The 72,089-nt window shown below is 38.8% G+C and overlaps 1 protein-coding gene across 1 annotated transcript; it reads left to right on the top strand.

The window, feature by feature from the left end:
- Positions 1-18,642: 18,642 nt before the first annotated feature.
- cnpy3 (canopy FGF signaling regulator 3) lies at positions 18,643-47,949 on the top strand. The gene is made up of 6 exons (XM_061710237.1): positions 18,643-18,909; positions 23,678-23,804; positions 25,938-26,034; positions 41,116-41,238; positions 43,342-43,459; positions 45,105-47,949. Exons 1-6 carry the CDS (start codon positions 18,774-18,776, stop codon positions 45,374-45,376), a joined length of 873 nt encoding a protein of 290 aa, XP_061566221.1. The 5' UTR covers positions 18,643-18,773; the 3' UTR covers positions 45,377-47,949.
- Positions 47,950-72,089: the final 24,140 nt, after the last annotated feature.

Raw genomic sequence — 72,089 nt, 5'->3', positions numbered from 1 at the left:
AAGCGTCGCCACTTGAAGCTTCTCTCACTCTCATTTTTTAACTTGGTATCAAACACAAGTCACAGACCCAGCAACACATACAGGACTGTCTCAGAAAATTAGAATATTGTGATAAAGTTCTTTATTTTCTGTAATGCAATTAAAAAAACAAAAATGTCCTACATTCTGGATTCATTACAAATCAACTGAAATATTGCAAGCCTTTTATTATTTTAATATTGCTGATTATGGCTTACAGTTTAAGATTAAGATTGCCAGAATATTCAAATTTTTGGAGATAGGATATTTTGAGTTTTCTTAAGCTGTAAGCCATGATCAGCAATATTAAAATAATAAAAGGCTTGCAATATTTCAGTTGATTTGTAATGAATCCAGAATGTATGACATTTTTGTTTTTGTAATTGCATTACAGAAAATCACAATATTCTAATTTTCTGAGACAGTCCTGTATATCATCTCCTCCAGGTTCTACATCTTTAGTGTTGTTGTCTTCTTCGTTTAGATACACAATCAAATACGTCACAGCAGCTTCACTCCAACCTCCTACTTCTGATCTGGGTATTGAAAAGAAACGAGGGCAAGTCGAGTCGGGCTGAGTAGGCACTAGTGTAAAAGCACCATTAGCAGACAAAGCCGGGTCAAATCAAAGTCACTCTTCATGAGTTTTACATAAGTACAGCTTTTGTCTTTTCACCACGAATGTGAGCTTCGTGACGCCTCAGCGAGACCTCGGATGGTGACGAGCTGTCAGAAGAGCTCGTTGTGGGTTCATTGTCACAGTTGGTCCTGAATGCGTTTGTGCCATAGACATATATAAAGGCTAGATGACTCGTCCGCGCTGCTGCGACGTCGTCACACGGCGGCCATCTTGCCACAGGAGAGCTCGCTCACTTTAACATTGTGTTTAATGGTGCCTGTACTGCAAAACAACCTTAACTTGCTCAATTCTCAACAGATTTTCAAACAGTTTGGTTTGTTATGAACGTCAGAGATGTAGTTATGACACTGCATACTTGTGAATAATTATAAACATTGAAAAACGTACTTTTATATGAAAATAACCAGAAACAGATAGCTATGACATGGTATTTCTATTAAATCAATATTTCTATAGTATTCTTAGTAATATTCATATTTACATTATAACATATATACATATATATTATTACCATATAATATATATATATATATATATATATATATATATATATATTATTACATTATAACATGTATTTATATGACATTATAACATGTTTATATATTATTTCATTATGATGTATTTATATCATGACATTATAACATCTGTGTATATATATATACATGTTATATGGTAATAATATGTATATGTATGTATGTTATAATGTAAATATAAATGTTACTAAGAATACTATGGAAATATTGATTTAATATAAATACCATGTCATAGCTATCTGTTTTGGTTATTTTCATATAAAACTACGTTTTTCAATGTTTATAGTTACTCACAAGTATGCATACATCTCTGACGTTCATAACAAACCATACTGTTTGAAAATCTGTTGAGAATTGAGCAAGTTATGGTTGTTTTGCAGTACAGGCACCATTAAACACAATGTTAAAGTGAGCGAGCTCTCCTGTGGCAAGATGGCCGCCGTGTGACGACGTCGCAGCAGCGCGGACGAGTCATCTAGCCTTTATATATGTCTATGGTTTGTGCTGCCGGCGTCTGCAGGAGGCCGGTCAGGGAAACGTCTCAAAACTGAACTATTTCTGCCCCTCTGCCTGACTCAGCGTACCAAACTGTTCTCATAAACGTCTGCCACTTCCTTCACAGGACTCAAGGAGTTCCCATGACGATGAGGTTGTTCAGAGCCAAGGTGACTTTCCCAGTTTGGTTTCACCTCCCGATGCCGTAATACCCTTTAACCAGACTCTGGATCTGTAACGGGATAAAAGTGGATCCCAATCTTCTCGAGATCACTGGAACTTGAATGGATCGGCCCGTTTTTCTAAAAAGAACGACCCCTGCCCTTCAAGGTCCAACATAATAACAAGTGGATTGTCCCGTCCGTTACCTCTGGAGTGATGGATTCAGCCCACGGGGGTGAAAGGGAACGTGGATACGCTGCTGAATGCCTGCTCTCTCCGTCTGCACCAACAAGGGCCAAGGAACCTTCTTTAACAGTTCTACTAGTAATAATAATAACATTACATATAATAAGAGACTTCTAATGACGATAATGAGGACTATCCTAGTTTCTAAAGACTGTCTTTACTTCTGTTTGAGTTGCCCACATTACTCTGGCTTCTCGTTCAGCTCTTCCTTAATACGTACACTTTAACCCTGGGAACGGAGAAATGTGCTGATGTTTGTTGTGAGGAGAAAGGATAAGTGCATGGAAGTGAACGAGGACTATTTCTTGAAGGAAACCAAGGACGAATGAGTTGAAGTGGAGAATAATTAAAGAAGAAACTGGTGTGAGAGGAAGGAGACGGATATCTGAGGCCGGACGAGGAGCGCATGGACTCGGATGGGAGGAGTCTGCCTCTGTATCCGTCCTGGAATTCTGGTTTAAAGGGAAATTTCACTTGAATTTCATCATGTTTTCTTTTCTTCTTTCAAAGTTGCTCAAAGCGGCGACTTCAAAAGGTTGGCATGAGCAGAGGCTGTCGAGTTTTACTCTGGTTCTGTCGGCGACGGAGGAGGGAAATTATGCATGTTTGATCAGAAAACCACCGCTACCTACAACACACACACACACACACACACACACTTACATGCACACACACATAAATGCTCAGCGGGTGTGATGAGAAGCTTCTGGTCAAATGTTCTGCCCTTTGTTTCACGTCTCCAGAGTCACTCCCCTCTGCTGCGGGGTGACATCATCTCATCTCCATCCCCGGGTCTCGTCGTTTCCCAGCAACCCTTTCACCTTGTTGCCGGGCGGCTCGGCATCAGAAACATCCGACACGTTGTGTAAATAGGGTTGCCACCCGTCCCGTAAAATACAGAATTGTCCTTTATTTGAGAAAAAAATGTTGCGTCCCGTATTGAACTAATACGGGACACGATTTGTACCGTATTTTCATTAACTTTTACACCATATTCTAGTTGAATTATTGAAATAAATTAACCTTTACACCATATTCTAGTTGAATTATTGAAATAAATTAACTTTTACACCATATTCTAGTTGAATTATTGAAATAAATTAACTTTTACACCATATTCTAGTTGAATTATTGAAATAAATTAACCTTTACACCATATTATAGTTGAATTATTTAAATAAATTAACTTTTACACCATTATGTAGTTGAATTATTGAAATAAGTTAACTTTTACACCATATTCTAGTTGAATTATTTAAATAAATTAACTTTTACACCATTATGTAGTTGAATTATTGAAATAAGTTAACTTTTACGCCATATTCTAGTTGAATTATTGAAATAAATTAACCTTTACACCATATTCTAGTTGAATTATTGAAATAAATTAACTTTTACACCATATTCTAGTTGAATTATTGAAATAAATTAACTTTTACACCATATTCTAGTTGAATTATTGAAATAAATTAACTTTTACACCATATTCTAGTTGAATTATTGAAATAAATTAACTTTTACACCATATTCTAGTTGAATTATTGGAATAAATTAACTTTTACACCATATTCTAGTTGAATTATTGAAATAAATTAACTTTTACACCATATTCTAGTTGAATTATTGAAATAAATTAACTTTTACACCATATTCTTCACCTGTAGGCTATATTACATCTTGGCTGATGTGGACATATAGTAGCATAGGAGGATATTTCAGTTGCTATATGGTTGTCTGTCTGTACAGTCATGCAAGTTCAATGCTATTAAAGCACTTTAAACTTTAAATCAAAGCATTTAGTTTTTTCATATAAAATAAACACATTTTTATTCAGTTTAGAGGTTTTGGGGCTTTTTTTTTGGCTCCTGCGCTGCTGAAATCAGGACGTCCCTTATTTCTATTTCTGAAAGGTGGCCACCCTATGTGTAAAAACAAGATTCTCATGTGTGCATCGGTTGTGGGGCTGCGTGTAAATCTGAAAGACTAAAGGAATGGTGGGGGGGGGGGTGGTTTAGTAAGAAAATCCTCTCGGTTGCCATAGCAACCAGACCACATTTCCCCCGCCGTCCCCTCGTCGTCCTTCCTGGCAGCCGGGCGAGGTGTTGGGGAGGTTGTTCCCGTCCGGCCGGGTCCCGGGCCGTCAATCACGCCTGTAACTCCCTCGGCGGGTCGAACCTGCATCCACGGGGTTATTGATCCGTCCAGGATCCGTGATTAAACCCTGTTGAGCTGCTGATTAATGGGCATCGATCCGCCTCCGACCGCTACGTGCACGTCTGCTTCTCCAGCAGCAGTCTTGACCGCTTTACGTGTTTTTGTTTAGTTGTTTATTGTTGGCTTTATTTCGAACAACAACAAATCACCATCAAATTAAAAGCGTCAAAATATATTTTAATAAAAATGTAACAGTCTCATCCGGAAATAAAGAACAACAGCAAAATAATGTGTTGGAGAGGGAACAGGAGGAAGCAGAACGCTTATTTAGTCCTGTCCCTTCCTCACAATATCATATCATATGCCATAGAAAATATAAAAATTTAAATAAAATAAGAAAAGAAAGAAAGGACAAAATAATAACAAAAAAATAAATAAATACAACACAAAAAATTAATAAACAAAGATCAACGGGTGCGTACGAAATGCCGTACTAAACAGTATATACTAAAAAGTATACAGTACTTAAATTCGGCACACTTTTGAGTAAATATCAGTAGTGTGCATTAATTCGGACGTACTATTAAGAGCGCACACGTCACTTCCTGCCATTGGGAGTTGTTACCATGGCAACAACTCCAGTCACAGCAGCAGTAGCAGAAACCGCTCTGCTCTTTCCCGTTTATTCTGGCCCAAACAAGATGACATTATATAATATTATTATATATGAATATTATAATATTAATATTATATAACAATATTATTCTACTTAATATTATACTGATGACATATACGTATCACTTAGCAACCTAACACCGCTGCATTGCATTGTGGGAAGTTTCTGCTTAGCTATTGTCCATCAATCCACACTAATACATTTATCCGGAATGAGTATGGATAGCTATTATTATACTAATATTATACTATTGTGTACATACTAATGTTTCGGACGCACTAAAAAAATCTCACACACTGTTTTTTGCAAACTCATTAAGCTGGAAGTATGGAATTCCAGACGCAGCGCTGACCCCGGAGCATCACACATCCTCCTCCATCGGTGTGGACGCACACGGGGAGCAGGCTTACATGTATATCCATAGAAATAGCAGCGAGGAGGAAACATGCTCACCGAGTTCAGCTCATGCATTATTCACCCACACACACACACACACACACACAAACACCAAGCGGCTGCAGGTTTGACTGTAGATGAAGCGGCTGCAGCCTCCAGTCAGCTTTAATGACGGCGTGTGATCTCTGTAATGTTGGGGGGTAAACGCAGCACCTGTTTCCATCACGCTAGTCTTCTGGCCCCCTGCAGCGCTGACGACAGAAACTCAGCTACGATGAGGACCGGAGCCGCTTGATAATAATAATAATAATACATTTTATTCATAAGGCGCCTTTCTTGACACTCAAGGTCGCCGTACAACAATCAAACATAGAAAACACAATTTAAAACAACAGAAAACAGCAGTTTGAAGAGTTTGAAGCAGAACATAAAAGACAGGCGTTATAATTCTAATGTCTGTCTGAATAAGTAAGTTTCGATCACATGTGATATGATTGAAATGAGCTGAAAAAAAGCCTTTTTCTTGTATATTTCCCCTGACAAGCGTGTCATAACTCTCCTCCGAGGTCCGGGGGCAGCTTTGGAGGCAAGGATACAAATCCCGACAACAAACGCTCCGATAGTCAGGCCAGTGAACAGGTTTCAGCTGCGGATTCTTCCTGAAGTCGTCCAGCTCCCGCCGACGCCTGAGCAGCTGTTTTCTTCGCTTGAGGCCGATTCGTGGTCAGATTTAGGATTTTTGTCTCCATCAACTTCAGTAAGGAACCGCGTCGCCTCAACGCCGTCATCAAAACGCCCGAGGGGGCGGGGGAGGTGGGTCCTTCATGAACTCACGTGAAACTGACCACAGTTACATGATGTTTTTAAATTCGGAATTAATTATTCCGAATTAAATAATTCAGAACTAAACTATTTTCCTTCGAGTTTACGTGGAAATAGTCATTCTGAATTGAGGTTTACATGGAAAACACGTTTGATCGGCTTTATCCAATTCCTCTACAGGTCTGGGGGTTGGGAAGGTTCTGATTGGATAGGGGGCGGACCGGAAGTTACGTCTACCGGAAGAAAAACAAACTTAGCCGCTACAACTTTGAAAAGCTCACAATTTTTATGTTTCCTGCCATCTGTTCTTTTAATTATTTCCAGCTCCTCCAGGCTATTTATTAAATACCGTAAATGGTCTCTGCTCTTGACCAGCGTTTACTGCGTGCTGCCATCTTGAAACTTTGTTTGGAAAACAAGCCCAGCGCGGAATATAAGCGTCATGGAGACAGACGGGCGAGGGAACGAGCAGAAAGAAAGACCAGAATTAATTTAAAGTGGAATGAGTGTATAGATTTTTTTTAATATCTTGTTTTATTTTTTTTATTTTTATTTTTCTATTTCCTTTTTTTAATTTAATTTTAACTATGTTTTCACTTTATTGTATTTGTTTTATTTCATTTATTTTTATTTGTTTTTAAAATTACATTTTTTTATTTAATTTATTTTTCTGAATGAGGCGCGGAATTATTCTATTCAGATTTAAAATCGGAATAAACCAGCCACTTATTTCGGAATTAAGTTTAATTCGGAATGGCCATTTTCATTGGGAATTAGGTGTTTACGTGGTAATTTTTACTCATTTTAAATCAGATTTAATTTTAATTCTGAATTAAAGAGGAATTAAACTTCCCATGTAAACACACTCACTCACTGGTTGAGTGTTTTAACTCCCAGTTTCACTTTTCAGTGAGAGACGGTGATATTTGAGTCGTAGCTGAGCAGCAGACGCTTCGGCTGTTTTATCGTAAACGACAGAAGTCGTTCGAGGACGAGGTCTCTCTGAAGAGAAGTGCCAGAAACGATGCAGCTCAGTGGACCAATGACAGCCCTCGTGGTCGCCTTCGCATCACGTCAATGCAGAGACTCTGCATTATAAATCAGGCTTCAGGGTGCAACCTGCTGCCTCCACAACACAACAGACGTTATCTCAGGGCACTTACAAAGATATAAAGTTCGATCCAGTCCCGTCACCAACCGAGCGAGTTTACTCGCCTGAACCGATGAGTATCTCCGTGTTCAATGTCTGTTGGAATTAAACTTGAATGAATATTTGGTTGTTTCCAGGAATAATCATCTGGCTCTGATGGTCTCCTAGCAACCAGAGTAGCTTTGGACTCTCGTCTATCGCTGGATGGATGCAGAAAAGGTTAGGTCTGAGTTTCAGAGGATGTCGTGGAGACTAAAAGACCAAAGATGATGATGACAGAAGAAGAGACCACAAACAAACGTAGATGTGGGACCTTGAAAAAGCTGCTTAGTTCTTTTGTGGCTTTGGAATTGACTTATTCCTTCTTTAACAGGGCGGCTAGGGGTCCTTAACAAGTCTTAAATTACATTTTTTGCTAAAATAAGGCCTTTAAATGTCTTAATTTGTCTTAAATATCAATCCAAGAGTCTCAATTTATCTGGAATGTATCCAGTCATCATTAAAAAGTTTATTTCATCGTTTTGAGGAGAATCTCCTGCGGAGGTTCTAAATCTGTGTTGCCAGGTTGGGCAGGTTTCAGCCCAATTGGGCTAAAAAATATAGGACTGGGCAGGTTGATCAAATCTGGGCTGCTTTTCCTGTTTTTTACTAAATATTTAGGAGAAATTATTAAGAAAAAAGTTTCCATTTTGGCAGAGAAAAGTAGAAACGTACACAATAAACTCACTGATATTTGATTGGCTTTAATTTACTATATTTAATAGTAGTTTTTGTTTGGAGCCTGAACTTTTTGGGCTATTTAGTGGTGTTGTGAAGCTTGAAATTTATTAGGCATTTAATAATTGACGGTTTTAATATAGAAAATATATGATTCGTGCCTGTTTTTCATTATTTCGGTGGGGTTTACATCACGTCTGGGCTGGAACCTGTCAGATCTGGCAACCTTGACCTCAGCGCTGGATTTCTCAGTGACTTCTCTTTTTGGTCTTAGTTTGAAACTGGTATAAAAAAGTCTTAAATTTACCTCAACCTGTAATCAAACGTGTAGACACCCTGTTTAAAGCCTTCAGCTCTGAGGGAATGTGCTCACTAAGGTTTACGCTGGTGTTGCCATCGGCCTCAACCGGCATCGTTAAAAACCCACGCCGACCCTGCAGAACTCGCACCTCGTGTGATTCCGACTCCTTTTCCATCAGCTGCTCCATCTTCGGCAGAAGCTCTGAGCTTCAGCTCGGTTCGGCTCTGCGGTTCCAGCCAGGTATGAGATGTGCATCATGAAAATGACATTTTCCTGCAACAAAAGGGCGGAAACACTTTGACGCTTCTGTTCATCACACGTCTGCACTCGCACACACACCAACACACACACACACACAGTTGGGTTTATGGCATCATTCAGGTTCCCCGCTCACTTTCTAAAGGGATTTTTAGCTTTAAGAATAAAAACTGTCCTTGATTTCTCTCTTTTCTTTGGATTTCCACATGGGTGAATGTATGTATGATGTGTTATTTTTCTAGGACCAGACGGCTGACGCACGTTGTTGACTCTTTAATAAAGGCATCCTTAGCAAAAGTTCCTCTGATCATGTTTGTTGTGTTGTGTCTTCACGCGTTTATTATTATTATGAATGAATGAATGAATGAATGAATGAATGAATGAATGAATGAATGAATGAATGAATGAATGAATGAATGAATGAATTGTTTATTTCGGTTACATTACATTATTTGCAATTCAAACTGTGTGTGTGTAAATGACAAAACACTTTCATACAAGTTTACACTCATCAGTTTCACACAAAAAAATAATAATAAACTCTGTAACCGAAAAAGGAATAGGCTGAAGCCAAAGCTTATATTTGCCTACCCTGTACTTTCCAACAGAAAACCCAGATTATCTGCAATATGAAAAGAAACAAAAAGAGAAATTTAAATTGTTCTGCTTAACCAAATTATACTCCAATCATTTAGCATTGTAATCCTTAATTATTTTACTTTTCAATATTTTTTTAAAATTCAACAGAGATTTACACAGTTTCACCTCATCACTAAGTTGATTCCATAATTTGACTCCCAAAAATGAAACACATCTATATTTAACATTAGTCCTCACACGACATCTTTCAGAGACCCACAGCCTTCTTAAATTATAATTTGTTTCTCTTAATTTAAAGAAATGCTGAAAACAAGCAGGAAGGCTATTATTCTTAACTCGAAACAAAATTTCTAATGTTTTTAAATATACAATATCTATGAATTTTAATATGCATGACTCTACAAATAAATAAAATTATTATGGGATGGACGGTCAAATATAACCAATCTGAGGTCACCTTTAATCCTTTTAGCCGTCAGAGGAGCGAGGACGTGGTGTCGGACCCCTAAAGGCCGGGAGGAGGTCCAGGGGCGTTTGCTGTGTAAACACGTTTAATTCATTAGGATTTTACACCTTTTTTTTATTATTCTTTATTTCATTCATTAAAAGAAAAACAATACAGTTCAATATAATTACAACAAATCTCTTTCCTTGAATGAAAGGGGACAGAAAGAAGACTAAGCTTATTTTATCTGTCCCTTTTTCCTAAGAAATCAAATTTCAATTAATGTAATAATAAAAAAACAAATGACAAATTACGCAATTTAAGAAAAAAACACTTTCCAATAAACTTAATTTAAAAAAATAAATAAACAAAAAAAAACGAAAAACAAAACTACAACAAAGTTATAAAATAACACAAAATAGCTGTCGTCAAACACAGATAATCGTATTCTTTTTTGATTCAAACTAAAAAAATATGAATATGGTGCTAAAAAGACAGTTTTTGTCTGTCAGCAAATAGACTGCTGAACAAGACGTAGTGTGGGTGACAGACTGAACTGAACTGAACGTGTCTCTTGTTAATAGAGATTTTTATATTATACACATAGGCCCAAGACTATTTATTATTTTTCTATTTTTTTATTCCACCTACAGTATCATGTAGATTATTCATGCACTTTGTCTTTTGTCTCTCTATCTTTTTTAACTGCAATAATGAGCCTGCACAACCAAGATTTTTACCCATGTTACTTAGTAATATGATGTGACAATAAAGATTGCATCTTGAATCTTAAAGAGAGAGAGAGAAAAAAAGAAAACCCACCTAACTTAACAATTACACTTTCAAGACTAAAGTTTGTGACATCAAGTCAAATCCTGGATTCATCAAAGCAAACAGGTGAGAAAAGTTCTTGACTTGTAAAAGTGCTGCACGGATCAATAGGTTTCAGCTTTAACCAGCTATTTCACCGTAACATGATGATCATGATGATCAGTCCTTCAACACCAGAGCTGGGTAGAGGAGCAAAAAACTGTACTCAAGTAAAAGTACTGTTACTTCAGAATAATATGACTCAAGTAGAAGTAAAAAGTAGTCATCCAAATAATTACTTGAGTAAAAGTAAAAAAGTACTTGGTGAAAAAACTACTCAAGTACTGAGTAACTGTTGAGTAACAATGATTTTTTTTTTAACACAACCATTGAAACAGACGAAAGTACAAAATAATCATCTTTAGGCAAATTAAATCAATAAAATAAATTAAAATTAATAAAAAATAGCTTAAATTAAAATAATCTTAAAGTAAATTCAAGTACTTTAATAAATAATAAAATAAATAAAATAACAGAATAAAAAAATAAATTAAGCACAAGTAGAACAAAATTTCAAGCCTTTGTACTTTTCTTTTTTAACCAGAACTAGAACAAGCTCATGAACTCATAGAAACTCTGTGTGTGTCTGAGTCTGTGTAAATGTGACAAAACATGCAAAAACAAACATTTTTCCCAAAGAATCACCCAGTGATGTCATGAGATTGACGAGTACGCGAATAAAAGGGATAAAAGAAAAGTAATGAGCTCAATGCAGCCTAATATAGTGGAGTAAGAGGAACAGTTTCTTCTTCACAAATCTACTCAAGTAAAAGTAAAAAATATAGTGATTCAAAACTACTCCTAAAAGTACAACATTTCCCAAAACTTACTCAAGTAAATGTCACGGAGTAAATGTAACTCGTTACTACCCACCTCTGTTCAACACCCAGGTTTGAAGAAACATGAGGAAAAGGTGCTGATCTGTTTTAATGAAGCGTCCAAGAGTTTGGGTCTGGGTCGACTAAACAGAATAACGGAGGAGACGGCTGAAACTCCTCAAACGGGGTTACGAACTGTCCGTCGCGTCACTGAAACTGGGAACGACAGAGATGAACGACAACATCCCAGCCTGTGGTGGCGGTGTCATGATGTGGGCCGGCCTCGGTAGAGCCTGACGATGCCAGGATGATCCGGCTGAAACTGTGTCTGACTCACACTCAAACAGGGCAGCCGTCATGTCTTCACTTTCACTTTATTTACTTTTTTACCAAAAGCATCATCTATTTTATCTTATTTGCCTGCAGGAGCTGCAGCGGCGTAGATAAGCGATGAGCAGTGATCAGCTGAAACGAGGTTTATCCAGTATTTGCAGTAACAAACATAACTGAGGTGGTTTGAGACGACAAAGTTGTAATCATTCACCTTGACGGGATGATACGGCGATTAATGAGAGATTCTGAAAATCCCTTTTATGATTTTTATCAACAGAGATTAGTGGAAAGTGACATTTATGTGGGTGACATTAGTATCATATATTTACATGTTCCAGTTTTAAAGTGCAGCTTATTGGGATCTACTGGGGGAAAAGTGCAAAACATTACCAATAACTGTTATAGTTAGTTAGTATATAATGTAGTTAGTTGCATGACCATGTTGCTACGGTAACTACAGCAAGCTTTGCTCCTAATCCTAGTCCTAAATGGTTTTGATTTAGTTTCACTTACTCTCTCACTCGGGGTTAAACGTGGTCAGCACTATTTATGGTTAGGGTTAGAAACTAAAGACACTTTTAGGGGTTTAGACAACAGTTTTCTGGTTAAGTTTAGAAACTGTAGATGTAGATGACAACACATTTTTAGTAGTTATAATAGACAGTAAATTATCATGGAAAGCCCACATCAGTCACATAAAAACAAAAATCTCCAAAAGCTTTTCAATTATAAATAAAGTGAAAGCATTACTTGATGAAAATGCACTCCGTACTTTGTACTGCTCCTTGGTACTCCCATACTTCACGTATTGTGTTAAAGTTTGGGGAAACAGTTACCGATGCACAATTAATCCATTAGTCACATTACAGAAACGAGCAGTGCGAATCATTCACAAGGTTGGATTTCTGGAACACACTCATATTTTGTTCATTCAGTCAAAACTATTAAAAATCCATGATCTTGTAAAATATTATACATCAATAATCTTATTTAAAGCATTCAACAAATTACTACCAAGTAACATACAAGATTTTTTCACAATTCGGGAGAGAACTCATAATTTGAGAGGATATGGTGATTTTAAAATACCTAAAGTTCGAACTACTCGTAAAAGTTTTTGTGTGTCTGTATGTGGTGTGAGACCTTGGAACAGTCTGGATATCCAACACAAGCAATGCAGAAATATCCACAGATTTAAATGGCTATATAAACATATGGTCTGGTCAAAGTATAAAGAGGGTGGGTTGTAACACTAGGACTGTCTCAGAAAATTAGAATATTGTGATAAAGTCCTTTATTTTCTGTAATGCAATTAAAAAAACAAGAATGTCATACATTCTGGATTCATTACAAATCAACTGAAATACTGCAAGCCTTTTATTATTTTAATATTGCTGATTATGGTTTACAGTTTAAGATTAAGATTCCCAGAATATTCTAATTTTTTGAGATAGGATATTTGAGTTTTCTTAAGCTGTAAGCCATGATCAGCAATATTAAAATAATAAAAGGCTTGCAATATTTCAGTTGATTTGTAATGAATCCAGAATGTATGACATTTTTGCATGACAGAAAATAAAGGACTGTATCATAATATTCTAATTTTCTGAGACAGTCCTGTATGTTAAATCAACTTTGGTCTTGAAATGTTGATGTGTACTTGTTGTTCCTCGTTAAAATTAAATAATAAAGTATGTATTGTCCAATTACCGTGTGGTATTGTTGTTCTTACCATTGCTGGTATGTATTATAAATGTATTATAAATGTAAGTTAACAGTTAACTGTCACCCGTGGTGACAATATACATTGTTCCCTAAATTTACACACATTGTGGTTATGATTAGATTAGATTAGATTCAACTTTATTGTCATTGCACATGTCAAAGGTACAATTGAACAAGTGAAATACAAATACTGTAGAATAATTTTATTATAATTTGATATAGGTCTTTTGTTCAATGTTCTGGTTTAAATGTTAAAACAGGAGGAAGCCTTAAAAATCTGTCAAGTTATTGATGAGAAACAGGGTTGGGATCAAATAAGTTTTCTTCTTCCCACTCCCTTTCCCAAATAAGGAAGTTCCCAAATAAATAAACGCCCGGGCCATTATTTGGTTTTACGGTAGTTAGGTTTAGATCCTGAATTCATATTTCCAGTTTAAGGCACTAAAGCTGCTCTGGGGTTCAGGCCTCACAACCTGCTGTGTTTATTACTTGCTTAGTTTTAGGCAACACCCTTTTCTGGTTTTCAGGTTTCAGCAAAATGAACCTGATGAAGTTGAAGGCTACATAAGTATTTGGTTCTGTTTAAATACCAAAAGTATTTTTTGGGTTTAAACCAGGGGTCGGCAACCCAAAATGTTGAAAGAGCCATATTGGACCAAAAACACAAAAAACAAATATGTCTGGAGCCGCAAAAAATGAAAAGTCTTGTATAAGCCTTAGAATGAAGGCAAATGGCGGAAGGCGAAATGTTGAGAAAAAAGTCGAAATGTTGAGAAAAAAGTTGAAATGTCGAGGAAAAAACCCAAAATGTCGAGAAAAAACCCAAAATGTCGAGAAAAAAGTCAAAATTTCGAGAAAAAAGTCGAAATGTCGAGATTAATGTTGAAGTACAATTTTGAGAGAAAAAGTCGAAATGTTGAGAAAAAAGTCGAAATGTCGAGAAAAAAGTAAAAATTTTGAGAAAAAAGTCAAAATGTCGAGATTAATGTTGAAGTACAATCTCAAGAAAAAAGTGGAAATGTTCAGAAAAAAGTCAGAATTTCGAGAAAAAAGTCGAAATGTCGAGAAAAAAGTTGAAATGTCGAGAAAAAAGTTGAAATGTCGAGATTAAAAAGGAAAGGAAAAAGGTAAAAATGGAAAATAAGAAGAAAAAGAAAAAAGAAAAAAAGAAAAAAAAGAAGAAAACAAAGAAAAAAAGAGATAATAAAGAGAAAAAAAAGAAGAAAAAAAGGAACAAAAAGGTCAAACAGTTTTGAAAAAGCTCCAGGAGCCACTAGGGCGGCGCTAAAGAGCTGCATGCGGCTCTAGAGCCGCGGGTTGCCAACCCCTGGTTTAAACAATACGACTGTTTATGTTTATGTACCTTAACTGCAGCGGGACAAAGAAGCCAAAATTCATTGTTAAAGGAAGCTACATTTAACTAATGTTGTTCAAATACATTTTATTTTTAATAAAATAAAACATCAGAGAGTGATGCTACCAGAATAAGAGCATGCTTTCCCCGCCGAGCCCCGTTTACAGGACCGTGGACAATGAGGAAAGAAAGTTACGCTGCAGCTAAATCTAACTATAACTAACTGTAATCTTTAGAGACTTTTATTCTGAAAGGATTTTGTTTATTGAGAACATTTGGAAGTAAATGATTAAACTTTTTGAACAACACAACAGTAGACATTTGAAGGAAACACAAAGCCCGTTATCACAGTTCACTTCAGGACCATGTTGACGTTCCAGTTTAATGTTTTTCTTTTCTGTGCTTGTTGGGTTAAACAAATACAAGCGACGGAGCTTTTTCAGCAACCTGCCGTGTAAATCTGAATGTGTTATTATTTTATCGGAGGAACGGCTGAAAGGGAAAGCGAGGGAGAGAGATGAGAGTTCTGAACAAAGCCGGTGTGGCTGGTGTGTGGGCTGCAGCGCCGAACAAATCCAGCTTTCATCTCTCTCTCTCTGCATCAATCTCCCCTCCACCAACTCAGTGTCAAGTTCTGCTATGAGACACACAGCGATCTGTGTGTGTGTGTGTGTGTGTGTGTGTGTGTGCATGTGTGTGTTTGTGTGTGTGTGTGTGTGTGTGTGTGTGTGTGTGTGTGTGTGTGTGTGCACGCACTGTAGAGTGAGGAGCTGATGTCCTTTTGGCAGCCGGCAGCAAATTGAAGCACCTCTCAGGAAAAACTGGACTATTATTGAACCACTGAGATACGCTCTTAAACACACACACACACACACACACACACACACACACACACACACACACACACACACACACACACACACACACACACACACACACACACACACACACACCCTGAGAGTCAGTCAAGCACATTCAAGCACACAGAAATATATTCCAGGATGAACATGTAGACCTGCCCAAACGGCCGTGTCATTGTTCATGTTTTAGGACGTAATTTAAAAAATATATGTATTATATTAAATAAAAATAAATACAGTATAATATTCCCAAAGTCGGGTAAATAAACTCGATCTACAAGACATATCACTGTGTCATTTACCAGAGTAACAACCAGGGGCTGCTAATCAACAGGCACTTTATTAAATATGCGGATGATACTGCACTAGTCAGCCTTCTGCATGATGGAGAGGACGAGCACGGGACAGTTCTTGACCATTTTCTTAAATGGTGTGAGAGGGAAAACTTGTCCTCAACACCTTAACCCTTGTGCAGTCTTTGGGTCAAGGAAGGAGGAAGGGAAGAAGGGAGGAAGGAAGGAAGGAAGGAAGGAAGGAAGGAAGGAAGGAAGGAAGGAAGGAAGGAAGGAAGGAAGGAAGGAAGGAAGGAAGGAAGGAAGGAAGGAAGGAAGGAAGGAAGGAAGGAAGGAAGGAAGGGAAGAAGGAAGGAGAGAGCACCCACCCAGACCTGGGTAGTAATGAGTTACATTTACTCCATTACATTTACTTGAGTAAGTTTTTGGAAATGTTGTACTTTTAGGAGTAGTTTTGAATCACTATACTTTTTACTTTTACTTGAGTAGATTTGTGAAGAAGAAACTGTTCCTCTTACTCCGCTACATTAGGCTACGTTGAGCTGTTACTTTTCTTTTATCCCTTTTATCCGCGTACGCGTCAATCTCATGACATCACTGAGTGATTCTTTGGGAAAAATATTTGTTTTTGCATGTTTTGTCACATTTACACAGACTCAAACACACACAGAGTTTCTATGAGTTCATGTTTGTTCTAGTTCTGCCTGGTTAAAAAAGAAAAGTACAAAGGCTTGAAATTTTGTGCTACTTGTGCTTAATTTATTTTTTTATTCTGTTATTTTATTTATCTTTTTATTTATTAAAGTACTTGAATTTACTTTAAGATTATTTTAATTTAAGCATTTTTTTATTTTTTATTCATTTTAATTTATTTGATTGATTTAATTTGCCAGAAGATGATTATTTTGTACTTTTGTCTGTTTGAATGGTTGTGTTAAAAAAATAAATCAGACGTTACTCAACAGTTACTCAGTACGTGAGTAGTTTTTTTACCAAGTACTTTTTTACTTTTACTCAAGTAATTATTTGGATGACTACTTTTTACTTCTACTTGAGTCATATTATTCTGAAGTAACAGTACTTTTACTTGAGTACAATTTTTGGCTACTCTACCCAGCTCTGGTCCCACCTGATGTGTATAATTGCGCATGATCTGATTCAGTGTGACGTAACCAGTCGTGTTGACCAGCGCTTTAGACTGTGGCTCCCTCTGCTGGACGAAACGGAAAACTGCACGTTATTTAATTACACAGACTTAAAAGGTGGAGAAAAGGAAAAAAAAGTGTTACTATTTACCATAAAGCTTGCCTATAGGCACTTGTTTTAATTTTTTTTTCACATTGTCATTACTCAGAAACTAGATAAAACGTCATAACGGGACAGAATGATCAGCCCTCAACCCCCAACAATCTTCCTCACCAACTCAACAATAATGACATTTTTACCCAGTTGAAGTCTCTGTAAATACTATGACCAGGTCGGAGCCTCTTTCACCCTCAGAACAACTTTAATTCTTCGGGGCGTGGATTTAACAGGATGTTTGAAATGTTTCTTTGGGATTTTGCTCCAAATTGACATGACGGTTGATGTTTTTCAGTCTTCTATTGACCCATTCTGGTGAGTCAGTGGAGCCTCAGTTTCCTGTTCTCAGCTGACAGGGGAGTGGTCTTCTGCCGCTTCACTCATCTGCTTTCAGGGTTGACGCGCTGTGAGTTCTGGACACACTGGATGTAACCCGTGGTTACTTTAGTTACTGTTGCCATTAATCTGACCTCAATAAGGCATTTTTGATGCTCAGGGGATATTTTCTTCTTCTTTGGAGCATTTTCTGCAGAACTTTAGGCATGATTGGGCATGAAAATGGCAGGAAATTACCAGTTTCTGAATCACTCAGATCAACGTCTCGCACCAAGAACCAATCTATGGTCAAAGTCACTGAAATCCCTTTTTTTTTTAAATCATTCTGATGCTGGATTTGAATCCATCCATCTACACACACAGTTTATATATATATATATATATATATATATATATATATATATATATATATATATATATATATATATATATATATATATATATATATATATATATATATATATGTGTGTGTGTATATATATATATATATATATATATATATATATATATATATGTGTGTGTGTATATATATATATATATAATATTAATATTATTATTAATAATAAATATTGTTATTATTATTATTATTATTGTTGTTATTATTTGTATAATCATATTTCATGGCTAAACCTTTTTTTTATTTAACATTTGCAAAAAGTACAATGATAACAAATCTTCACATTATGCAATTTCACGTTGAATTATAACATATAAAGAGTATAACTCAGATAAAAAATTAAACAAAAAGCACAACACATTATAACCAGCCAGGGGGGTGAAATTATAACAGAAAGCCTGATTTAATTCACAATGAAAAGTAAAAAAAGAGGGTTTTTTGTGTAAGAATTGGATTTGTGGATGTGGAATTTCGCAAGGATAATCAACAAATTAATAATAAATGTTTATTTTGGCTTTGTTCTAATCGTAACATGGTCAAAAACACAAAACAAAACAATAACATCCTTCCAAAATAATTTGAAATATTTCATGGCGAACCTCCTCCAAAAATGAGCACAGAGTGACGTGTCTTGTTTAGCCACGCCCCCTGCCGTCCCCCTGTTTCTGATTGGTTCCGCTGCTGCCACTTCTCCTCCTCTGATTGGCTGCGGCGGCGGGAAGTGTGACGCCCACAGCGGAAGTCTCGTATCAAACACCTGTGAAGCTCCGAGGAGGATGTGAAAGCTGCAGATTTTCGGGTCGTCGCGGGCTGTTTTTCTCGCTTAAAACCAGTTTTCACGGCGGAGTGAAGAGTCTCAACGCGGAGGCGGGATGATTCTAGCGGCGTACGTGTCGTTTCTGCTGCTGGCGTCGCCGGCCGGAGCGGCCGGAGCGGCCGGAGCAGCTGGAGCGGTTGGAGCGGCCGCGGGGGACGACGAGTGGGTCCATCTCCCCAACAAATGTGAAGGTAGCGGCTCAACTTCTCCTTTATTTGTTTATCCACCAGAGTCTGGGGCTGTAAAGGACGTTCAGAGGGCCGGGCAGCATCACAGGCCCCGGCTTAACCTCGCTGTAATCTCCTCTCTGGTCGCCTAGCAACCGCATCCCGCAGCATCACTAGGAGGATGCGGGTCCTTTAGGCTAAGGAACATTTATTTATAAAGCACATTTCACATGATGAGCATGGACTCAATGTGCTCATATACATAAACAAACAAACACAATTACAGGTTTACAATAACAGAAACAGACAAAAGGATGTCAAGAGAAAAATAACAACAATAATTCAATTTTAACAAAAGTGCTATCACGCAGCCAACCATGTAGAGCAGGGGTCTCCGACCCTGGTCCTGCGGGAGAGCACCTATCCAGCATGTTTTAGATCTTTCCCTGCTTCAGCACACCATGATACAAGGAGCTGTGTCAACAACAGAAGTGTCCAGACCTTGATGACAAGTCAATGACGAATCAGGTGTGTTCATGCAGGGACCAGTGTTGGGGTAGTTACTCAAAAAAAGTAATCCATTACATATTACTAGTTACTTTTAAAACAAGTAATCCCTTACACTACTTAGTTACTGGTTGCTGAAAGTAACTAGTTACAATACTAGTTACATTACTTTTGGATTACTCCGCAATATCATGAGCTGCACCATAACTCGATTGCCAATGAACAACATTTACAGGACTGTCTCAGAACATTAGAATATTGTGATTTTCTGTAATGCAATTACAAAAACAAAAATGTCATCCATTCTGGATTCTTTACAAATCAACTGAAGTATTGCAAGCCTTTTATTATTTTAATATTGCTGATCATGGTTTACAGCTTAAGAAAACTCAAATATCCTATCTCAAAAAATGTGAATATTCTGGGAATCTTAATCTTAAACTGTAAACCATAATCAGCAATATTAAAATAATAAAAGGCTTGCAATATTTCCGTTGATTTGTAATGAATCCCGAATGGATGACATTTTTGTTTTTTTTAATTGCATAACAGAAAATAAAGAACTTTATCACAATATTCTAGTTTTCTGAGACAGTCCTGTAGTTGGAACCTTATTACTGCAGTGCCCAGATCAGCACCAGAAATCCCGTAAAATCCCATAAAATCCCGTAAAATCACGTTAAAGGCTGATTTATGGTTCTGCGTTACACCAACGCAGAACTTACGGCGTAGAGTATGCGGCGACGCGCACCGTACGGTGTGTGTCACCGCGTACCCTACGCCGTAGGCTCTGCGTCGATTCAACGTGGAACCATAAATCAGCCTCAAGTCAGACAAGTGTTGCAGCGCAACGCGTGAAGACATCCATGGTGAAGACGCATGAAAGGTAAGTTTGATTTTCTTTTCTGTTTTCCCGTTCTAAATGTAGTTGAAAAGCTTAAAGTAACTAAAGTAACGTATTTTTTCTTGTCTTAGAGTAACTATAACGGGATTACCCAAATTACAACTGTAACGCGGTACACTACTGCGTTACTGGCGAATGTAATCTCGTTACAGTAACGCGTTACTTTGTAACGCGTTACTTTGTAACGCGTTACACCCAACACTGGCAGGGACACACCTAAAACATGCTGGATAGGTGGATCCAGGACCGGAGTTGGAGACCCCTGATGTAGAGTTTACTCAAACGCCTGTGCAAAAACGTACGTTTTTAGTCTGCTTTTGAAAGAGGGCACTGTTGGAGGAGACCTTAGTTCCTGCGGAGAGTGGGACCGTAGTGACTGAAAGCACCATGAGCAGATCTAGTGTGAATTCTAGGGATGATGAGTAGGGGTGGGTATCGATATGCATGTGTAGGAACGATTATCGATACATAAATCCAAGTATCGATTTAATTTTTATTTTTTTTATTTTTTTTATTTTTTTTTAATCCCGATTTTTTTCCCCCATTTTATCACCCAGTGCTCCTACCTAAGTCAGTCCTGGGCATTGCTCCATCTACCAACCCCGGGAGGCCCTGCACTGAGCTCAAGTCTCCTCCTTACTTGAGGAGTGAGCAGGCTGCTTCTTTTCACCAGGCAGGGTGGGGTTTCTCTGGCCGGAAGTGGCGCGTGGAAGGATCATGTTATTCCCTTATTGTAACCAGAATATCCATATCGAATCGTATCGGAAATCGTATCGTCTTGGGACCTAGTGTATCGGAATCGTATCGTATCGGGAGGTCAGTGATGATACCCAGCTCTAATGATGAGGAGACTCTTATTTGATGATCTAAGGGATCTGTCCGGTATGTATTCAGTGAGCATGTCAACTATGTAGGAGGGAGCTAAGCCATTCATAGATTTGAAGACAATAAGAAGTACTTTAAAATCTTCTCTTTGTTTAACAGGGAGCCAGTGAAGAGAGGACAAAACAGGAAGGATGTGTTCATACCTCTTGGTTTTGGTTAGAATTCTGGAGATCCCCATTAGTCACTGCCTCAGCAGCGACTATTGTTCCTGGGGTCAATTAAAAATTACAATGCAATTTAAAAAAAAATACGCAAAAAAAACAATTAAAGAACAAATATAATATATACATTCACACATCTACCAAAGGAAATAGAACCAGAACTATTATCCTACATGACAAAGAATGATAAATTAAAATATAACAGACATAAAATTCATACAAAAGTAAACAAAGATAAAACATATATCAATATAGTAATGATAACCTCACTCAGCACACTAATTTGATTAAACCAAAAAAGTATAAAGAAAATCCAACATTCATAACTCCTAACAGATTACAATTAACTGACAAAAACATTAGTCACATTCTACAACAACCTCTTTCTGCATTACAGCTCTTCTAAGTATTTTCTTAAAATCAACTGTATTGGAAATTAAAATGTTTTGGATTTAAAAATAAGGGAAATTCTCCACCACCAGCCCAACCGAGGTCCAGTATTACATTTTAAGATAGATTTACGAGAAATCCAAAATATCTACCTGTCAACTACTTACAAACTTGAATTATGTTCAGAATCTGATAATCAGACCTTCGTTGACACTGAAATGCTGTGGACATTCCTATGTATGTAATTCCCATAATAGAGCCTCAGTGAAAACACAAAAGGGAATTAAAGCACATTTATTTATTTTAAATATTTTCAGTTTATATACATATCGATTGTCTTCAAGTGAAACATTTACATTTTCTTTTGATTTTTCATTTTCACTCATGTGGCTCTCTGGCATTAATGACTGATGACACAGACGGTCCTTCCCCCGTGAGACACTAAAATCACAGTTACATATATCTCAGAACGGGTAACTGTTCCTCATCCTCTTTAGGAAAGTAAATTCGGTTTCCCATTTTTAAAGATAATTACACCAAGTATTCGCTTTTCTGGCAGAAATGTCTTCTCTCTTTTTACATCCATCCATCTCTGATTTGTTGTTCCTAGTTTGTTCTCGTTGTCGCCACTAACCTCGCGAGAACTGTAATGACAATTCAGAAAAATGATTATATTATAAAACGGGAATTTTACGGGAAAATACTAATACGAGAGGAAGGAAGGAAGGAAGGAAGGAAGGAAGGAAGGAAGGAAGGAAGGAAGGAAGGAAGGAAGGAAGGAAGGAAGGAAGGAAGGAAGGAAGGAAGGAAGGAAGGAAGGAAGGAAGGAAGGAAGGAAGGAAGGAAGGAAGGAAGGAAGGAAGGAAGGAAGGAAGGAAGGAAGGAAGGAAGGAAGGAAGGAAGGAAGGAAGGAAGGAAGGAAGGAAGGAAGGAAGGAAGGAAGGAAGGAAGGAAGGAAGGAAGGAAGGAAGGAAGGAAGGAAGGAAGGAAGGAAGGAAGGAAGGAAGGAAGGAAGGAAGGAAGGAAGGAAGGAAGGAAGGAAGGAAGGAAGGAAGGAAGGAAGGAAGGAAGGAAGGAAGGAAGGAAGGAAGGAAGGAAGGAAGGAAGGAAGGAAGGAAGGAAGGAAGGAAGGAAGGAAGGAAGGAAGGAAGGAAGGAAGGAAGGAAGGAAGGAAGGAAGGAAGGAAGGAAGGAAGGAAGGAAGGAAGGAAGGAAGGAAGGAAGGAAGGAAGGAAGGAAGGAAGGAAGGAAGGAAGGAAGGAAGGAAGGAAGGAAGGAAGGAAGGAAGGAAGGAAGGAAGGAAGGAAGGAAGGAAGGAAGGAAGGAAGGAAGGAAGGAAGGAAGGAAGGAAGGAAGGAAGGAAGGAAGGAAGGAAGGAAGGAAGGAAGGAAGGAAGGAAGGAAGGAGTCCATACCGCCCATCCCTAATGGTGGGACAGAGGGGTAAAATACGGTAGTTTCCCGACCAGAATGGGAGACTGGACAGGAATGCTTGGGGTGAGGGTGGCGGCCGAACCTGCCAGACTCGACCACAGAATTAATTTTCCTCTAGGTGGTTAAATATGGTCCACATCAGGCATGTCAGGCCGGAACCATCACCTCTGGACACATCTGGAGGATACAACACATGTAGACACCCAAGTCGGGCCCTGCCGGTGACCTCTGGCCCACATCACGGTGTCGTAACTGAACCTTAAGGACCAAAAGTGGCCCAGATTAAGTCCAAATGTGTCTGTTCTACTGGAGGTGGGCCAGTAGTCCCGGAGGTGGGCCAGTAGTCCTGAATCATAATCTCTTACCTTTTTATTTTTACAAGATCTGACACTGAAATACGTCAACAAACACGACTCTTTACGCTCGTCGGTGCTGCAGCTCCCCCTGGTGGCGCGGCTCATGTACAACACGTTTATGACATCACTATGACATCACTGCGTTTCCTCTCTGCAGTCTGCAAGTTCGTCAGCATCGAGATGAAGTCGGCGTTCCAGGAGACGGGGAAGACCAAAGCCGTCATCGACAGCAACTACAACTTCATAGACGGGAAGGGGGCGCCGCCCATCAAATACGTCAAGTCGTAAGTTCATGTGGAGCTTTTTTATCATCGACGCTGAAGTGAAACCTGGATCTGGTTCTGGACCTGTCTGCTGGTTTCTGGGTGTTCATGTTGAGATGTTTAAACCACAGATTTTAGCAGTTTCAGAGCATCAAGTGTTGCATATTTAACCTCACAGCCGTCGTGTGTTTGTACAGTCGTTGTGCTCCGGTTCAGCCTGCCGGTTAAAGTGGTTAAACTCCTGCGTTTCGGCTGTAAACCAGTTAAATCTGAGTTAAACTCGAAGCTGAACCTGGTTGCAGCGACACGGACGAGTTAAACCTGAACCCTGAAACATCAAATCAATTATTTTATGGAAGGAAAAAAAAAAAAAAAAAGATTTCACATCAATTTGAATATTTATTCACGCTAATGAATAAATAAATAAATGAATAAATGACGTCTTTTCAGCCCTGTTTTATGAGGACTTTATACTTCCATGTGTTTGAAATCTGCCATTTTCTAGTTTTTAACCTCTTTTATTTTGAAAGTGCTCGTACTGACAGGAAGTGTGTTTTCATCAGAAGAGATTATTTTACTATTCTGTTCATTTTATGCAAATAATAGTAATAACAAGAGTTAATTTAATGTATTTATTTATAAAGCACTTTCCAACGGCCTTCCGGTGTACCAAAGTGCTTTACAGCCACTAATAGATAAAAAGGAGGATAAATAGGAACAATCAAAAAAAATAAAATACAACCAAGCTAAGAGCTAAATGTTAGCTTACGGGTGGGCGATATGACGATATTAGATCGTGAAAGTTTACATGAAGACGAAGCAGCAGCGTGAGACCAAGTCAAGCAAGCGATGGAAAGAGGGAACAGAAGCTGTTACCTTTTATCTCCAATGACATGGTACCGTTAAAGACGGTACAAAAACGAGGGTTCAAACGCCGGCTTATGTAGCCGACCCGCGGTACGAGCGGCCCAGACGTAAATATTTTACAAAAATAAAGAAGTTCTGGTAAAAATTCAGAAGGTTTAAAGTTAATTCAGCCGTCAGAGTGCAATTAAATCTTTACTTTAATGAGCTTGAAGGTAAGATTTTCTACACAAACCAGGTTTCTAGAAAGTTGGAATACTGAACAGAATGAAAATAATAAGAATGGAAAAAAAAAATTGGAAAAACATGAAAACTGACAAAACGTGAAATATTGAAACAACTACAATCAGTCAAGATTTAAAAAGATAGTTTTTAATAATGTGTTGGACGGCTCTAAACCCAATTTTAATAGTCTCTTTAAATTATTATCACCCTCGGCAACATGTATTGTCTGTTTTTTTTTTTGTCAATTTTAGGCCACGTTTACACATAGCTGGGTATTTACAAAAACATATATTTCCCCATCTACGTTTTGAAAAATACCATAATTTACACGACCTCGCATAAATACACTGTTAAGGTGCTATGAGCATCCAAACCTACAGGGGGCAGTGTAACGAGAAGCATAAAGTCATGCTAGCCAATCAGAATCCTGGAAAAAAACGTCAACAAATGACACGAGTAACTTCCAGTTACTTCCAAGATGAACGAGAGTCTTTCGTTTGGAGTGACAGAGAAGTGGAGTTACTTTTAAGTGTGACTTTAGAATATAAAACAGGTAAAATACAAGAAAATATTGACGGTGGCCAAACTAATTGTAAACACAGGTGTCACACATGACGCTGGTGACGTTTCTGTCTCATAATGTGACGTTCTGAAGCCTAAATGTCAGTTTCCCTCCGTTTACAAGCAAACGTGAAGACGGAGTTTTTGCAAATCTCCACTTTGGCCGGAGTTTTCAGAAATGAAGGTTTTTGGTGACTTTGAGCTTCGTTTTCGTGTAAACGAACGGCCAAAACGCATGAAAACACCACGGTTTTTGCTCTGTGTAAACCGGGCCTAAGATCGTGATTAAATTGAAACTGTGATTTTTATTTTTTTTAAATCGTGATACGATATTTTTGCTGTGTCATGATGCAGATTTTCATTTGTGAGACTCTGAACTTCGTCCCGTCTTTTCTGCATCCACAAACTGAATTTGTAATTTGCATGACTTTTAAGATTTTTATTGTCGTTGTTGTTGTTTTTATTGTTGTTATTGTAAAAGTCCTTGTTCCCGTGTCTCTGCAGAGATCTGCGGTTCATCGAGGTCGTGGAGAACGTGTGTCAGAGGCTGCTGGGTTACAACCTGCACAAAGAGAGGACGGGCAGCAACCGCTTCGCCAAGGTCAGTCTGCAGCGTCCGGAGCTCAGGCTGAGAGGGGGCGTGGTTAAAGGGGGGTGTTTGTTCTGCTCTACCAAAGATACTCTATACAGAAGATCACGCATTACCCTTTCTGCAAATGGTATGAAATGGTATACACTTCCTGTCTCCTAAGTGGGCGTGGTCGCCCCTCTCCCCACATCGGGGTGTGCGTGTGTGTGTGCGTGTGTGGATCATGGATAAAAATGTATGCTAAAACAAATGATACTCACAATAACGTCATGTATTTATGGTAACCCGCATTAACTAGCTAGAAGGGCATTGGAAAACGACACCAGCAGCTTCCTTTTTAATCTCGACATTTCGACTTTTTTCTCGACATTTCGACTTTTTTCTCGACATTTCAACTTTTTTTCGAGATTGTACTTCAACATTAATCTCGACATTTTGACTTTTTTCTCAACATTTCGACTTTTTTCTCGAAGTGCATAATGAAAAAAAAAATCTTCCCCCAGTTATAACTAATATAGATACATGCAGCATGTGTTGTCTTCATTCTAAGGATGATACAAGACTTTTTTTTTTTTATGGATCCAGACATATTTTTTTTTTGTGTTTTTGATCCAATATGGCTCTTTCAACATTTTGGGTTGCCGACCCCTGGTATGTATGTATGTATGTATATATATATATATATATATATATATATATATATATATATATATATATATATATATATATATATATATATATATACCAAAGCTCTGGATCCCATCCCATAGTACTCGGGACGGCCCTACACATTTCACGGTCGCTGATCCTTTGTCATTTGTTGTAATGAATAAACTGTCAGTTACATGTTGTTGTCAACATCGTGCATTTTTTGACGTCTCACTACAAGCATCTATCCACAAAGATGCAGCAATGTTTTTTATGACGTTTTTGTAGCGTTAGCAGCCTTTTAGTGACAGTAGTTAGACAGGAAGTAGGTGCGGAGAAAGGAGGGGAAAATATGAAGCGAAGGGCCACAGGCCAGGACTCCAATCTGGACCAGCTGCAGAACATGAGGGGTCTCGGTTTGGGAAATGTCCCACTTAGCTGTATCATAAAAATCTATATGACAAACACTTTTTTTTCCCTAGTTTCTGGCATGTTTTTAGCAAAAACCTCGAATTTGAAAAAAAACTATCAAATGTTGCAAAAACCTCCAACATCACTGGATGTGATGTCGTTGACTGTTTGAATGATCGTTCACTGGCGTCTTCTCTTGAAGATTTTTGCAACGGCAGTGGTGGCAGTCGCAAACATCAGTTGCTTCCACGTCTCTTCTTCGAAGACTAAATCATCTTTGTTTTGGGGTGTCATGGACCGATTGACTTTCCAGAGGAAATGCAAATAATCACTGTGTTATCCAACAAGCTTTGGACCCTTCTGGGCCAAGAATGATGCTCTGTTAAGGTTTTTGGTCGTCTTGGACAAAAGATAGTGGAAAGAATCATGGAAAAAGATTAGATTAGATCTTTATTAGTCATTTTTATACAAAAACAAAACACTATAGTATATAAAACATTCACATACAACATAAAATGAAACAAATAACTGATTTATTTACCTGAAATACCTGCCATTGCAGATGTGAATGGTCTGTATCACGTTGTACAGTGAGTGAGGCTGGTGTTGACGACCAAATACCGCCTGATTTCACCTTGTACTCTGTGTACTGATTAACCCAAGAAAATGCATCTTGGAACGACGTATTAATGAGACTCGGGGCAATTTCTTGGAAAAAGGCGACTTGTTAAAGAAACTCAGCTTTATGCGACTCAGATTTGTTGAAGTCAACACTATGAAGACATTTCAAGTTGTCGTTCATTCCATCCAACGTTGGTGCTGCGTCATGATCGGGAACACATTTTTATTTGCTAGTTATTTTTAAAACATTTTCGGCGCATAACTATGCAACTATAAATTGGTTCATTTTCACTTATTTATCACTCTGCATGCTGATGACACAACTTACTGTGTACACTTTTCTTCACGTCTTACCCAAGATTAAAGGTATTAATTGCAATCGTATTTAAAAACATTGATTGTTATACTGGGTGAAATGGTCCTTCCATCCTGAGAGTAGCCAGTGAATAATGTGTTCAGAAAAAGGAAAGAAAAAAATCAATCCTCTCTGAAAGCTGTAATCCTGTAAAAACTGTAACCAATCAGTTATTTGCGCACCGAATGGCTCGGATTGGTCAGAAGACCAGAGGCTTGGCAGGAAGGGAAAGAACCAATCGGATGCCTTCATTTTAAACCACTATTGATGTTTTCCCACTCAGTGCGAGTAAGGGGGCTGGTCCAGTGGAGAAGTGACGTCACTGCAGACCCTTTATAGCGGGAAATGTGATTATCTTAAAAGAATACCAAAATCGTGCAAGAAGCCTTTAGGTCAGGGGTGTCCAAACTTTTTGCAAAGGGGGCCAGATCTGGTGTGTTAAAAATGTAGGGGGGCAACCTTGGCGGACGTTCTTTACATATAACAATTAATTTAAATAAATTTCGGCGAGCCATTCTGTGTTTCACATTTGCTTTTTTATTTTACTTTCAGCTATCTTAAGCATGTGTTTTGGTTAATTTGAAACATGCATATCAAAATTGAATTGACATTGAAAATTGAATATTCACTTAACTTCACTTTTTTTAACACTTTAACTTTTTTGTAACAGTTGAACTGAAGTAATTGTACTCTTGGGTGTAAATTACATTTGAAACATAAAAAAATATCTCACCATGGCAGTTTAATATTTACATAATTTTTAAACACAATAACAGACCATTTTAGGTGATACGTGATTTTAATTGTATCATGCAAATAGAACATCATATCATTTATACATTTATTTATAATTTATCTTCATTACTTTATACCCACTCACTACTTAATGAAACATGTATTTATTCATATTACATAAGTTACTTATAATTGGCAAAATGGATTTAAGACATGCAAATAGATCTGAAACTTGAGAACCCCTAGTTTTTTCATTCGACGATGAGGAAAATAAAAGGATAAAAAGATCTGTGCTTCAAAAAGAAACATATTACAATGGGATTTTTTACTTATTGTCAAAACTGATCCAGGCTGTAACTTAAGAGAAAAGGAGCAATAAATAACGATTAAGGCAGTCGTTTTAAGAGGTTGGCTGATTTATTTTTTGACATTTATTGGTAAATGGGCAGATGTGCGGAGAATGACGCAGTCCAAAAGTAAAGCTTGGAGCTTTTGGTCTTGTGAAGTTTACCTAAAATGGAAAAAAAAAAATGTTGATACATGAACAAAAGTTGAACATTCAAGGAGTTTCTGATCAACTGAAATGCTGCTTACACGCTCAGGATGGTGCGCCCCTGGACCCGGTGTCTTTGGGCAGTCCAGAGGAGGAAGTCTGCCCCTCATGCTGAACTGGGGAGGTTTCCTCCTGGAAATATACGGGTCTACAGCTCCGTAGACGGCTGGGCCCGGGGTCTGGAGGAGAAATCACCGTACTGAGAGCAACTCCACACTGGGGAGGATTTTTTGTGCCAAAATTAAATAAATAAATACATCATTAATTAATTAAAATGGGAATGAAATATATAATTAATTAATTAAATGTGTCATTAATTAATTAAAATTAGAATGAAATATGTCATGAATTAATTAAAATAAAATTCATTTTAAGTAAAAATATATATTTATTATTTCAGCATTTAATTAATTAATGACACATTTAATTAATGATTTCGTGTTGCTGAATCATGAAATGTAAATGTCTCGTCAAACTCAGTGGGCGGATTCCAAACACCTCATTGGTTCCCCTGTACATCAAGTCAAGATGGGAAAGTGCAGAAATAACTCCAAAGACTTCGAGCATCACGAAATCCTTAATTAAATGTGTCATTAATTAATTAAATGCTGAAATAATAAATATATATTTTTACTTAAAATGAATTGTATTTTAATTAATTCATGACATATTTAATTCTAATTTTAATTAATTAATGACACATTTAATTAATTAATTATATATTTCATTCCCATTTTAATTAATTAATGATGTATTTATTTATCTAATTTTGGCACAAAAAATCCTCCATACACACTGGGGAGGCTCTGGTCCTTTAATGACTATTTCTATGTACCTTCTGCCGGTCCTCAAAGAAGCTCCCAGTTTCCAGGCGACTGGCCATCGTATATCTGGGTGCTGAAGGAGCGGTCACAGCTCTAGACCCAATGATGGGGGGCAGCGTGTATGTTCCTGGACCTGAGCAACGGATACAATTTGCTGATGTACTTTTGAATGTGAAACGCTAATATTCTCCTCGTATATTAGGGCTGGGCGATATATCGAGATTTTAATATATATCGATATATTTTCAAACGCGATATGGTACGAGACAATATCGTTTATATCGATTTAAAAAAAAAAAAAAATTTAATTTTTTTTAAATTTTTTTTATGATTTTGATATAGCTTATTTTGTGACAAATTGACTTGAATGTTTTATTTGAGATTTGCACAAATGTTTTGTCATTTGCACAACTGTCAACCTAGGTGGAAAAGTCTGCCTGTTACTGTCTACATTGTATTAATTGCACAGTGTATTTTAATTTAATTGTTATGCAGGAAAGGGATATTTATTTTATTCAAGAAGCATTTTTATTCTCTATATGCAGGCAGTTTATTTATTTTACCTCTGTTAATAAAGGAACCTGTGTGACATTTGGCACGAGGCTTTGTATTAAAACTGACTGTTTTTTTAAGGGTTTGCCTCAGAAAAAAAATGAAGCTAACAGAGATGCTATGCTATAATGCTTTGGGGGAAACCCCAATTATGGCACAGAAAAAATATCGAGATATATATCGAGTATCGCCATTTAGCTAGAAAATATCGAGATATGACTTTTGGTCCATATCGCCCAGCCCTATCGTATATAAAGCTGACACCAAATATGCTTGTTACCTGGGACTCCATTAGTACCGTCCAGCTTGCGCCTCACACTTATAGAATATGCAGGAGCTGAAGGAAATGTCGCTTTCCCTGAATGCTCTGGGTAGTACTGGCCTGAAACCCCCCCAAAAAAACAGATAATAGAGAAACAGCTCACAGGTAAACTGCTTGTATGTTGATATCAGCACTGGGAAGTCTGTTTTAAAGGGAACCCTGGCTATTAAGACATGTAGGTCTTAAAAGATAAATGTTAGTATCAATTATAACAATGTGATATAAAAACTCTTTTTGATGTCTTCGTTTTTATAAAATTTGAAAATATAATTTAACTCGTAGGTCGCCATTGTTGTTTGCACCGCAATGCACTCTGGGTAGTGACGTCACACGGTTGCACCTGCTGGCCCCCGAACACTGTTGTGACTGTTCAACGAGATAATCCAGAGGATAAACATGTCATCTGTTCAGCCATTTCAATTTGAACCCATTTCAATTTGAACGAGCACAAGGTCAATGAGGAAGACAACACTGAAAACATATCTCAAAACGAGCCAAGTGAAGACCAAGAAAGACGGGATGAGGCGACAGTGGGACAAAATCCATGGTGTCTGCCAACAGAGAAGGAGAGCGTTTGTTGTCAAGAGCTCATGTTTTTGTCAGCAGCTGGGTCCCACTCGGCCTGAATATTCCACTATCCATTAGGGAGAGGATAGATTGGTTGGCTATTCAGAGTTCAATAAGTATTTCAACGATCTTTATTCGTCAAACAAAACTTTGCAATGACAAATTGGATAACGTGCGCACGGCGCACTACAGATATGGTGACATTATTATGCGCAGCTCCACACAGATGCAAACATAAACACAGGGGTGATAGCGCTCCAGCGTCACGCCGGATTTCCGGCATACCGAGATGTTTGCGAGAAAAAATTAAATAAAATCAGGTTTGCCGTTCGCGTAGATCCGAGAGACGCTTTCACTCAAAACCACACCAGTAGCTATACTGTCGGTAGGGGTGGTCTTGGGTTTTGGCCAATCAGATTGATTCTAGCCTCGCGTCACCAGGCTCCAGGCTGTTAACCGAAATCACCAAAATAAATGTGTTCACCAACATAAAACGTATAAAATAGGCATTAACTTTGTAATACAATAAAAGCAAACGGTCAACTTAATGGCTCTTGGACTTCCTGTAAATTATATTCCTTAAATGAAAGAGTTTCACCGTATTTTATTAGGTTGGTGCTTTTATTTCGACGGACTGTCTCTCGCCCTGGATCTGTTTCCTACCAAAACAGCGAGTCAACGGCCTCAGACCATTCAGCAGTCACTTCACATGGGGTTGTGTTTGTGTGTGTTTGGCAGCGTGGAGGCATGGAGTGCAATTTTATGAAGCCAGGGGAAGACACCAAAGCTGTCGAGAAAGATATTAAAAACAAATGGCGTTGGTCTTGGATTGAGGAGGTAGGCAGAGACGGAAAGCCCTTTGGGAGCTGGTGCCAGAAACTTCGCCAACCAGGAGCATGTTTCTGCACTTTGTGCGCAAAGAAAATATTATATGGAACTAGTGGGGAAAAAAGTGCTGCCACGGCACGAGTTGGACGCTAGTCACCAAGCAGCTTCACGAGCAATTAAACACACGTCACGTTTGCCGGGGGCATCAGCCACAGCAGATATCCAACCCTCAATGACAGATCGCATTATTCGACTTTTTGTTCTCTTAATTTCACTTGTTTGTTGCACTGTAGCTGTTTCAAAAAATATTTGGAATAAATGGTGCATATTTTTTCAGAAAATTGAATGTCTCCTTGCTCATGCCCTTTTGTCAATGGTTTGGCTCCTAATCAATACTGTAAACAAATCCAATATTCTTTGATTCATTCAATTTCTAGTTTACTTTTGAGTATTATAATTGTCACCCATTGACCTTTTTTAGTATGGCTGTAGTATCCGTAGTATCAGTGTGCTATACAAGCAATATGCATGCAGGTAAGTGACTAGTTAAAAGCAGGGATGGATTACTGAACAGGCCTACCAGGCCCAGGGTCCCAAGAGCTCTGATGCTCTCCACACTTTAAGAGGACAAAAAATGACAATTGTGTTGATCGGGGCATATATCTTGGCTTAGGGGCTCGCTTACCTCCCAGGGAAAAAAAGTTCAGGCTCAGGATTTTTTTTTACTATCCCCCCTGTAAACATTATGCTGTTGGCGCACCAGAAACACGGATGAAATCACAGCTAAACATTAAGATCATGGCGCACCTTAGGGCTGTTCGATTTTGCCCAAAAATAAAATCTCGATTTTTTTCTCTCAAAATCCGATTTACGATTACGATTATTTTGTGAATTGACAAAAGGCAAAGAAATTATTTCAAATATGCTGTTTTTTTATTGAACATTTGCCCCATTGGGCTTTAAGTGCAAACTTTGCTCTTATTAAACCAAAAATAAATGAATAAAGTGCAAAACTCTGTAAAATAAGTTGAAAAAAAGTTTTAAAAAATATAATAAAATATAAAGTTTTATCTCTGAAAAAAATCAGCAAATCAGCACTTGCAAACATACAGTAAGTTATATTTCCAATTAAATAAAACAAGACATTTTCTAATTAAACTAAACTGGGTCTTTGCATGCTAAATAATAATGCAACCCATGAAGGAGGTAGAGGTGTGTAATGTCAGTCATTACATTTGCTATTCACATTTGCAAGTTTTTTGCAAGGAACACGAGCCGGTCTACCGTATCTGGCTTGAGGGATGCCCGGTGGCATGTTACAACGCCCCCTCCTACACTAAAGAGCCTCTCCCATGGGGCACTTGTCGCAGGTATTGAGAGGTATTTCCATCAATCATTAATATGGTATCCATCATTAATATGTGTGCAGACAAGGTAAAAAAAAAAAAAAGTGAAAAATCGATTTTCACGTTTTAACATCGTTCTAATTACATAATCGTGATTACGATTTAAAATCGATTAATCGAACAGCCCTAGCGCACCTACAAAAAAGTTTTTTTTAAAAGTACAGCACCATGAAGCATGAACTATAAAAACACCATAAAACTCAGCTAAGCTAACCGACCACACGTTTCAACTAGCAGATAGCTTATGCTACAATACAAACCCCAGCCAGATGGCTCCACCAAAATGATCAGAATAGTCATTAAATTAAATAATGATGTTCTTGCCTATTTGAAGCGAAGTCATCGCCTCCCGTTTCGTCAGACTCCCGGGCAAGTCCACTCAGCCTCTGGTGTCATGGTAACATCAACCGGTGGAGCCAGCACGTACCACAAATAAATACATAAATCCTTCCAAAACATGTACACACAGTGCGTACAGGATTCTGGCTGGCGGCGCCGCTGCATTATATAAAGTTTAATGCACTGATAAGATGCGCACGACTTTGATCATTTTTGCAGATCTCTCGTGCATCACAGCACACGACAACTTTGATCCAGTTTGCCTGAACCGAGACGTCTTATGGGCTCCCTCGTCAGCCTCCACGGCCGGGACAGTGCTCCTCATCTATGTTTTAGATACCTGTCCCAGTTAAACTAACGTGGCTTATCTTCCCAGAGCCACTGGACTACGTCATCGCCCCCAGAATGCATTACGCAGGTAGAACATGGCGCCTCCCGCAGGTCAAAATATGTAATGAACATTGTAGATTTTTTAAGCAATTACATTATTTTATGTGTTTCTAACAACATATTTTAGTATAAGAGAACAATTGTGGCTTATTAGGGCCTACAAGTCTTAATAACCGGGGTTCCTTTTAAGACTGTTATACTGGGCCTCACTGACCTGGTCCGGGGGTCTTGAATTTTGGTCGTTCTTCTGGACGGCCGTGCAGGGAAAATGCAGGTGCACAAGTGTGGCCGTGTCTCATGATGTTGGGAAGAATCAAATATTTTGGTCCCGGAGAGCAGTCAGTACTTTTGCACCAAAAACGTTGTCCGAAAGAAAACATCTGTGCTTTTGGCTTGGTGGGATCGTGTTTGTTTGCACCTTAATCAAAGGTTGAAGGGAGGTAATCTTAATCCCAAAATGAAAACATAATAATACTGCAAAAAAAAAAGGTCATTTGAGATTTACCTGTAAGTGGAGGAAGTTTATACTTTGGCCCGGGCCTGCCGTAGAGAGCAGATATTGGAACTCTCGGTGCGTGCGGCCTCCAGGTTCCAACCCACGGTCCATCCCTTTGCGTATCCTTCAAAGATGAAATGGCAAAATAACAAAATAATGCTAACAGATTTGGCTGTAACTTGAGATCAGTACTCGAGTTGTAAAAAAAAAATCAGGGGGGATGGTGGATTTGATCATATGGGACAGATAATTTGTGCTGATTACAAATAATATAATATATTACAAATAATAGCAGTGACCAAAACACCTGCAGAAATACTGCAGGAATGACATAGCAGCAGTTAAATGCAGCCTTCTGTAAGCTTTAAATATCCACTGGGCTTACATCAAATACATCAAAACACAACAATAAAAAACTGTTTTCTGAACTTATCAATATACCTCTGTCCTTCACAGGATAAGTAAAATGGATCACTGCAAAAACTCAAAATATTAACAAGAATATTTGTCTTATTTCTAGTTAAAATGTCTCATTTTAGTAAAAAAAAAATCTCATTACACTTAAAACAAGACTCATCACTGGAAAAAACAACAATTTTCACCTGTTTCAAGTAGATTTTCACTTGAAATAAGTAGAAAAATCTACCAGTGGAACAAGATTTTGTTGCTTGTAATGAGAAGATAAATCTTGTCCCACTGGCAGATTCTTCTACTTATTTCAAGTGAAAATTTACTTAAAACAGGTGAAAATTGTCCAATAAGTTATTTTTCTGGTGTTATTCTTCTGGAGATGACTCTAAATGTTGAAATAGCAGTAAAACCACATTCATTGATGAAATGACGCGATGGTAACAGAAGTTTTACTAGCCCACCACAGGCTTCAGCTCTTCATGAAGCAAACAAAGAAACACATTTCAAAGAATGTCCCCGAACAAACTCTTCATTTAAAAACCAAAAAGACTGAGAAAAGCGTAGGCGTAACTCGACCCAAATCAGTAAACACGTCTTACACCTAGAGCGACGTGAATCACGACCAGGTGTCGCCAAATTTGCACAAACTCAACGAAACACGGGTTGTTTTGCTTTAAATATGGTTACTGACGCTAAACAAATGGATGGTTTTACCTTAATAAGCGTCTCCTCCATCTCCCAAAGTTTGTCTCAGCCTTTACCTCCTGAAATCAGCACATACACTGAATTTAAAAAACAGATTGTTTATGTCACTATAACAACGTTGTCATGGAGATAACTCTTTCAAAAGCTTGCACAATCTATGCTCATTATGAATTTGAGTGCAGGAATTCCAAATATGGAAATCCTTCCATCCGTCCATGATAGGACGGAAGTAGCGTAGTTTAAACCATTGAAAGCAAATATGAACTAAAGTGGTTTTCAGTGGCGTCGTCACTGCGTTTCAACATGAGCTCATTTCTAGTTCAAGTACAAGTACAAGTACAAGTACACTGCAGGACTACAGGTGAAGTAGTCCAAAGCTCACAATCACTCTGGATTCTCTTGTTTTTTTTTCTCATGAAAGTCTGTTTTGTCAAAGACTCATCTAAAAGCACGTTTAAGATAAGCAGTGGATGCTGTATATCAGATGTCTGTAAAGGCCAAAGCACCAGATTGAAACAGATCACAGTGACGGCATCAGCATCTGCAGAAACATCACCTCACAACAAAAGCAGCCAAAAGTATTTTGCATATAATTTATTTTATTGCTTATCATGCTGTTATATACTGTGACATACCAAAATGTTTTCTGAGAAATTAAATAATAACAATAATAAGAATCCAGTTGGTTGGTGGAGTTGTTGTGTCCACTGGTTACGGCTGCTCTTCAGTGCAGCGTTGCTGCTGCCGGCCCTCGTCATGTATCGTTGTCGACGGTTTCTCTCACACTGGCCGTCAGGACTTTCATTAAAGGTGCGAAGCTTCCCATTTCCTTCAGAGCAGGGGTCGGCTCTTTAGCGCCGCCCTAGTGGCTCCCTGGAGCTTTTTCAAAAATGTTTGACTTTTTTCTTCTTTTTTTCTTTTTTTTCTTTTTTTCCTTTCCTTTTTAATCTCGACATTTCAACTTTTTTCTCGAAATTTTGAGTTTTTCTCGACATTTTGACTTTTTTCTCGAGATTGTACTTCAACATTAATCTCGAAATTTCAACTTTTTTCTCCACATTTTGACTTTTTTCTCGACATTTCGACTTGTTGCCCGAAATTTTGACTTTTTTTCTCAACATTTCAACTTTTTTCTCGACATTTCAACTTTTTTCTCAAAATTTAGACTTTTTTCTCAACTTTTCCACTTTTTTCTCAACATTTTGACTTTTTTCTCGAAATTTTGACTTTTCTCGACATTTCGACTTTTTGCCCAAAATCTTGACTTTTTTTCTCAACATTTCAACTTTTTTCTCAACATTTCAACTTTTTTCTCAACATTTCAACTTTTTTCTCAAGATTGTACTTCAACATTAATCTCGACATTTGGACTTTTTTCTCGACATTTTGACTTTTTTCTCGACATTGACTTTTTTCTCGAAGTGCATAATGAAAAATAAATATTCCCCTTAGTTATAACTAATATAGATACATGCAGCATGTGTTTCCTTCATTCTAAGGCTTATACAAGACTTTTCATTTTTTGCGGCTCCAGACTTATTTGTTTTTTGTATTTTTGGTCCAATCTGGCTCTTTCAACATCTTGGGTTGCCGACCCCTGCGTTAGAGTATTAGTTACCGCCAAAACTAACGCTGTTACTGTAACACGTTACTAAATAACGCGTTAGTCTCAACACTGGTCACCAGTGGCAGCTTAACGCAGCGGTCGCTTCATCAGCTGAAGAACCCTGGAGATCATTTTAAGATGAAATAAAAATTCCTGTCGTCTGTTACAACAGCAGTGGGAGGACAAGAAAATAATAGGAACAATATAAACACAACAATATATACATACGTGTTAATTTACACCGCTGCACATTTAGAAATATGATTGGTTGATGTAACTGAACGTGAATATTTATTTCACATAAATGGGTCAAACTGTTTAAGTCTTAGTGAGTTAGTTAGTTATTTAGTGAGCTCTGCAGGGATCTGTACCGGGAGCTCTGCAGGGATCTGTACCGGGAGCTCTGCAGGGATCTGTGCCGGGTGGGAGCTCTGCAGGGATCTGTGCCGGGTGGGAGCTCTGCAGGGATCTGTACCGGGTGGGAGCTCTGCAGGGATCTGTACCGGGTGGGAGCTCTGCAGGGATCTGTACCGGGAGCTCTGCAGGGATCTGTACCAGGATCTGTACCGGGAGCTCTGCAGGGATCTGTACCGGGTGGGAGCTCTGCAGGGATCTGTACCGGGTGGGAGCTCTGCAGGGATCTGTACCGGGAGCTCTGCAGGGATCTGTACCAGGATCTGTACCGGGAGCTCTGCAGGGATCTGTACCGGGTGGGGGCTCTGCAGGGATCTGTACCGGGAGCTCTGCAGGGATCTGTACCGGGAGCTCTGCAGGGATCTGTTCCGGGAGCTCTGCAGGGATCTGTTCCGGGAGCTCTGCAGGGATCTGTACCGGGTGGGAGCTCTGCAGGGATCTGTACCGGGTGGGAGCTCTGCAGGGATCTGTACCGGGTGGGAGCTCTGCAGGGATCTGTACCAGGTGGGAGCTCTGCAGGGATCTGTACCGGGTGGGAGCTCTGCAGGGATCTGTACCGGGAGCTCTGCAGGGATCTGTACCAGGATCTGTACCGGGAGCTCTGCAGGGATCTGTACCGGGTGGGGGCTCTGCAGGGATCTGTACCGGGTGGGGGCTCTGCAGGGATCTGTACCGGGAGGGAGCTCTGCAGGGATCTGTACCGGGAGGGAGCTCTGCAGGGATCTGTACCGGGAGGGAGCTCTGCAGGGGTCTGTACCGGGAGGGAGCTCTGCAGGGATCTGTACCGGGAGGGAGCTCTGCAGGGATCTGTACTGTACGATAGCTTTCCTTCTCACAGTTCGGCTGCAGCAGCCTGTCACTCAAGGAGCTTTAGCCCCCGTCCTCCAAGGACAGAGCCGTCCTTCTTGATGAGTTTATCTCTTCCTGTCAGCCGCCCAGATGCTACGACCAGAGCCGCTGCAAGGGGTGTGCGAACCGTGCGGCCGCACGGGGCCTCGCGCCCCAAGGGGCCTCGCGCTATGGCCGTTTTTGAAAAAAAAAAAAAAAAAAAAATCGTTTTTTTTTTCGTTTTTTCTCTTATAATTATCAACAGTCACATTCCATTACAGACCTAAATGTGTACTACTCTGTGCATATCAATAAATTATATGTGCAATGATGTGCGTGTCTGTTGTTCAATACAACTGATCAGACCAAGCGCAGACACAAGCTGCTCTGATCCAGACGGTGGAGTTGGAACAAACTGTCACACAATGTCGAGAGAACGAGACAGATTCAGGAAATTTCCATCAGGGGATGAAAAAAGAAAAAAACTAAAGAAAATGGAAGAGTTTAATGCCTCTCTGAAAAATCTCTGATAAATTTGTTAGAAAAATCACCAATCCGACCGGGTCTCAAGCAGCCGCGGGGCCCCGCGTCGAGGCAAGCCAAATGATGATGACTCTGCTAATTGGAGAGTTAAAATTGCGCATATAGACACCCGATCCGACCCAAAAAACCCCAAAATTTCGCGCGCGTGAGCCCCCCCAGGCCATTTCGCACAGGGCCTCACAAATCTCCCAAACGGCTCTGGCTACGACAGTCCAGTTCATCGATCAGATGAACACCAGAAATGTGTCATTTTAGAGATTTTGAATCACTTTTCTGCTCCTCCGGTACGATTATCATAATATAAAAGATACAAATACCCTCGAGCTCAGGAAGGTTTGCCAGTCCCAGGTACAAACATCCACTACAACAGACTGTAGTTGGAGGTGACAGGACTCTAAGCCAGGGATATTCAAATGGCGGCCCATGGGCCACTTGCGGCCCGCCAGGAGCTTTTATGTGGCCCCTGGTCATATTTTAAAAAAGGGGGGGAAAGTAGTGTTGACCCGATCGATCGGCCGCCCGATTCGTGGCGGCCGGCGTCACTTCCGAAGTGACGAAGTAAGCGACACTAACATGGTTTACATATTGCATTTTGTTAATTAACAAAAGTTTAAGATGCTTGGTAGCCTTTTCAGTTGGTTAATGATTCATTGGACAGTGTTTGTACATGTTAATCTCTGTTGGAGATGTTTTTTACTACTTCGGATTTTTTGCCAGTGTTGCACAGTGTTAATGTTTGTCACAATAATTGTTATTAACCTCCGTTTATAGAGGACTTGTTTACATCATTAGGCTTCTACGATTGGCCTGAAACTTTTTTCATTTGAATCTCTAAATGAGGACTTTGCATTTCAGATGAACTTCTAAACCTCCTATAATTTCATGCGATTGTTTTGTTTTGCTGATATAATGCACAGATGTGTCATTAATAAAGGAGCTTATGGTTAATATTTTGGTGGCTTATTTATAACATCAAACTGGCTACTATGGACTGAAATGCTTAATATAATATTCAAATAAGGAAATCTTGGTGGAAAGTGGTGCTTTGTCATTATGGCGTGTTTTATTAAAAGTATAGGTCAATATCAACTTCATTAAGTTTGCACAATGCATGGTTTCAAAATGAACTTGCATTTAAAATAATATTTCTTTATCTGAATATTATATTTAACATTCACAATTACTAAATCTGGAGACAATTAATACATAATTCATATGTAAACTAGACAGATATATTCTCCTGCTCATTCCTGAGCACAAATGTATTTTTTATATATTTATACATACATACATACATACATACATACATACATACATACATACATACATACATACATACATACATACATACATAAATCTTCGTCTTTGAGTGCAAAATACATTTTGAAAACCCCCAAATTTTCCACCTGTGCGCTTTGTGCGCGCACGCAGTGCGGCCCTCTCCATACAGTCCTTTTGCAGATGTGGCCCCCTGCCTAATCTAGTACAATACCCCTGCTTTAAGCCATTTTTTGACCCTGCTGTTGTCTGTGGCTGCAGGGCATGTCGGAGACCTTCTCCACCCTCCACGGCTTGGTGAATAAAGGCGTGAAGGTGGTGATGGACATCCCCTACGAGCTGTGGAACGAGACCTCAGCCGAGGTCGCCGACCTCAAGAAACAGGTGATTTCTTTATTAAAAACATGTTATATTCTACTGATGAGGATGTATGTTTCCTTATTTGAACCATTTACTGACCCGTCCAGGTGGTTTATGTGCAACTAAACCGTAAACTCATTTATAACAGGGGTCTTCAACCGGGAGTCTGAGGTACTGCAGGGGGTCCTCCAACTTAAAAAGAGATAAAGGCAATTTTAACCAAAGTAATTTGTGAGTTAAAAAAAAAAATTAAAATACACACATATATATATATATATATATATATATATATATGTGTGTGTATAATATATAATGAAAACTCCATTAACAGGCGATAATAATCTACTTTTGACAATAACTATTTAGTCTACAACTCAATGAACCCGCTGTATGAGCGGCCCTGACGTAAATACTTTACAAAAATAAAGAAGTTCTGGTAAAAATTCAGCAGAAGGTTTAAGGATAATTCAGCCGTCAGAGTGCAATTAAATCTTTACTTTAATGAGCTTGAAGGTAAGATTTTCTACACAAACCAGCTTTCTAGAAGGTTGGAATACTGAACAGAATTATTTTTGTCAATTTAAGATTGTGATAAAATCGAAATCGTGACTATTAAAAAAAAAAAATGGTGATACGATATTTTCTGTCGTATCATGATGCAGATTTTTATTTGTGCGACTCTGATGAACTTCGTCCCGTCTTTTCCGCATCCACAAACTGAATTTGTGGTTTGCATGACACTTACATTTTTTTATTATCGTTGTTGTTGTTGTTATTGTTGTTGTTTTTTATAACAACATATAACTATTTAGTCTACAACTCTACATAAATGATTCTCATTTGACTAATGTCAACTTTAGAGCGGGAAAACGAGCTAGCTAGCTGTTTAAGAAAAGAAAATTAGTTGCAAAATTGACTTGTCTATTTTCTATTTAACACTAGTTCGACCTGAAGGATAAATTCATGACAATAACGAAGCCTAAAGCTGGAGGTTGTCACGTTACAGCTCGGCCTAACGTTACTCCTTCCACGTCTGACGAGGCCAAAGTTTCATCAACCGTAAACACATGTAGCTAATAACCCAGTCAGGAATTGGTTAATAAGGTGATATAAGCAGAATAAAACCCATTCAAAAGTTATTATAAGCCAGGGTTAATATGTGACATTAAAAACAAGGGAAAAAATCTGAATTCCCTGCGGGTCCCTGCTCTGATTTTCCCTCATCCAAGGGTTCCTGGGCTAAAAAAGGTTGATGAAGACCCCTGATTTATAACATAAACAGGGTTTCTGCGGGGTTTTAAAAAGTATTAAAAAGTGATAAATGAAAATTGCCAAATTTAAGGCCATTAAAAGTGTTAAATTCACTGTCAGAGGTATTATTTTTTTTTTAAATTGGTATTATTTTTTACCTTTTACATTTAAGCAGTCTATTTTATTGTCATTCACAAAGTGAAATAAATGTGAAACATCTGGTCAATATCAATGAGTCTATAAATCTGTTCTGTATAGTGTTCTATAGTTCAAAATCTGTATTAATGTTAAAAGGTCCGTGATTAACACTTAATGTTGTGACCGTTTTTATAAAAAAATCTGAAGGTAGTGAAAAAGGTATTAAATTGGTATTAAATTTAACATAAGGATTGCTGTATAAACCCTGATAAACTAGTAAGTCATGTGATCAGACTGATGCTGGAAGGTGTGAATAAATGCCTGAAGGTGAACGGTTTCAAAACTAACACTCATTGTTCAGCATCTATGTTTGTAAATGAAACGCTGGGTGATCCAGCCGTCGCCTCGGTAACAGGATCTTCCATGTCCACCTGACGGGGAACTCAGTCTTTCCTTTCGTCAACGAAAAATGAAGACACATTTTAGCAGAGTTTTTATTTTGTAATCTACATTTTAGTCTGGTTTTTATTCCTCTACAATATTGCATTTTTATTTAATTATCATTATCGTCACATGACCAGCATTTTCTGTGCGTCTCATCTCATTTTCCTCAGGTGATAAAGGTTCGTTGACGACGATATTTAGTCATAATTATTGACGTTGACCAAAAGCAGCTTTACTTCACACCTGCGTCAGTGCGTCTGCTCGTGTTCTAACCCTGAACTTGTCTCCGTCCAGTGCGACGTGCTGATTGAAAAGTACGAGGACGTGATCGAGGACTGGTACAAAGGCAGCCAGGAGGAAGACCTGACCTCGTACCTGTGTGAGAAACACGTGCTCAAGGGACAGGACAAAGGTAACGCCCGGTTACGCTTTAATGGCCACGGTTACATGATGTTTTTTAGTTCGGAATTAATTATTCCGAATGAAATAATTCAGAATTAAAGTATTTTCCTTCGAGTTTACATGGAAATAGTAATTCTGAATTGAGGTCTACATGGAAAACACGTTTGATCGGCTTTCTCCAATTCCTCTTAAGGTCTGGGGGTTGGGAAGGTTCTGATTGGATAGGGGGCGGACCGGAAGTTAAACTACCGGAAGAAAAACTAACTTCCGCTACAACTTTGAAAACCTCACAATTTTTATGTTTCCTGTTTCCATCTGTTCTTTTAATTATTTCCAGGTCCTCCAAACTATTTATTAAATAAATGCTCTCTGCTCTTGACCACCGTTTACTGCGTGCTGCCATCTTGAAACTTTGTTTGGAAAACAAGCCCAGCGTGGAATATAAGCGTCATGGAGACAGACGGGCGAGGGAACGAGCTGAAAGAAAGACCAGAATTAATTTAAAGCGGAATGAGTGTAAACATGATCGTGGAATTATTCTATTTGGATTTAAAATCAGAATAAACCAGCTACTTACTTCGGAATTAAGTTTAATTCAGAATGGCCATTTTCATTCGGAATTAGGTGTTTACATGGTCATTTTTACTCATTTTAAATCTGATTTAATTTTAATTCTGAATTAAAGAGGAATTAAACTTCCCATGTAAACGTCTTAGGCCCTGTCCCAATACTTCCCCTAGCCCTCGTTTTCATCCCTACCCCTAATTTTGCGCGTTCCTATGAGGGTAGTGGTGTCCCAATTCCTCTTTCCACCTATCAGTGGAGAAAACGAGTGTAGTGGCTATGAATCTGTCCCTACGGAGCGAGGGTTTTTCAATCCTCACTAGTTTTCTAGGGACAAAAAAATTTCCCAGAATGCTTTTCGTCGTCATTTGCAAACTGAATCAAACAAAAAAACATGGCGGACATTTCTTATTTTTTAGTGAATAAAATCAATATTTTCAGTTAGTTTCTGCATAAAAATGCGTTTTTATTACATTTCTAGCGAGAAATATATATTTTTTTCATAATATTCACTCAGTGAATGTACATAATCACTTTTTTGCCCGTTTTTTGCAACCTCGCCAGAATAAAGGCTGATTTATGGTTCCGCGTTACACCAACGCAGAGCCTACGGCGTAGGTTTCGCGGCGACGCGCACCGTACTACGCCGTAGGCTCTGCGTCGATTTAACGCGGAACCATAAATCAGCTCCGGAGCCGGCAGGCAGGCAGAAATCCCCAAATTTTCGGAGCAAATTTCTTAACAGGTGTTATTTGGATAAACTGAGCCCAGGTTGGGGATCTTAATGGTTACTTTTACGCCTGAAAAAATATTAAAACTTAATAAAGTGCCATATTAACAGCGCTACAGCTGAAATTAAAACAGCTTTTGGCTCTCAGCTTCCTGATTAGGATAGGGATGAAAACGAGGGGTAGGGGGAGTATTGGGAGTGCCCTAAAATCTGTGGCTTCTTTTTTAGGGGTAGTGAAGAAAAGAAGGGCGAGTGAAACAAAGTAGGGATAGTGAAGAAAAGTAGGGGTTGTATTGGGATTGGGCCTTAATGTCTCCTGTTCGTTTCCATCTCTGATTCTATTCCTCTCCTCCTCCGTCAGCCTGCCTGGGTGAGGACTGGTCTCCGAGCAAGAAGGGCGACCCGGCGTCCATCGCCGAGGACAAGAAGAAGAAAAAGAAGAAGAAGGGAGGAAAGAAGGCGGAGGGAGGGGACGGCTCCGACGGAGAGAAGGCCTCCAAGAAAAAGGAGAAGAAGAAAGTGAAGAAGAAGAAAAAGAGCAAGGCTCCAGTGGAGAAGGTGGATGGAGGGGCGGCGGCGGAGGAGGGAATCCAGCCGCAGGTGCCTCTCCCCGGGCAGAAGACGGAGCTGTGAGGCCTGGACCGGGTCTGGACCGTCGGGCGCCGGTCAAAGGCCGGTGATGTCACAGCTTCTCCTGCGTCACGGACGGCGTTCATGAACCTCCCACGTCTCTCCGGCTCCAGGCCTTTCAAGGCCCCGTCGTCTTTGCCTAAAAGTCCCGTCGTCTTTGCCCGAAGGTCCCGTCGTTTTTTCCCGAAGGTCCCGTCGTCTCTGCCCGAAGGTCTGGTCGTCTTTGCCTAAAGGTTCCGTCGTCTTTGCCTAAAGGTCCCGTCGTCTTTGCCTGAAGGTCCGGTCGTCTTTGCCTAAAGGTCCCGTCGTCTTTGCCTAAAGGTCAGGTCGTCTTTGCCTAAAGGTCCCGTCGTCTTTGCCTAAAGGTCCGGTCGTCTTTGCCTAAAGGTCTGGTCGTTTTTGCCCAAAGTTCCGGTCGTCTTTGCCTAAAGGTCTGGTCGTCTTTGCCTAAAGGTCCCGTCGTCTTTTCCTAAAGGTCCGGTCGTCTTTGCCTAAAGGTCCGGTCGTCTTTGCCTAAAGGTCCGGTCGTCTTTGCCTGAAGGTCCCGTCGTCTTTGCCTGAAGGTCAGGTCGTCTTTGCCTAAAGGTCCGGTCGTCTTTGCCTGAAGGTCCGGTCGTCTTTGCCTGAAGGTCCGGTCGTCTTTTCCTAAAGGTCCGGTCGTCTTTGCCTAAAGGTCCGGTCGTCTTTGCCTAAAGGTCCGGTCGTCTTTGCCTGAAGGTCCCGTCGTCTTTGCCTGAAGGTCCCGTCGTCTTTGCCTAAAAGTCCCTTCGTCTTTGCCTGAAGGTCAGGTCGTCTTTGCCTAAAGGTCCCGTCGTCTTTGCCTAAAAGTCCCGTCGTCTTTGCCTAAAAGTCCCGTCGTCTTTGCCTAAAAGTCCTGTCGTCTTTGCCTAAAAGTCCCGTCGTCTTTGCCTAAAGGTCCCGTCGTTTTTGCCTAAAATTCCCGTCGTCTTTGCCTAAAGGTCCCGTCGTTTTTGCCCAAAGTTCCCGTCGTCTTTGCCTAAAAGTCCCGTCGTTTTTGCCCAAAGTTCCCGTCGTCTTTGCCTAAAAGTCCCGTCGTCTTTGCCTAAAAGTCCCGTCGTCTTTGCCTAAAGATCCCGTCGTCTTTGCCCAAAGTTCCCGTCGTCTTTGCCTAAAAGTCCCGTCGTTTTTGCCCAAAGTTCCCGTCGTCTTTGCCTAAAAGTCCCGTCGTCTTTGCCTAAAAGTCCCGTCGTCTTTGCCTAAAGATCCCGTCGTCTTTGCCTAAAAGTCCCTTCGTCTTTGCCTAAAGGTCCCGTCGTTTTTGCCCAAAGTTCCCTTCGTCTTTGCCTAAAAGTCCCGTCGTCTTTGCCTAAAGATCCCGTCGTCTTTGCCTAAAAGTCCCTTCGTCTTTGCCTAAAGGTCCCGTCGTTTTTGCCCAAAGTTCCCTTCGTCTTTGCCTAAAAGTCCCTTCGTCTTTGCCTAAAGATCCCGTCGCTTTTGCCCGAAGGTCCAGTCCTTTTAATCTTGGCTTTTATTCGAGCGGTTTGAATCGACGGCTCGGTAACGGCTCGTACCCAGATCCACGTCCCCCCCCCGTTACCGTGGCGTCGGGACGACGGGAACCGACCTGTCGGATCAGCTAGTTACGCTCTTTTCTTTTTAAATAGATGAAGTTTTTCTCTGGATGATTATTGATCGCTGATGAACATTTGTATAGTTGAATTTAAGGATGATTTGTGTTCAGCTTCAGCTCCAACTGTCGATCTCTTCATCCCAGGCGCCGCTCAACACGTGAAATCATGTTTCACTTCCACCTGCGCCGTTTTTAAAACCTCCGATTTCACCAAAAGTTTCTTTGAAACTTGAAATTGAAACTTTTTTATATGAATAAGTTTTAGATAAGTTTTAAATAAGTCTGCAGACTTTAGAAGGATCACGCGTGCAGCTTAATAACGTTTTTACACTCAAAGTAGAGATTTTAAATGCTGAAGAAGACCTTTACATCGTTTCCTGTCGTCGTCGCACATTTACCCCCAAACGGAGAGATGCTTCGACACTTCGTCAGACCAGAACTTTTCTTTTTTTTTTTTTTTTAAATGCAAATAAATAATAAAAATAAACAAATAACAAAACAGAAGTCGGAACGGTCCCAACTTTAACATGATCTTCCAACGAAGAAAAAACAGCAAACGCTTTCTAAACCTTTAAACACCCTGATTTTAAGCTGATAAACTGACTCAAGTGTGACTGACTCGGAGCCTGCGGCATGCTGGGAAACTGTTCTGGTCTCATGAGACGAAGCTCGGCGCCTCTGGACCTAAATCTAAATGTGTGTTTTGGTGTGAAGCCAATACATCCATGGTGAAGACTAATGACTTTCAGAACCGGCTGTACCGGGTTCTTCTCTCCAAAGTGTTGCTCTGTATCGTCTCATTTTAAGTATTTTACTGGTTAAAAGTGAGCGTTGATACAAACGCCAGTTAAGATTCACGTGTGCGACTCCGGGAGTGTGTTTGTGTGCGTGTTTTTACAAGATTTCTATGCTGAAATTAAGATGCTGGATGTGTTGTCATGGAGACGAGCCGAATCATTAAAACGCTTGAAAATAACAAACGAGAGACTGGATGTCTGTGGTCGCAGTTATTGATCAGATCAGTCGCTGATCGGTGAGTATGAGCGGATGTTTCTCTCTCTGACGCTCTGATGTACATGTACAGGACTTTCTCAGAAAATTAGAATATTGTGATTTTCTGTAATGCAATTTAAAAAAAAAAAAAAAAAATGTCATACATGGATTAATTACAAATCAACTGAAATATTGCAAGCCTTTTATTTTAATATTGCTGATCATGGCTTACAGCTTAAGAAAACTCAAATATCCTATCTCAAAAAATTAGAATATTCTGGGAATCTTAATCTTAAACTGTAAGCCATAATCAGCAATATTAAAATAATAAAAGGCTTGCAATATTTCAGTTGATTTGTAATGAATCCAGAATGTATGACATTTTTGTTTTTTTAATTGCATTACAGAAAATAAAGAACTTTATCACAATATTCTGATTTTCTGAGACAGTCCTGTTTGTCTATTTCAGTAAAAAGGATGATTAAAAATACAAGAATAATCTTTTATTTTATCAGCGGGGAGTCATAAAGTATTTTGTTACCTTTTACAAGTTGGTCTCCTGCCACAAAACACAAAGATTTTTGCTCTAAAAAGAGCCTTTTGACTTGGTTTGCACTAATTCATTGGGCTTAATTGGTTGTAATCTGCAACTTCACCACTAGATGTCACTAATCTGACATTAGTTTCATCAGCTCTGTTTTGTTTTGATCTGAAGTCAACGATTATCCACGATTTTTGTCCCCTGGTGCTGTTGAGATCTAGTTTTTAATAAGTTATCCTCTTTTATAAAATCCGTTGAGCTGAAAACTATAAAAAGCGGTTAGAGAAAAGGAGAACAGCTGGACTCAGTTCTGTTTTTGTTCCGGTTTCTTTTCTTCCTCCCGTCAACGTTTCACTACCTACTTCTGAGCAAATCCTCGCCGCTGCTGACGCTAAACATTATAAAAGTCTTCATTTGTTGCTTCGTAGTTTCATAAAACGGATCATGATAAACTTTACTTTGAGGTCAGTAAAGCTGCTGTCCCCGTTATACATACACACACACACACACACACACACACACACACACACACACACACACACACACACACACACACACACACACACACACACACACACACACACACACACACTCTCTCTCTGGCAGTTGTAATTTATATCGGACTGCAGGTTCCTCTTTATCTTCCTCTTTCTTTGTTGTATTTTAGTCCTGGAAGCGGCTGGGTATCTAGAACGTCAGGACTTCCTCGGCCGCAGACGTCTACCTGAGCTAGTGATTAATGTCGGCGCGGCGGCCTCTTGTTTGTTTCGTTTGTTCCTGTTTGCCGGCGCCGTCGGCCAGACGAGAGTTTGTGTTTCTACAAACGTGAACAAATTAGTCAAAGAAAGATGAATCTACAATCCTCACTGAAATGCTTTAAAGCTGCCCGAAGTAGTAATGAATCAGGTCTCCCTGGAACTGACTGACGTGAAGACGCTGACGCTGGTTCAACAGAACCATGAAAACACGGAGGAGGAGGCCGGTTCTGCTCTGGAGCTGCATCGGTGCAGCTGCAGTGGCGTCAATTCAGTGGAAGCTAAGGTATGGCAAGGTTACGAGTCACAGAACTTAACTACAGTATCAATCAACACGCCCAGCAAATCACAAAAGTCTGCTATGTAGCTTATCTGTGTGGTCAAGAAAACTTGAACTTTTTCAAATTCAGACTCACTCACATCCTGCTAACTATGAACACTACACTTTAACAACGTGTGGATCAAATCAGTCAATGCGCCTTTACGCATCCGTTTTCGGCACCACGGACAGCAAGCGGAAGAGTTACAGAGCAGAAAAAGCGTATCTGACACGTAATTTAACTAATTCTGTTCACTTTATTCACTATGTCAGTGCAACAATATCACAGGTACATGGAGCGGCAAACAGCCTCTTTTTTTTTGTTTATGTTTTTTCGTGCGTTTTTTCGTGCGTTCGTGCGTTTTTGCCTGCGTTCGTGGGTTTTTTCGTGCATTTTTTTGTGCGTTTTTTCGTGCGTTTTCTCGTGCGTTCGTGCGTTTTTGCCTGCGTTCGTGGGTTTTTTCGTGCATTTTTTTGTGCATTTTTTTGTGCGTTTTTTCGTGCGTTTTCTCGTGCGTTCGTGCGTTTTTGCCTGTGTTCGTGGGTTTTTTTGTGCGTTTTTTCGTGCGTTTTCTCGTGCGTTCGTGCGTTTTTGCCTGCGTTCGTGGGTTTTTTTGTGCGTTTTTTCGTGCGTTCGTGCGTTTTTGCCTGCGTTCGTGCGTTTTTTTGTGCGTTTTTTCGTGCGTTTTCTCGTGCGTTCGTGCGTTTTTGCCTGCGTTCGTGCGTTTCTTTGTGCGTTTTTTCGTGCGTTTTCTCGTGCGTTCGTGCGTTTTTGCGCTTTTTCCTCAAAATTTCAACTTTTCTCTCGACCTTTTCCTCAAAATTTCAACTTTTTTCTCAACTCTTGATGGGAGGAGTCATGGTGGAAAAACAGCCTCGTTAATAGCCTGACTCCTGCTTTCCCTACCTGCTCCTTCTCCCTCTGCTGCCGGGGCAACATTGGACCATCACTTGCCTTCTTTTTTTGAAAAAAAATTGCAGTTTTGCCTGCTTCCTTTTCATTTTTGTAAGTTAGTAACACTGCAAAGCGCGCTAAAAACGAGATTGACCTAGCGACCACTGTCGTCAGGGACACTGGGACATCACATTTCAAGATATGAAGGGTACGTATGTATGTTCATTGGCTCCTACCATAAGCTTTTGATAGCTTCTCCAGGAGACCAATTCACATGTGTGAGTGTGAATAAAAAATTCAAATTTAAAAAAAAAAAAAAAAAAAAAAAAAAAAAAAAAAAAAAAAAAAAAAATCAGGTGAGAATATTCAAAGACATCTTTGACATGAAGTCTTGGTCAAAAGAAGAAATACCAACAAAATGATCTTATCTTAAAAGGAAACTGCACACAGTGGTCACCATGGCTGTGTATTTATTAGGCTAATTAATTCTTTGCTGCACCTGATCAAATCTGAATATGATTATGCAACCCAAAACTATTGAATTTCCTTTCAAAAATTACTCTTGTTTCGTGAATCATTTCAATGGAAAAGGCAATGACTACATTAGTACGTCTGTAATGAAAAACATTTTTCTTCACTTTTTCTCGCTTTGAGTGTGTTCTTCAAAAACAGAATAAAATAAAAATCTGAATACAAAAAAAAAAAAAAAAGGGGGGGGTTCAAGTGTTGGGAAAAATAATACCTAGTGAAATTGATGTTGTTCTGATTTGCATTTGTAGTTATTTTATATGTATTAAATAATAGAATAATCAATACAAATAGACACAGAGTAATTCCATGAATAAAAAAAACAAACAAACATTTACATTTCCCCCTGAAGCCAAGGTGTACAGCTGCCGTACCTTGGCTTACCCAATTGACGCCCCTGCAGCTGCGGTGAAACCTCCAGACCTTCTGGAGACAAACGTGCCGTCCGGTGTCCGCAAGCTTGTAGGTCCTCGGTCCTCCAACGGGACAACGACCCGAACATCCAACTGTTCTGAGGCGTCGTCCCACCGGCTCTGAACATCTGTGGAAACATCTCCACAATTGCTCTGTTACATAAAGTAAAGGATTCATTGGACAACAAAGCATTGTACATTTTATATAACACTGATTGTTCCATATCTGACCTACTGTGTTGAAGTTTGGGGAAATGCCTGTAAAACATTTATATTAAATCATTTTCATTCTACAAAAAAGAGCCATAAGGATAATTAGTAGAAAACGATATAAAGATCCAACAAATCCATTATTCCTTCAGTTAAAATTGTTGAAATTTCATGAACTAGTAGACTATAGTATTCTGCAAATTATGTTTAAAGCTCATAAAAAAACTTTACCAATCAACATTCAGAAAAGATTTGAAAAAAGAGAAAGCAAGTATATGTTAAAAGGAACAGAGATTTTTTTAAAACCAAGATGAAGGACAAAATTGATGGAACGTTGTGTTTCTGTGAAAGGAATCAGTTTATGGAACAATTTGAATAAAAACAAAGAATCCAAATCAAACATTACATTCAAAAGAACAATTTAAGCCTGTTTGTTAAGTAAATATAATGAAATATGTTTGTTAAGTTTGATTGACATACCCATAGATGGCGGTAATTTTATTTTATTTTTAGTTTTTTATTTACTTAGTTGTTTTTTTTCATTTTTAATTTATGTTATTTGTGAAATGATTTCTTGGAAAAAAGGGGAGATTAGATAAGATTCTTCTTCTTTCTGCTCCCTTTTCATTCACAATTTATGAATATTTGTATTTGTATTGAATTGTTTGTTTTACTTTTTGAATGAAATAGAGAATAAGATGAAATGAAAATGAATGAGGACCAGAACACCTGTCTACAGGTGATCATATAGAGGCATCTAGGTGCAATGATATAATACAGAATTCAGTTCTAAATTCCTTTATAGAACAATTACTAGGATAGGATAAAAGCAATGTTGAATATAAAAAGGTAAACATACTGCGCTGAGTCGTAGATCATATAGTCATATAGCAGCTCTGATTTACAGTGTGGCTGCAGCAGGTGCAATGTGACAGTGTGTATTACTGGCAGCAAAGTGTTTCACAGCAGTAAAAAACAATTAAATGTAGACATGGTTAGAACAAATGAAAAATAGAAAGATAAAAATAACAACAGATAAGAGTAAGAGATAAAAATGATCATATAGAAACATTTAGGTGCAATGATATAGAATAAAGGCAATGTAGGAAATAAAAGTATAAAAGTAATGCAGACAGTAAAAATCAATGATATAGAATGAAAGCAAAGTGGCAACTAAGGCGCGGTTTGTCACCCGGATATCTCATGCTTAAATGCTTGAGTGAAGAGAGAGGTTATAAGTTGTCTTTTGAAGATATCTACCGACTCGACTTCCCTGATGTTTTTGGGCAGTGTGTTCCATAGTTTTGGGGCGTAGTTGACCAGAGGTGTCAAAAGTATTCACATTCATTACTCAGGTAGAAGTATAGATACTAGAGTTTAAAAATACCCCTGTAGAATAAAAGTAAAAGTAATGTAAGGGGGAAAAAAGCCATTTAGGACAAAAGCCATTGAAAATGAATGCATCTTAGTAAAATGCAAATATATTAAAGAACCATATATGTGTACTATTGAGCATTAACATGTGTTTCAGAGAGCAGGAGATATGATGACTAGTTGCCTATAAGTATTGTAATGGTGCAAAAAGTCAAACTTCAGAGGCATGTTATCATTTATCCTAACCTTTATTGGAATGTACATCCAAGTTTAGTTGCAGGAATCTGAGGGAACGGATGTAAGAACAAAACTGGACAAGAACATCTGAAACAACCACAACCAAATTCACTCTATCCGGATGGAGCAATTTAACTGGATAGTTTTCTTTAAAGGCCGAAATTAAATAGAGTAACAAGGCTGTTTTTAAAATGTAAGGAGTAAAAAGTACAGATAATTGCGTGAAAATGTAAGGAGTAAAAGTAAAAAGTCGTTTGAAAAATAATTACTCCAGTGAAGTATAGATATCCAAAATTTCTACTTAACCTCCTGAGACCCTGCGTTCTCATATGAGGACATTACATTTCTGCTGTTCTGTGCCATGATACTTCATTTGTACGAACATCTAGTGGTCTCATAATGAAATTACACTCGTTTGGGAAAAAACAAGATGGCTGGGATCACAATGAAAGTCTTCTATGGCAGCTCCCGACAGAAATATGGACAAGGTAAAAATCCTAACCTAATTTTATGATTGAAACTAGTATATTTATGCACAATAACGTCTGCAGCTTCACATGGCATGCTTTTTTGATATATTTGAGTAATATTAGCAAGCTACAACGTCTGTAAACATGAAGTACTCGTTTGAGGACATCAGGTCTATCTTCACTGCAAACACGTAAATTCTTTCCAAGAACATTTGTCTTTATTTCTTGCCCAAATGTCCAATTTCTAGTCAAAATAAGTCTCATTACACTTAAAATACTTGTTTTTATATTTCCATTTGTTTAAAGCACATTTTCACTAGAAATAAGTAGAATAATCTGACAGTGGAGCAAGTTTTTATTTCCTTGTAATAGCAAAGAAAACAATTGAAAATGATATATAAATATAAATGATATAGAGATATAACCTAATACCCATGTTTTTACTCTGTAGCACTTTATTTCATTCAAAATGCTGAGTATATTGCAAATAAAATGTATCATATTTTTATTATTAGAACCTGACCAGGATGTGCACGGATGCAGGGCAGGACCAAGAAAGGGAAATAGAGAAAAATAAACCCATTGTCCTCATGTGAGGCCATTGGATTTGACATAGTTCAACAGCACATAGAAAGCAAAAATGTAATTTCAACAAAAATTAGGTCATACTGATCCCAAATAGTAAGGAGACATAAAAAATGCACATCAAATAAAAGCCCGGGTCTCAGGAGGTTAAGTAAGCTAACAAAGTATTTGTACTGTTACTTGACACCTCTGCACCTGTACAGGTGGAGACAAGGAGCAGAACACCTGTCTAAACGTCAGGTTTGAAGGTTCCTGATCTTCTGCGATTGGCTGCGTTACCTTTATCATGATAATTTCTTTATTTTTCTCTTTCAGTAGAAGAGTAACATGTTTGTCCAGGTGTCAATGTGCGACTTTGTTCTGCTGAAAATAACAGATTAATCAGCAGATAAGGTTGTTTGTTTGTTTTATTTAGGATCCCCATTAGCAACAGCATTAGCTATTCTTCCTGGAGTCATGTCATCATTTATTGTTCCCTAATGTGTTTTTAGAAAAGTAATAATGATTAAGATTTCCAAATAAGTTATTTTTTTCTCATTTTATTTTGAAGGTGGTAGAACATATCACTTGTTTTATTTTATATGTCACTGAGTGTAAATTCAGTTTTTTTTGCAATATATTTATTTCAAAGCAGGGACAGTGCACAATAAAACATTAATCTTGTACAAGAGAATATGCATTGTGCCAGGTTGTAGCAGCTTGCTCTTTTCCACCTGTACACTGATACAAATATTGTGCTTGATCTACTTTAAAAAAAATAACTCAACTTTTTGCATGAGATTATTATGTAGATCAAGAAAGACTAGTCTTTGTATAAACTATTTAATTTTTTGTATGTAAATAAGACATTTTGCAAGTACAGTCAACTTAATTGTTGTAAAAATTAAGTTGATTTAAAACCCAAAAAAAGGAAGAAAAAAAAGAAAAAAAGAGAAAAAAAGGAAAAAAAATTAAGTTGACTTTACTTGCAAATTAATTTTGTACATACTAAAAATAAGTAGTTTATACAAAGACTAGTTTTTCTTGATCTACATAAAAATATCATGCGAAAAAGTCGCCTTAATTGTTTTAAAGTAGATCAAGCAAGATATTTTTTACTGTGGTGTTCTACCTAAAACAAATAAAGTATGTTTCATTTAAACGTTGGTCAATCTGCCCAATAGATTAAAATTGTTAAAGGAAAGGTAAATAGAACAAGATCATTGCTTGTTGTTTGTGTGTAAATGTAAAGATTACTGGGATTACATAAATACTGCTGGTTAAGGAAAAAATGCACAATGTCTTGTTTTTTGAACAAATGCAGATTAAGTTCAAAACTAGATGTATTCATGTAAAGCAACAAACTTCATTTTTAATTGTTAATATCACAGATTTAAGTATGTTATATTTACATGCTCTTAGATTTATTTTTTTCAGTGTAGTCCCTGGCCAGGTTGATGGAATAGTATATAAAAATTAACGCACATTGATCAGAGGTAAAAAAAAAAACATGATTTGTTGCATGAATGTGTTTTGTTTTTCAGATTTTAAACCGCCAGGTAAGACATGCGTTGATACCTAATCTATTTAATTTGTACTTTGAGTATTTGAATCACAGAAGTCTGTTCCGGGGTGAAGGATGAAGGTGAGGATGAGGAGGGTGCAGTACCGCAGCTCGCCGGTAGATGTCGCCCCAGACTGCACACCGAGTCAAGTTCTAGTGTGTGTGTGTGTGTGTGTGTGTGTGTGTGTGTGTGTGTGTGTGTGTGTGTAGACGAACCTGTTTAGAGGCTGGAATTGAGATACAAAGTTATCTCCGTTGTCTCGTGTGTCTGCGCTGATTCTACTTGTATTTAACTTCATGTAATGTGTGTGTGTGTGTGTGTGTGTGTGTGTGTGTGTGTGTGTGTGTGTGTGTGTGTGTGTGTGTGTGTGTGAGAGAGAGGGGGGGTCCTGGACGTGTTTGTTTATTGAATAATTCACAGCCGGGTGTTTGTAAAGACTCTGTGGCCTCGGAGCTTCAATAACACAAGACAAATATTGTAACAGTCACACACTGTTCCTGCCGTTTCAGGTCGACGGCTTATTTGGACACGGTGGAAATGAAATGTACAGATAGTGGACACGTGCACACACACACTTTTATCATGCAGACTCAGTGTGTGTGTGTGTGTGTGTGTGTGTGTGTGTGTTGCTGGGTCAGAGTGTGGTTCTGTTTATACTTTATGGTTTAATGCCATAATCATAAGAAAATTTGAGAAGCACAAAGTAATGTTTGCAGCTTTTATTTTGAAAATATAATTGCGCAATCGTGTTTGTGGTTGAAGATGGGCCGCAATGAGAGACGTAACCTGCAGCAGAAACATCACAGTGTTGTTTTAAAATGTTTTATCTATAATCTGACCATCAAATGTTGAGGAAAATATATTTTTGTGGCACTCGTGACCTTTATTGGGACAGTAAACGGGTTGAGATGGAGGAAGACGTGGCTCAAAGGGAGACAGGCTGGGAATGGAACCTGCACCTCCTGCATGAGGGCGATGGCCTCCATAGGTGAGCTGAGCTCCCCAGGACCGGGAAGCTGGGGACTTTCCATGGAGGGTCAGATTGTACGACTGCTGAGTAAGTTCAGGAATCAAGAAACAAAACATGTCGGAGACTTAGACCCAGTCCCAATCCCCTCCTACCTCTACTTTTCATCCCTACCCCTACATTTTGCACGTTCCCGTGAGGATAGTGATGTCCCAATTCCTCTTTTCATCTAGGGCTAGTGGCCAAATCGAGGGGTAGGGGGTATGAATCTAAACCGGGGGTCGGCAACCCGCGGCTCTAGAGCCGCATGTGGCTCTTTAGTGCCGCCCTAGTGGCTCCTGGAGCTTTTTTAAATATGTTTGACCTTTTTTTTGTCCTTTTTTTTCTTCTTTTTTTGTTTTTTTTTCTTCTCTTTTTCTTTTTTTTTCCTTTTTTCTCTCCTTTTTTCCTATTTTTTCCTTTTTTTCTCCTTTTTCTTCTTTTTTTCCATTTTTTTCTATTTTTTTCCTTTTTTTCCTCTTTTTTCCTTTTTTCTTATTTTTTCCTTTTTTCTCTTTTTTCCTTTTTTTCTTCCTTTTTCCTTTCCTTTTTAATCTCGACATTCCAATTTTTTCTCGACATTTCGACTTTTTCTCAAGTGCATAATGAAAAAAAAAGATTCTTCCCCCAGTTATAACTAATATAGAAACATGCAGCATGTGTTGCCTTCTTTCTAAGGCTTATACAAGACTTTTAATTTTTTGCGGCTCCAGACATATTTGTTTTTTTTGTGTTTTTGGTCCAATATGGCTCTTTCAAGATTTTGGGTTGCAGACCCCTGGTTTAAACCTTCATAGCGAGGGATTTCAGATGCTGACTCGCTGATGGAGGGCTAGAGAAAATTTCCCAGAATGCTTTACGTCATCATTTGCAGACTGAATCAAACAAAAAAACATGGCGGACATTTGTTATTTTTAGTGAATAAAATCAATATTTTGAGTTAGTTTCTGCATAAAAATGCGTTTTGATTACATTTCTAGCGAGAAATATATATTTTACTTTCATAATATTCACTCAATGAATGTACATAATCACTCGCTTGCTCGTTGTTGCGTTGTATCTTCAGATCTTGGCAGAATAAAGGCTGATTTATGGTTCCGCGTTACACCAACGCGTCGGTTTAACGCGGAACCATAAATCGCCAGCGGCTCTTCTCATCCCCGAAAACATCGGAGCAAATTTCTTAACAGGCGTTATTTGGATAAACTGAGCCCAGGTTGGGGATCTTAACGGTTACTTTTACGCCTGAAAAAATATTAAAACTTAATAAAGTGGCATATTAACAGCGCTACAGCTGAAATTAAAACAGCTTTTAGCTCTGGGCTTCCTGATATGATGTGACGTTTGTGCAAACGTAACTACGCAGTCGCTTACGTACCCGAACGTAAACCACGCAGTGACGGAGCAAGTGGTGTCCCAATCCCTAGGGAAGATTACAAAGCCCTACACAAGTGGCTTCATTTTTAGGGCTAGTGGTAGTGGGTGAGGGCTAGTGGTAGAAAGTAGGGTGAACATTGGGGTTGGTCCTTTCACTCCACGTCTGAGGAAGACAACATTCTTGTGATGACTGCAAACGTAACGTCACGACCGTCTTCCGCTGCAGCGAAGGTTTGAGGGGGTTTGGAAACAGCTACGTCAGAGTCGACAGACGCCGAGACGAGAAACTCCAGAGTTTCTAGTTTCAGATCATTAGTGGGACCACCATGATTCACCGTGGAAACGCCGGCGAAGGAGACGCCATCTGTCAAACCCTGTCCCTGAGGAAGTTACTGCTAATCATATTTATGTATTTAGATGAAGGAAGAGATCAGCTGATGATTCAGTTGTTCATCTCTGTTAGGGGTCTGTTCTTTCAGCTGTAGCCACTGGTACCCGTTTCCACCAAACCGGTTCCAGGGTAGCACCAACTCTTTGCTGGGCTAGAGCGGCGGTCGGCAACCCGCGGCTCTAGAGCCGCATGCAGCCCTTTAGCGCCACCGTAGTGGCTCCTGGAACTTTTTCAAAAACAATTGACCTTTTTTTCTCTTTTTTTACTTTTTATCCTTTTTTTCTTTTTTTTCTTCTTTTTTTTCTTTTTCCTTTCCTTTTTAATCTTGACATTTTGACTTTTTTCTCGACATTTTGACTTTTTTCTCAACATTTCGACCTTTTTCTCGACACTTTGACTTTTTTCTCGACATTTTGACTTTTTTCTCGAGATTGTACTTCAACATTAATCTCGACATTTCAACTTTTTTCACGACATTTCAACTTTTTTCCCGACATTTCTACTTTTTTCTCGACATTTCAACTTTTTTCTCGACATTCCGACTTTTTTCTCAAAATTTTGACTTTTTTCTCGACATTTCGACTTTTTTCTCAACATTTCGACTTTTTTCTCGAGATTGTACTTCAACATTAATCTCGACATTTCAACTTTTTTCACGACATTTCAACTTTTTTCACGACATTTCAACTTTTTTCTCGACATTTCAACTTTTTTCCCGACATTTCGACTTTTTTCTCAACATTTCGCCTTTTGCCATTTGCCTTCATTCTAAGGCATATTCAAGACTTCTTTTGCGACTCCAGACATATTTGTTTTTTGTGTTTTTGGTCCAATATGGCTCTTTCAACATTTTGGGTTGCTTACGTAAGCAGAGGGGACGGAGTTATTAAGACCAACGGCAACAGCAAGACTGGGAGACGGAGACATTTTCAACTAAGAATGAATCTGGATGCAGCAAAGCATCATGGGTCTGAGGAGGAGACAACCTGTCTTTTAGAGATGTGTCCACGGAGGAGCTACGTGGACCAAGTCCTGGTAGAGCAGATACCTGGTTGTTGCTTCAGCTTTCATGCAAATGCAGCGACGTAACTGACGTTTGCAGTGACGTAATGACATGACTCCTCTTAGCACCCGAGCTGTGGAAAAACAAACCGGTTCTCAGCTGGTTCCTAGTTGAACGAGTTATGAACCAGAGCCAGCTCTTCAACCGGTTTGGTGGAAAAGGGGTATCTGTGCTTAGACCTGCCAATATCCTTGGGCCGGCCCTGCATGAATAAATGAATGAATGAATGGTTTATTTCGGACAGAATACATTGAGACATTTACATGTTCATTTCACAAATAAAATAAAAGGTAAATAGAAATGTCCGAAAAAGGAGTAGGCTGAAGGCAAGGGCTTATTCTAGCCTATCCTGTGCAGTGTATATCATTCACACAATATGGCATCCGGTGGATGATAATACACAAATAAGAAAGAAATATATAAAAAGAAAACAAAGAGAAACTGTCATTGCATTATGTTATATAAAAACAGTAATACCAATAATGCAAAAAGGGGTATATAGTGGTGCTATTTTCATGTTAATCTATAATAGGCTATACCAGGGGTCGGCAACCCGCGGCTCTAGAGCCGCATGCGGCTCTTTAGCGCCGCCCTAGTGGCTCCTGGAGCTTTTTCAATAATGTTTCACCTTTTTTTCCTTTTTTTCCCCTTTTTCTTCTTTTTTGCTTCCTGTTTTCTTCCTTTTTTCTCTTTCTTTCTCTTTCTTTTCTCTTTTTTTCCTTTTTTTCTTTCTTTTCTTGTTTTTTTTTGCTTTTTTCTTGTTTTTTTCTTCCTTTTTTTCTCTTTCTTTGTCTTTATTTTCTCTTTTTTTCTCTTTTTTTCCTTTTTTTTCTTTCTTTTCTTGTTTTTTTTCTTTTTTCTTCTTTCTTTCATTTTTTCCACTTTTTTTTCTTCCTTTTTCCTTTCCTTTATAATCTCGACATTTCGACTTTTTTCTCAACATTTCCACTTTTTTCTCGACATTTCCACTTTTTTCTCAACATTTGAACTTTTCTCTCGAGATTTTTACTTTTTTCTCCACATTTTGACTTTTTTTCGACATTTCTCCTTTCACCATTTGTCTTCATTCTAAGGCTTATACAAGACCTTTCATTTTTTACGGCTCCAGACATATTCGTGTTTTGTGTTTTTGGTCCAATATGGCTCTTTCAACATTTTGGGTTGCCGACCCCTGGGCTATACCAACATAATTAACAGATTTCTTTATAACTGTTTATCGTTTTATATTTAAACATTTTTTTGAAAACATAAATTGAGGTACACATTCTTATATCCTTATCACAGCAATTCCACAATTTGACACCTTTCACAGAAACACAGTTTTCTTTACTTTTGGTTCTTCCCCATGCATCGTGCTTTAGCAAAGGAAACATGATTCAGGGAGCTTCCATTGGTGCCATCAATACATCCAACCCCCCCCACATCATTTTTTCTCTGCGTGGTGCTTGTTGGGTAAAGCCCATCTGTCCGTTCTGATTCTGGCTCTGCAGCCACTCCAGACTTGTTCACATCAACACGTGGAAGCTGTTGGAGGCAAATGTCACGCTTCTCTTTAGCTGGTTCTGATGCGTCGTGAACGCAGCGCCGAGACGCCAGAGACAAACCCAAAGGTGCTAAAATGTGTCTGAGAGGGATCGAGCCGAGTGAAATGAAGTAGAACGACGTGCGATGGAGGAAGATGAGGCCCAGGTCTGATAACTCCTGAAGACCCGGGGGAGCAGATATGATTCAGTCTGGGGGGGAAACTCCCACAATATGCTGCTTAAATGTTTGCTGTATTCAGTACTCGAGTTGTAAAAAAGAATCAGGGGGGATGGTAGATTTTATCATATGGGGACAGATAATTTGTGCTGATTACAAATAATATAATATATTACAAATAATAGCAGTGACCAAAACACCTGCAGAAATACTGCAGGAATGACATAGCAGCAGTTTAATGCAGCTTTCTGTAAGCTTTAAATATCCACTGGGCTTACATCAAATACATCAAAACAACAATAAAAAACAGTTTTCTGAACTTATCAATATGATTCTGTCCTTCACAGGATAAGTAAAATGGATCACTGCAAAAACTCACAATCTTAACAAGAATATGATGCCTTATATGTCTTATTTATAGTTAAAATGTCTCATTTTAGTAAAAAAAATGTCATTAAGATAAGATAAGATAAACCTTTAATAGTCCCACAGAGGGGAAATCTGCAGTTTACAGCCGCAAAGGGGATAGTGCAAAAACAAGAGGCATCAATAGAAAAGTAATAACACAGTAATAATAATAACACACTATAAACAGTAAACTGGTATACAATAATAATAATAAGAAGAAAGATAAATAATAAGAAATACTAGTATATAAAAAGATAACAGACGGATATTTACAGATGGATATTTACATCATTGATCATTTGATAATTGATAATTACACTTAAAACAAGACTCATCACTGGAAAACACAACAATTTTCATCTGTTTCAAGTAGATTTTCACTTAAAATAAGTAGAAAAATCTGCCAGTGGAACAAGATTTTTTTCTTAATAATATTTTTGCGTAATAAGGAGATAAATCTTGTCCCACTGGCAGATTTTTCTACTTATTTTAAGTGAAAATTTACTTGAAACAGGTGAAAATTGTCAAATGGTGTTATTTTTCTGGTGATGACTCTAAATGTTGAAATAGCAGTAAAACCACATTCATTGATGAAATGACGCGATCGTAACAGAAGTATTACTAGCCCACCACAGGATAAGTAAAATGGATCACTGCAAAAACTCAAAATCTTAACAAGAATATTTGCCCTATTTCTAGTTAAAATGTCTCATTTTAGTAAAAAAAAAATCTCATTACACTTAAAACAAGACTCATCACTGGAAAAAACAACAATTTTCACCTGTTTCAAGTAAATATTCACTTGGTAGTAGAAAAAAGATTTTTTTGCTTATAATAAGAAGATAAATCTTGTCCCACTGGCAGATTTTCCTACTTATTTCAAATGAAAATGTATTTGAAACAGGTGAAAATTGTCCAATAAGTTATTTTTCTGGTGTTATTTTTCTGGTGATGACTCTAAATGTTGAAATAGCAGTAAAACCACATTTATTGATGAAATGACATAGGGATGGAAGGAGGGATGGCAGTTTTACAGGGGGGATGATTTGGACCATTTTTATTTCAGGGGGTGATGCCATCCCCCCTCAGCTCCCCTCAACTCCAGTACTGCCTGTAATCCATTTCCCTCCACTTTTAGCGGCGGGTTCGTGGTGTTTCCGAGTCACGCAGGTTAAACATCAGACAATCTGCTCGGGTGTTTGTCCAAAACCTTCCCTGCGAACCCCGCGCTGACCTCCAGCACTCCATTACTCCCCACACCGGGAACCGAGGGGCCGGAGCAGGAGGAGGAGGAGGAGGAGGATGTGAAACGGCACCGGGACGGAGGAGGAGAAGAAGAAGGCAAATTGAAAAAGAAAATAAGACAAACACGCAGCATCCATCAGCGGGTTTGCTTCCTGGCGGCGGGCCGCCGCGGCGCTCCAATCCATCTTCGTTGCGCTCGCAGCTGGAACCGGCCGGAGGTCAGAACCGGGAGATGGGCTGCCGACCCGCCGCCACCTGCCTCCCGCCGCCGACCCGGGACGCCCTCGGGTGGAACGGAGCGGCAACGGCGCGTCGCATCCACGCAGCATTCGTTCTGCATTCACGCTGCATTTGTTGTCCTTTTGCAGGAAGCAAAGCAGCGAGACGAGGTGACATTTTCTGGCCCTGAAGTTTGGAGAAAACCTCCTGATTTACTGCGTGTCCGGAGCTGATTACACGTTCACATCAAATCTGGGAGAAAGGTTATTAGAGGCATATACACTAGCGACGCTGGCGCGGGTTTCCGGGTTATAAAAACCCAATGTCAACAACATTTCAAAGTAGAGGGCCCCCCCTCTGCCCTAAGGGGGGCCCAATGAGAGGGCCCCGTTTTGTGTGATACGTTCATATATAATCGTAAAATGTGTAGGTTATAATAACGATAACATGTGCATTGTGTGGCCAGTGTAGGTTAATTCTTACTTTACAACTGTCCTGAACGCATCAGGGCTGTGAGCCAACCTGATTGGCTGGAACTTAACTTGTTTCGTTTTTTTACATTTGAACTAACTCGTCTTGTATGTGAGACTGCGGCATTTTGGAGGGAACTTTGAAAGAGGAAAAATGGAGAAGAAAAAGCACCAGTCTGGATCGTTAAAAAGAAAGGTAAAAGAGAGAAAGGAGAGGCTAGTTGCTTCCTGTCCGCGGCGGAGTTGTGAGGAGAGCGGCGGACAGTCCGCGGCTCTCCTCACATTTTGCAGCGGTGCCGGTGGCTGATGAGGAGGCTAGTGTTAGCTGTAGCGGCCGTTACATTGTTTTCCACGTTACTTGGAATATATTGTTCGAACCGAGGATGATGTTCTGGAGTTCGGAGTCTGAATTGGTGCAGCGGCAACAAGCGCAGATACAGCAATCGGTGAGCACATAAATAATGATCAGAATGTTGTTATTGCCTTGACCACCTTAATGTACCTTGTGTTGTTGTCAACTGTAATAGACCGCCGAGTCTATTTGAATGCATATTGTGTGCAGTTGATACATTTTTAATAGGCTATGCGTTTTGTTGTGTTTAGACCGCCGTGTCTATTTTCTATTTATAGATCTCATTAATGGCCTTATAGACAATTGTGTCTATATTCTATCTGAATAGATTGTGTAATTGTAGTTTACATTTTATGTTTTAAGTTATATTAAAGATGGTTTGGCTCACACCCTGTGAGTCACCGTCACCCCAGCACCAAGGACAGCTCTCAGATTGACGGCTGTCAGGCTGCGTGGCGTGTGTGTGTGTGTGTGTGTGTGTGTGTGTGTGTGTGTGTGTGTGTGTGTGTGTGTGTGTGTGTGTGTGTGTGTGTGTGTGTGTGTGTGTGTGTGTGTGTGTGAACTGGTTTGTGGCTTTCTGAGGCACCTAGGCTTGCTTGGCTCAGTAAACGTGAGCATTTGTGTTGTTTGCTGGGTATGATGAGGTGTCCGTTATCTTTAAGTTGTTGAATAGTAAAATAATTATCATAAGGGCCCATTGAGAATGCTCCGCCCCCTCTGTGCTGAAACCCACGCTCTGCCACTGGCGGAGGCTAAAAAAAAACAGAAGAAATCAGGAGCACAGAAACGAAAAGATAGAAAAAGCCATTGTAATGGTAACTTAAGTTGTTTTATTGTAATTTTATTGAGTATGTCTTTGTATTGGGACTGAGTTGGGAATGTTTAATGTGAATTTTATTTATATGCTGCCATGTTGGTCAGTCATGTATTTTTTCTTATTTATTGTATTTATTTATTTTGACATTTTGTATAAAATACCAGTCTGAGATGGATGTTTGTTTAGCCCTATATGATGCAGTGAGTTGGAACTTGGAGGTCATTGGTATTTTGCTGAATGCAGCAATAAAATAAGGAAGATAATAATTATAATTGTTGTCATGACACTTTCTTGGGCTTTCTCGTTTCTCATTCAGTTTTTACTCCTTATATTGTCTAAAATTCACCACCCTGCAGTTATTATTATCCTGTGCTATGCATTCATCTGCTGATCTGGAATGGTCTTTTTTGTTATAATCATTGAAGCTGCTTGTGGCTGTCAATCTGTTTCTAAACGACTTAAAGTCATGCAAAGTTAACCGATCCGACCCGTAAGATCCCAAAAATTTTGCGCGTGCGCGCTTTGCGCGCGCACGCAGTTTAGGCCTCCGCTACACAGGGGCCCCTTTGGGCTCAGAACCCATAAGGGATTACACCTGGCGACGCCCCTGGGCATATATTTGTCATTTTGTGAAGGGGTGGGGGGAAACTAAACAAAACTGTGCACAAATAGTCTGAAGCAAGCAGAGAAAAAAGTCGAAATGTCGAGATTAATGTTGAAGTACAATCTTGAGAAAAAAGTTGAAATGTCGAGAAAAAAGTTGAAATTTCGAGAAAAAAGTCGAAATGTCGAGAAAAAAGTTGAAATTTCGAGATTAATGTTGAAGTACGATCTTGAGAAAAAAGTCCAAATGTTGAGAAAAAAGTCGAAATTTCGAGAAAAAAGTCGAAATGTTGAGAAAAAAGTTGAAATTTCGAGATTAATGTTGAAGTACAATCTTGAGAAAAAAGTCGAAATTTCGAGAAAAAAGTCGAAATGTCGAGAAAAAAGTCGAAATTTCAAGAAAAAAGTTGAAATGTCGAGAAAAAAGTTGAAATTTCGAGATTAATGTTGAAGTACAATCTTGAGAAAAAAGTCCAAATGTTGAGAAAAAAGTCGAAATGTCGAGAAAAAAGTCGAAATTTCGAGATTAATGTTGAAGTACAATCTTGAGAAAAAAGTGGAAATTTCGAGAAAAAAGTCGAAATTTCGAGAAAAAAGTCGAAATTTCGAGAAAAAAGTCGAAATTTCGAGAAAAAAGTCGAAATGTCAAGATTAATGTTGAAGTATAATCTTGAGAAAAAAGTCGAAAAGTCGAGAAAAAAGTCGAAATTTCAAGAAAAAAGTCGAAATGTCGAGAAAAAAGTTGAAATTTCGAGATTAATGTTGAAGTACAATCTTGAGAAAAAAGTCCAAATGTTGAGAAAAAAGTCGAAATTTCGAGAAAAAAGTCGAAATGTCGAGAAAAAAGTCGAAATTTCGAGAAAAAAGTCGAAATGTTGAGAAAAAAGTCGAAATGTCAAGATTAATGTTGAAGTATAATCTCGAGATAAAAGTTGAAATTTCGAGAAAAAAGTCGAAATGTTGAGAAAAAAGCCGCCACCTGCCTCCCGCCGCCGACCCGGGACGCCCTCGGGTGGAACGGAGCGGCAACGGCGCCTCGCATCCACGCCGCATTCGTTCTGCATTCACGCTGCATTTGTTGTCCTTTTGCAGGAAGCAAAGCAGCGAGACGAGGTGACATTTTCTGGCCCTGAAGTTTGGAGAAACCTCCTGATTTACTGCGTGTCCGGAGCTGATTACACGTTCACATCAAATCTGGGAGAAAGGTTATTAGAGGCATATATTTGTCATTTTGTGAAGGGGTGGGGGGAAACTAAACAAAACTGTGCCCAAATAGTCTGGAGCAAGCAGAGAAAAAAGTCGAAATGTCGAGAAAAAAGTTGAAGTACAATCTTAAGAAAAAAGTCGAAAAGTCGAGAAAAAAGTTGAAATTTCAAGAAAAAAGTCGAAATGTCGAGAAAAAAGTTGAAATTTCGAGATTAATGTTGAAGTACAATCTTGAGAAAAAAGTCCAAATGTTGAGAAAAAAGTCCAAATGTTGAGAAAAAAGTCCAAATGTCGAGATTAATGTTGAAGTATAATCTTGAGAAAAAAGTCGGAATTTCGAGAAAAAAGTCGAAATTTGGAGAAAAAAGTCGAAATGTCAAGATTAATGTTGAAGTACAATCTCGAGAAAAAAGTTGAAATTTCGAGAAAAAAGATGAAATGTTGAGAAAAAAGTCGAAATGTCAAGATTAATGTTGAAGTATAATCTTGAGAAAAAAGTTGAAATTTCGAGAAAAAAGTCGAAATGTTGAGAAAAAAGTCGGGAGAAACCTCCTGATTTACTGCGTGTCCGGAGCTGATTACACGTTCACATCAAATCTGGGAGAAAGGTTATTAGAGGCGTATATTTGTCTTTTTGTGAAGGGGGTGGGGGGAAACTAAACAAAACTGTGCCCAAATAGTCTGGAGCAAGCAGAGAAAAAAGTCGAAATGTCGAAAAAAAAGTCGAAATGTCGAGATTAATGTTGAAGTATAATCTTGAGAAAAAAGTCGGAATTTCGAGAAAAAAGTCGAAATTTCAAGAAAAAAGTCGAAATGTCGAGAAAAAAGTTGAAATTTCGAGATTAATGTTGAAGTATAATCTTGAGAAAAAAGTCGAAATTTCGAGAAAAAATACGAAATTTCGAGAAAAAAGTCGAAATGTTGAGAAAAAAGTCGAAATGTCAAGATTAATGTTGAAGTACAATCTTGAGAAAAAAGTCGAAATGTTGAGAAAAAAGTCGAAATTTCAAGAAAAAAGTCGAAATGTCGGGAAAAAAGTTGAAATTTCGAGATTAATGTTGAAGTACAATCTTGAGAAAAAAGTCCAAATGTTGAGAAAAAAGTCCAAATGTTGAGAAAAAAGTCCAAATGTCGAGATTAATGTTGAAGTATAATCTTGAGAAAAAAGTCGAAATTTCGAGAAAAAAGTCGAAATGTTGAGAAAAAAGTCGAAATGTCAAGATTAATGTTGAAGTATAATCTTGAGAAAAAAGTTGAAAAGTCGAGAAAAAAGTCGAAATGTTGAGAAAAAAGTCGGGAGAAACCTCCTGATTTACTGCGTGTCCGGAGCTGATTACACGTTCACATCAAATCTGGGAGAAAGGTTATATATTTATTATATATCCAGGCATATATTTGTCATTTTGTGAAGGGGTGGGGGGAAACTAAACAAAACTGTATAGTAAATAGTCTGGAGCAAGCAGAGAACACAGGCAGGAAGTCAGAGCCAGTAATTAGACGCCCCCCCTGGGTTTAACAGCGTCTGTGGGGAGAGTTGGTGATACTCCAGTGCAGGACGTCCACCGTCTGCCTCCCGCAGTTACACTACTCTGTAATTTAAAGAAAACAAACACGTGACGTGTAAATGTGCAGAAGGTTTCAACAGGTACGAAACACACTGAAGGTTTAAACCAGGGGTCGGCAACCCAAAATGTTGAAAGAGCCATCTTGGACCAAAAACACAAAAAACTAATATCTCTGGAGCCGCAAAAAATGAAAAGTCATGTATAAGCCTTAGAATGAAGACAACACATGCTGCATGTTTCTATATTAGTTAGAACTGGGGGAAGGTTTTTTTATTCATTATGCACTTGGAGAAAAAAGTCAATGTCATGAAAAAAGTCGAAATGTTGAGAAAGAAGTCGAAATTTCCCGATTAATGTTGAAGTACAATCTTGAGAAAAAAGTCAAAATGTCGAGAAAAAAATCGAAATGTCGACATTAATGTTGAAGTACAATTTTGAGAAAAAAGTCGAAATGTCGAGAAAAAATTCGAAATTTCAAGAAAAAATTCAAATGTCGAGATTAATGTTGAAGTATAATCTTGAGGAAAAAGTCGAAATGTTGAGAAAAAAGTCGAAATGTTGAGAAAAAAGTCAAAATGTTGAGAAAAAAGTCGAAATTTCGAGAAAAAAGTTGAAATTTCGAGATTAATGTTTAAGTACAATCTTGAGAAAAAAGTCAAAATTTCAAGAAAAAAGTCAAAATGTCGAGATTAATGTTGAAGTATGATCTAGAGAAAAAAGTTGAAACGTTGAGAAAAAAGTCGAAATGAGGAGAAATAAGTCGAAATGTTGAGAAAAAAGTCGAAATGTCGAGATAAATGTTGAAGTATAATCTTGAGAAAAAAGTCTAAATGACGAGAAAAAAGTCGAAATTTTGAGAAAAAAGTCGAAATTTCAAGAAAAAAGTCGAAATTTCGAGATTAAAAAGGAAAGGAAAAAGAAAGAAAAAAAGGAAAAAATAATAAAAAACAGAAAAAGAGAAAAAATGAAAAAAAAAAGGTCAAACATTTTTGAAAAGGCTCCAGGGAGCCACTAGGGCGGCGCTAAAGAGCTGCATGCGGCTCTAGAGCCACGGGTTGCCGACCACTGGTTTAAACCCTTTAAGGTTGTTTCTTCCGTCTCCTGATGGTTAATTTGACTTCTGATGAGGCTGAACGTCGGTTTAAGTGGAGAGACGCTGCATCATCGCGGCGGCGGCGTTCATCAGGACCGACTCCGGGACGAGCTGGTACCGCACACGGAGCCGGGTCTTGACGAAGATGTCTCCGGACTTAATCAGTCTCCGGACTTAATCAGTCCCTGACGTGAAGCGTCGCTTCGTTCGGCGGAGTGGGAGCATCGTCAAGAGCATTTCTCTGTTCTGTTGGGTTCAAATCTCTTTGTATGCTGATGATGAATAATTAGATATGAAAAACATCTAAACATCATCTAACGGACTCGCGCTGAGATGAAGGGGTTTGTTGCTCTTTCTGACGGAAAAGAAAACGTCAATCAGACGTCAATACATGTATGGAAGTAAATCTGTGTCATATTTATTACAATTCAACTGCAAATAATTCAACCGTTCTCGTAGTCTATGAATATATAATGTGTATATATATATATATACATTATAATATATAATGTAATGAAATATAGACATTTTATGCAATTATAACGGAAAACTTTTCATACCTTTAAACATATTTAAAGGCAAAAACATGACACTAGTTATTCTTGTGTCCAACAAAACATTCCTTTTTTGGGCATAAACAAAAAATACCAAAAGTTGTAATGTAATAATGAGAAGAAAAAAAATCGATCTTTAGACATATGAATCAATTTTTAGAAATTAATATGAGAATCTATTTAGAATCGGAAAATCGACTTTTTTCAACACAGGCCTAGTGTGGAGCAGGAAGCAAAGCTGTATGTTATGTTGTCGTGGAGTTAAGACCTACTCGTCAACGTTAACGCCATCATAATGGCACTTTTTTTAGAATATGCATTTAACTGATTCTCGTGCTCACAGGTTTCCCAGGCATCCTCTGCTCAGAGAAGAGGTCCTTGGGTAGGGTTGCCACCTTTCAGAAATACAAATAAGGGACGCCCCGATTTCAGCAGCGCAGGCGCCAAAAAAAGGGACATCCCCAAAACTTCTAAACTACATAGAAATGTATTTATTTTATATGAAAAAACAAAACGCTTTGATTTAAAGTTTAAAGTGCTTTAATAGCATTGAACTTGCATGACTGTACAGACAGACAACCATACTAGCAACTGAAATATCCTCCTATTCTACGTTTGTCCACATCAGCCCAGATGTAGAATATACAGTAGCTACAGATGAGATGATGAGATGAGATGAGATGAGATATACTTTATTGTCCCCGAGGGGAAATTTGTTTTGGGCAAAGGTGCCAAAGTGCATACAGCGTCTTTTTAAAACATGAGACAAGGTGAAGAATATGGTGTAAAAGTTAATTTATTTCAATAATTCAACTTAAAAGGTGAAACTAATACATGTATATTACATAGTCTCATTACAGGCAAAGCAAGATATGTTAAGCCTTTATTTGTTATAATTTTGATGATTGAATTGTTTATTGATTTCATAAAATATTCAAATTTTTTGAGATTTTTTATTTGGGGTTTTCATAAACTGTGAGCCATAATCACCAACATTATAACAAATAAAGGCTTGAAATATCTCACTATGAATGTAGTGGGAAATATTTGTTTCACCTTTAGTTAAATTTACTACGAATGAAGTTCTGCAATATATTCAAATTTTCCCACATTCACCTGTATATCATGACATAAATAAATAAGAGCATAATATATGTCTGTTTTGGTTCAATACCGAATGCAACTTTTAATTCCCAATTAAGGCTGACTTATGGTTCCGCGTTATACCAACGCAGAGCCTACGCCGTAGGGTACACGGCGACGCCCACCGTACCCTACGGCGTAGGCTCTGCGTCAATTTAACGCAGAACCATAATTCAGGCTTTACGAAACAATTCCGTATTTCAAGGGATGGGTGTCAACCCTATGCTTGGGTGAACCAGCCTCTCTCTTTTGTCCAGCGTCTCCTAAAACGACCACTACTACCACCGAAACTCTGTTAACTGGGCCACAAAAGAGTTCTTTCCTTGTCCTTTCACAATAAAAGCCTCCTGGAAAGCAGCCGAGCCGCGTTATGTTGAGGCCTGCAGTCAAACCAAACGGTCGTGTGTCACGGCGCCGTGGTCGTGAGGCCAGAGCGGCCTTCACCCAACATCCCTCTTGTTTTACACCTTGTAAGCGGAGGAGAGAAGCGCTGGATCTGACGTGCGTCTCTCGGTGCACAGATTGTGTCTCAGAGCAGGAAAACGACACCGCTCAGCGTCTGGTTGCATCTCCTCCCGCCCCGTGGGGACGACACCGCCACGACACTAATGGCAGACTACGTGGCATTTAGAGCAGAAAGGTGTGACACGCAAGCCTCGGCGCTGGCTGCCTGTCACACACACATTTGCATACACTCCTCCGGGCCTGCCATTAATAACAGCTGACCTTTGCACGTTTAGGCTGTGAAATGATCGCGTAACAGACCTGAGGACAGCGCGTCCCCACTCACTTCATCCATGTCCTTTCATGGGCGCCAGATTTCATCAGAGGGATGAAATTCTCCCTCCATCCATCTCTCCATCTCCTCCTCTCTCCATCCATCCCAGTCGGGGAGAAATAGGCATTTCTTTGTTCTGCTTGTTTTTGTTCAAGGTTGCAGTTTTATCAGCTAATTCCTGGGTTTAAATGTATCCGAGTGTGACCTGTACGACGGAGTATTAGGGCCAAACTAAGAAGAAAAAAAAAAGGAAATTACGAAAATAAAGTC

The sequence above is a fragment of the Cololabis saira genome, chromosome 20 (genome assembly GCF_033807715.1).
Source record: "Cololabis saira isolate AMF1-May2022 chromosome 20, fColSai1.1, whole genome shotgun sequence".
NCBI classification, from domain to species: Eukaryota; Metazoa; Chordata; class Actinopteri; order Beloniformes; family Belonidae; genus Cololabis; species Cololabis saira.
The sequence above is the reverse complement of the archived record's forward strand: the minus strand, read 5'-3'. Positions and strand labels throughout refer to the sequence as shown.

What these genes read in the sequence shown, in the direction of transcription:
- cnpy3 (XM_061710237.1), top strand. Translation starts at nt 18,774, where the DNA reads ATGATTCTAGCGGCGTACGTGTCGTTTCTGCTGCTGGCGTCGCCGGCC. An exon ending in TCGCCGACCTCAAGAAACAG is followed by an intron (nt 41,239 to 43,341) that starts GTGATTTCTTTA and finishes GTCTCCGTCCAG; the next exon opens with TGCGACGTGCTGATTGAAAA. An exon ending in GCTCAAGGGACAGGACAAAG is followed by an intron (nt 43,460 to 45,104) that starts GTAACGCCCGGT and finishes CTCCTCCGTCAG; the next exon opens with CCTGCCTGGGTGAGGACTGG.